The sequence below is a fragment of the Haemaphysalis longicornis genome, unplaced genomic scaffold (assembly GCF_048455015.1).
Source record: "Haemaphysalis longicornis isolate Haplotype H1 unplaced genomic scaffold, Haemaphysalis longicornis Haplotype H1 scaffold_2, whole genome shotgun sequence".
Taxonomy (NCBI): domain Eukaryota; kingdom Metazoa; phylum Arthropoda; class Arachnida; order Ixodida; family Ixodidae; genus Haemaphysalis; species Haemaphysalis longicornis.
The window spans coordinates 94222825-94294913 of NW_027526295.1; the positions used below are offsets into that span (position 1 = coordinate 94222825).

General features: G+C 47.6%; 1 protein-coding gene and 1 pseudogene across 1 annotated transcript; one reads left to right on the top strand and one right to left on the bottom strand.

The window, feature by feature from the left end:
• Window positions 1–21959: 21959 nt before the first annotated feature.
• LOC144169040 ((3R)-3-hydroxyacyl-CoA dehydrogenase-like) lies at window positions 21960–37906 on the bottom strand. The gene is made up of 3 exons (XM_077698036.1): window positions 37636–37906; window positions 26550–26749; window positions 21960–22551 (listed from the first exon to the last, which is right to left on the bottom strand). The coding sequence occupies exons 1-3, from the start codon at window positions 37802–37804 to the stop codon at window positions 22150–22152; spliced, it is 771 nt and encodes a 256-aa protein (XP_077554162.1). The 5' UTR covers window positions 37805–37906; the 3' UTR covers window positions 21960–22149.
• A 28142-nt stretch (window positions 37907–66048) lies between these two features.
• Window positions 66049–66624, top strand: LOC144168167 (S-phase kinase-associated protein 1 pseudogene; annotated as a pseudogene).
• Window positions 66625–72089: the final 5465 nt, after the last annotated feature.

Consider the following 72089-nt stretch of genomic DNA (forward strand, 5'->3'; position numbering starts at 1 on the left):
TCTCTCTCTCTCTCTCTCTTTTTAATGCATCTCCACTCTAACACCCCTCACCCCCCTCTAATGAAATTACACCACCTTCCGTAGTGGAACCCTAGTAGTATGCGAAACTGCCATGGGGTCAACGCAATTTCCCACTTCGTAGATCCGGTAAGTGAAAAGTGTGGTAGTTACCATATAAACCAAACGTTAAATGTAACGGTAGCTACGTACCTCAACCTCACAGAAACGACGAACTGAAAACTAATGGGCACTTGAATCGACCCCATGCCTGCTTCGCATACTACTCAGGGTTCCCCTACGGGAAGATGGTGTAATTTTTTCCTTTGCGCTCCCGCAGGTCTGTAATTGTCTTCCTGGTGGCAAAGCTTATTTATGTGCTGTAGGTATAGCAGTGTGCGCGTTCTAAAGTCCAAGCTCTACATAGAGTTTTTGAGACTGTTTTGCCTGTGTGCGTGCGTGCGTGCGTGTGTGCGTGTGCGTGTGCGTGTGCGCGCGTCGGGGGGGGGGGGGTCTCAATAGGAACCTATGTGGAGGAACAATTTGTTTCTTCCATTGGTGTTTGGGTGTGATGGTTAACGCATTTGTTTGTACACCAACTTGCGTATCGTTCTTTCTTTTGTAAGTACACGCATCATCCACTTATACTAAACGTTATTCAACAGCGCATAAGTTTTCATTTACCTTTTCTGTTTGTCTATATGGGCGAAGTTAGTACGAAGCCGCCTTAGGGCTTTAAATGAGGTGGAGATCTGTCCGGTCAACCCCAAGTCGGCCTCCTCTTTCGTTGTCTTTCCGATCCCTCAATATACATGTTTAATATTTACGTGGTGCGAACGCCACCAGCAACGGGGACTCCTCTCTATAGAAAACGTTTTGCAAATCCTGGCAGGCTCGTCACTTTTTGTTATCATGATTGATGGAGTGGAGGTCCCCTATGCACGCCCACGCGAGCGGGTGAAGCCGGGAAACCGGTTGGCGGCCGTCCGGCAAGAGCGAGCGCAGCCTGAGCGCTGGCAATGCAACCAGTGAGCGTTCGCGGAGGCGTTTCTGCATAGAACAGGACAGTTGGTAAAGATAAATTCGTCCTGATATTTTTGTTGTGTTGTCCAAACTTTATATAGCACAGAGGGGGAGTTTACGCAATCATGCATGAGTTGAAGTTCGCGTATGTGAGCATTCACTTGCTACATTCCCGACGTGAGGCGCAAGGTGAACGAAATAAAGCGGTAAATAAATTTTTGTTTTATCCCGGGCTTCAGTAGCGTAGCCACCCAGCGGGGGGGGGGGGGGGGGGATGAGGTGTCGCAACACTTCCAGAAATATGATAAGAATTGCATTCCTTCTCTGTCTCCTCCACATTTCTGCCTTTCTTTCGTCCATGCTGTTCGCACTTCGCATTGGTATATCATATACAAAAACAAAATAAGAAAATTAAACAGGAAAAAGAAAATAAAATGATGTGCCTGCAGGCTCTTTCCGTTCATGTTTTCTTATTGGGGGAGCCGTGTAACACCGCCTCCCCCCCCCCCCCCCCGAAAAGTTCTCTGGCTTCGGCATTGCCAGGCTTATAGAATATCTAAAAAAGCATATCTATTTCTAGAAAGGCTTCCTAACATTACTAATTAATTTGATTTGATTGATTGTGGGTTTAACTGGCCGACGCTACACCGGCGATGACGCGCGCCGAAGTGGAAGGCTCCGGATTAATTTTGCCACTTGGGGATCTCTAACGTGCGCCGAAATCTCCAACACACGGTCGTTCTCGCTTCTCGCCGCCATCAGAATAGCGGCCGCTCCAGTCGAGAATCGAACTGACGTCCTTGGGATCAGCAGAAGAAGCTGCCTAATATAATACAGTCCATGGGGATCTAGGTCAATAAAACGCGCGCCCTTAAAACAAACCATCGCAGACAAATGCAAAAATATAAAAAGTCAGGCCAGTTGGCCAGCTTGCTGCTGCTATGGTTCGCATCTATCATTTAAGCCCGGAATATATCGAGCGTTTATGCGACGAATAGTCGACGAACTTCACCCGGCGGCATCCGCTGGACGCTGGGCGGCAGAAAAACATCGTCCGCCGCCGATATAGCCGGGGCAGAAAAAGTTCGTCGCCGTCGACGGCAGCGGCAAAGCGTTGCCAAACATGGCGGCGCCCTCTCCGCCCGCTTCACAGCGATAACAGCTTCGTCGCTAATCCCTCAATGCGATATCGTGTTCTAAACCATTTACTTCGAATTAAATTTGTCCACTCTTGCCCTCACATCAATTTTCAAGCGACAAATATCCTTCTTTTTTCAGAGAGAAGGGCGTTTTTCTAGCTATTAAGCCTGACGCAGTAGCGTTTGTTGTCGTCATAGCAACGGTCTCGCGAGATGTGGCGAGACAAAAACATTAAAAACTTCTACACAACATTTTACGCCTTTCTAGAGGGTTTTGCAACTAAAAAGCAATAATATAGTCTTGACGGCTTTTTTTGCTTCTCCTGTGTTTCACTTCAATGTATTTGCCTCGTCTAGTCACACTGACAGCAGCGCAGCGGCGAGGCGGCGGCGGCCGCCGTACTTTGCTACATGTAGCGCAGCCCGAGGAACATTCGCCGTCGTGACGCGGCTGGTCTTTCGCCGCGCGAACTTCATCGTGAAAGATCGCTCCATGTATTTATAAATCCAAGTTTTTATAAATCTCCAAGTTTTTATAAATCTCTAAGATTTATAAAAACTTGTTCTCGCCATCTCTGTTCGTACCCTCTATGCGAGCTTTCCGGATGATTTTTTTGAATGAGGGAGGAAACCCCATTTTTACATACAGGTTGGCAATCTTCTTTGACAAAGCGTAAACTCGATTGTTGAGTGGATCGCAGTGCAACGATCAGGCCCCAACTGAGCGACTAATGTTTGTTTGAAGACTACTGCCAACATCTTTACCATAAAGCGCGCTCACTATCTGCATGTAACGATATTATGGGCGATCTTTAGGATATGTTTTCAAGGCACAACCATTAGTTTTCACAGCTGCCTGCAGGTCAGTGGATAGCGGCTCAGTGCAGCCATCATTGCGGAATGCGCAACCATGCACTTTCAGTATCACCAATTCTGATATATGCGGCACTACTGCACTGACAACAGGAGAAAGGCTTTTCCAGAAGTGCTTCCAATTAGCGTAATCGATAGTGACCATTGCCCAGTGATCGCAGTAGTCCGGATGTAAGCTTAGATGTGCGTGGAAAGCCGGAAGCACGGTAGGAATGCATCCCCTCATCGCAGCGTTGTTGATGGACCCGTCCTGTCGAAGCAACTGGCTTTACACAGCTCCAAGAAAAGAACATGCGTATTCTTAGGCGTCCAGCCATCCCTACGAACCAGCGTATGTCCTTTGAGAACCTCTGGAAAACGCACAGAAACATATTTTACTTGGTATTCGCAAGATAAAAAAGATCCCCCCACCTCCCCGAAGGGGATCGTGCGGAAATGCGAATGCATTGGGTGCACCGAATTCTTCTTTGCGGTATCGCTGCCGCGAGGGATTCGACTTCACCGACTTCCATCGCTATCAAGGCGCCAGTCGGCAAGCAGTCACGGAGAGAGGCGCGCGCTCCCTGCATTTATATGCGCAACGAGCGGAGAGGGGTACGCGGAGAGGAGAGAGAGACCCGCGCCAGCCCGCGCGCGAGCTCTCTCTCCGCCCTGAGCTCCGCGATGCGAGCGCCCTCACACGCCGAGCGCGCTCCTCCTCTCCACTTACTCTCCGCTACTCCGCCCGAGCTCCGCGATGCGAGCGCCCTCACACACCGAGCGCGCTCCTCCTCTCCCCTTGCCCTCCGCTACTCCGCACCTGCTCCGGTTGCGAGGCGCACGCCGCTCAACGACGCAAGACAACCCGCGGCTAAGAAATGCAGTCGCATTTAAAAATTTGTGGAGGAAGTTTTCCTTTGCAACTGCGACTGCGCTGCTCGAATGAGATAGCGCGCTGAAGGGGACAAGCATCTGAAGGCGGTTTCGCGAGTACATACTTATAAAAAATGATTCTTGCCTACTCCATCGCACGATTCCTGCAGCCGAAAGCAATACTCAAGGTCACCAGAGCACTCAGAAGCGTTTCAACACGAGAGAAGCGGAGAACCACCGCAATGCCGGAACTGCGGGGTGTGCCCAAGGGGCCGCTTTCACATTTCCAGCCAGCAATATGGCGGCTGCCGGCTTCCACAGCGGGGCGCCGCTTCCACTCCAGAAGATTTTTATAAAACCTCCTTGGTTAAATCGCGCGCACACACATGATATATATTGAGTGATAATCCAAACGGGCAGGTACGGGCGAGGAGAAAGTCTATATAACTGACGCAGAACTAAAGCAAAATCAGCCTACTGAAGTCCGCTGGGGCTGGCACGGTGGATCGAGCGGAGACGGGCTGGTGGGCTGGACGAGCCGATGGCAGGTGTTGTTAGTCTACCCGATAACTTACCGAGTAGCGCAAAGAAACACACACACGAAAGAGGACACAGGACAGGTGCTACTCCTGTAGCTCGTGTACCGCATCCTTTTTGTGTGTGTGTGTGTCTTAGCGCTACTCAGTACGTTCGTAGACCAAAACCAGCCCGCCCAGCAACAACTTCTCCTGACAGTCTGTCCGCATTGTTGACGATCTGTGTGCGCCGAGAAGCTCCAAACCTGCGTTATGGTCCGACAGCGAAGAACCTGGCGGTGCCGATGGCTAGCGGCGGGAGGAGAGAGCTTAGGCCCCAAACGAGGCCTCGCTGTCCGCGCTCCGTGTCACGGGCGCACTGCTAGCTCGTCGGCCGGAAATCGGCTTCTTCTGCTTGCGTCCAAGGCTGTCATCGGGCCGACACCGCCACGTATGGTGACTTGAATGGGAGCGTCGGCGACGGACCTCGTGCCAGCACCGCGAGGGCACCGTCTCACTACTGCCTTCTCCGAACTGCTTCTTCCTTTTTGTAACGCTGCCCTTATTGTGACGAGAAGTGGATCCCTAACCTGTACCATTTGATATGGCACTGTGCGCACTTCAAGACCGGTCGCGAGCCACTATTGGACCTCGGTTCCCCACCTGGAGAGGAAGAAGCGCACCTGAAACGCGTTCGAGAGGACCCCTCAGTGTGTGAGAAAGTTGTTGAATACGCGCTAATCAGTGGTCTCTACAAGGTGGTGTAGTAACCTGGACCGACACCTATAAAAATCGTCGCACCTATCTCTTCACGGTTTTTGCGAACTATATGTTCACGGACTTTAAAATGCTATCCCCCATTTCCGGTGACTGAACCTTGAACAGTGTTCTTTTTTCGAATATTACCTCTCTTCCTTCATGTCCCTCTCCTTCCCCAACAGGGCATTCATGCCCTTCTGATAACAAAGGCATTCCTCCTCCTGCTCCTTTCTTGTTGCAGGTCCTCGTGAGCCGGTGCTGCTCCAACCTTTAGGTGGATTGGCCCAGCCCTGTACCTACACCCCACTACATAGGGCTTGTGCTATTATCCGCATGCAGCGCCGTCTGAAATCGAGCTACAATACTGACTAGATAACCCGAGTACATGTTTGAAAACACCAGCCTTGCTGCTGACCCCACCAGGTGCGGGCGGTCCGTTTGTCTCGGTGTTCTGTTCTTTCACTGAATTAAGTTTGCTACGCGGCTCATCCCCAGTGAATCTCTGCGCGTGGCCTCCGCGATTTGCTGCCGGCGGCGCGCCGCCGGCAGCGCCGCCGGCAGCGCCGCCGGCAGCAAATCGCGGAGGCCACGCTCTGCACAAACACAGACCATAGGTTTCTGAATAATTGTACTAGACAGGAAACTGCGCCTGGAAATCCATGTCGGCATGGGGGTTAAGGCCTTATGGGAAGACCACAGCTGCTGGCTTGTCATGTATATCTGATTCTTAAGCGTCTCATTGGGTTGACTTTCTTGACTATGCATTTCTATGTCTACAAGTTAGCCGCTCCGGGCGAAAAGGCCGAAACTCGCTTCGCTTCTCTGGCTTCGTTTGGAAACTCGAAATTTGCTCCGTTAGTTCATGCTAACACAGCTGTGCTTCATTATAAGCGAGTGGGAGGACTAGTGCCGGTGAACGACCATGAGTACCGATTTTCATAAGTACACACCTGCAAAGCGAGTCACGTTATTGTGTGGTATAGAGAGCATGCGCTTCCCGGTTCTTTTTTCCAGTAGCAATGCATATGTGAACAGCACCCGGCCATGTTGAGGGAGCGGGTAATTTGCCGCCACGAGAGTTGACGCAAACGGTCTTTGACGAAAATACGAAAGAAACACCGCTAAGGCAATGTTTTCATAGGTATGCGCATAAAACATTTCTGGGCTTTTTAAACAATTTATTATTAGCAATGTTTGCGAATTGGATAAGTGTCTCCTGAAATTTTACATTACGGTAAACTACAGTGGAGCCCCGATAATACGAACTTCACGGGACCGCGACGAAGCGTCGTATGAACGGGGTGTCGTACGACCGGGGTGCGGGTAAATTCCGGCCTAGTAGACAGTCTCACTCGACAGGTGGGCTAAGAACGTATTTAAACTACTATGTTCAGCTAGTTCTCGCGTGATTTTCGAACCTTTAGCTGAAGACCCAAGCTAACAACACAGAAACGCTATATGTTGTGCCCCCTTCCCTCAACGGCGTACGAGCTAGCCCACCCGGGCCGTGCGGCGCTATTTATCGCCCGCCGGCCCCGCGCATTGCGCGAGTGAAATAAGGCCGACGTGGTCGAGCAAATTGAGAGGTGAAAAGGCGAGTGTGAAACTGCCAATGCTAAGCGAAACGAACCATAGTACATGGCGGAGGCGACAATAAATGCGACATTCCCGTAAAGGGTGGGGACACCCTTTGAACCGTCCCGCGCCTTCGCTATTGGGTCAAAGTTCTCAACACATAGCTGTCCCCGTTTCCCACAAGACCCAAAAACGCGAAATAGATGAGATTGAAAGTTCCGGAGTAAACCGCTTTGTTGCGAAAATTATAGCGTGGTCTTGCTACAGTGACTTGCTGCGGCGCCCAGCTAGGGACCCAAAACATAGCTCGCACATGACGTAACCGCCACCCTTTTTTCTGCACTGCTCGCACCTTCCCTAGCGCTGCTCGAGATAAGAGCACAAGATAAGCTCACTGCCTTTCAACATTCACGCATTCACGCGGTTCACCAACATGGATGCTATCGTGACGTCAGTGCAAGCTATGTTTACGTGTCCCCACCCTTGCGCCAGACGCGCTTGAATCGAGGCGTCCTGCAAAGGAAGGAGCAGAGTGAAAGCGCGGCTTTGAAAGACACTGGTAATCGGAGAGTAGAAATGAAAGGAAGAAACTTGGATCGAGCGGGCGGGGAAATTGGGTGTTCGGTCATCGCCGCGGGGTTGTCTCGTATGTGCTTTCCCATTCATCGGCGGCTGGATGGGAGCTTCAAATTCACGGTCCGCCTGCCTCCTGACCTTCGACTTCTCGCGGTTGGCGCGTTGGCGTACTGCTGCCGTGTGGGGCCGTCCAAGGTTACCCCCGGCTCAAGAGGTCCGCCTGCTTGCTTGCGTCTGTTCAGCAAGTGGTCTGGCCCGCATGCGGACCTTTGCACATCAAGCAGCGTCAAACCGAGGTCCAGGATAAATAAAGGTCGGGATGAGGCGGCGCAGCGGTGTAAATATGGGAAAAACGCCGGTCTATCCGAGCCAGGGTCCGTTGTATGAAGCGGACTGCGTGCACCCGAGCGTCATATCATCGGGGTTTTTAATGCATTGTTTCTATGGGGAGTCTTCCGGGACCACGGTGACCTCTCGTAAGAAGCGGGTCGTCGTAAGTCCGGGAGACATACCAGCGTGGTTTCAGTGTACCAGAGTGGTCTACAGTATTGTGGGCATAACGGTTCTGGAAAGTTCTCAGTAAAAAGAACAGACTTTATTTTTTATTTCCTTAGCTTTAAAACAGCATTCTTTATTTGATAATGATATATTTACAATCTCTGAGTTTTTTGTGGCATTATATTTGAATTTACGGCCCGAAACGTTTCAATCCAAGCCAATGACGGAAACTATGGCGAGCGCGGTGCTCAGTGGAGTCCGATGACGACACATACGGCCTTGATGAGAGCCGCATAGACGCCAGCATTAGATTCCTCTCTAGTGTATATAGGAAAAAAACTGTACGGCACAAACCAAGTAAGCAAAACAGTTCACGTAGTGAAGGGAATGCGCCCTGCTCCCGACGGCCAAGTACGACTTTTGTTTACACACTGGGTTAGTGTGCACGGCACACGTTTATCAGAAACCGTAAGAATTCAGCTTGTAAACAGCGTGTTTGGGCATTGACGAGTGTGTTTTTGATGTTGGAGTTCTGTCATCTGTCATAGACTGTGTTTTCACTGTGTATAAATCCGGCTACCGTAGTAAAATTCGTCGTCCTGACCGCTCCTAAAGGCTGAGACTAGAGTGAACTCCAGTTCGGACCGGACACCCCGGATACTGCGGCTAAATTGGCTCACGTGGCCTGGGGACTTTTTTGTTTTGTGCTGAGTCCTCGTTGCTGCTAACGGGCATCGAATGAATGGGACTTCGTGGCTACGCGTCACCTCATCGACAAAGTCGAAGCACTATTCTTAGTTTTTCTTTTGAAACGCGCGTGTTTTTTTTTTTTTTTGCCCCTTTCGTTTTCCGATCCCTGTTATTATTCTAGTTAGTTGACTTTGTTTTGCTGGCTCTGCTTTTATTCTATGACATGTGTTTATTTTAGACGCTTTTTCTTACTTTGCACGTTGAATCGGTTATCTGGTGCCTATTGTTTTGCTTACCCAGTTTTATCGACTTGTTTTGTTTGTTGTGTTTGATATGTGTTTGCGTTCCGCCGAAAGGGGTGGTACGATTGTTGATTGGCTTGGCGTTCATAGCGGTGGTAAGTATCTATATGTGTTGTCATTTAACGCAAAAAGAATGTTGCGAGTTGCGCTCGTCCTGTCACCCTCTTGAATTCGCCCTCGTCTTTCATGCAGTCTTATTCCTTCGTGCTGCATGAATCAAGTAGCGAGCAACCAAGTACTAAAAAATAGATACCTTGGCGTTGATATGCGGCAATCTTTTCTCCTTTGAAGAGCGCACGCTCGGTGTGTTTCAGCCAGGGCATCATACCGGAATTTTCGCGGGTTTGGTTCGGGTTCGGGTTCAAGCCTTTCGGTTCAGTTCCGGGCTAGATTCCGGAGCACCATCCCGTTCCGGTTCCAACCGGTTCAAGCCGGTTCAAACGGGTTCAGAGAAAAAAAAAAGCAGGAGTGTTTTTTGTGTTCAATTTTTTTAGTACTGCGTTTTCATTGCATTGTAACGTCGGTATAAACAATTACAATGTAGGTTTCTTTGTGGAGATGTTCTCATTTGGGAGATTTGAAGAGATCCTGCAACCCTTTTGCCAACTTTTTTCGAAAGCTTTAGTGTTCCCCCGAACGTAGTAAGCCAACACATCCAATACTTACATTGCAGGGTCGCAAAGCACGTCAGCCAAAAATTACTGCGCTATGCCCATCAGGTAACTTAGATAGTTGTTCAAAATGTTTCTCCCTTTCCCGTCTTCGACCACCGGAATTACGTCATTAGAGCGATGCAGCGGCTATTGACCGGCTTTCCTTAGGCTGCAGCAATGAACGCATTCGATACACACTTAAAAAATTGATGATGCTGGCACTACACAAGTCGCGGAGGCGTGAACCATTGCGAAGCTGAGACGATTTCCTTCTATGTAAGCACTGAAGGAAACATCTCCATGCATTGCATTAGGTTTGAGATTCTTTATTTATATGTTCCGTTATCGCATTTCACGGTGGTAGTAGTAGTCTTCATATCCATCTATGTTGTCGTCTCCCTTATGCATGACTGGCGGCTTAGGATTGTTTAGTCCGCACGCTTTCACATTTTTACGAAACTAGAACGGGTCAGCCCGGGCTAGAACCGACGCCAGCCGACTTCCCGCACAGGAAGGCTCTAGCGCGAGCTGTCTTGTGCTCCCCCCTGGAGGCGTGGACGCACGTGAACTGCATTTTGGTATTTTTTTCCGAGCACCACGCGCAAGCCTGGACGAAGCCAGGCGCTCCACGTGAAGCGCGTGCTAACGTGCGCGGTAAGTGTGGGCGAACCTATGACCCTGGGTTTTCTGATGACGGCGCACACATTACGGCCAGCAACCACAACGTCGCTGTTAAGAATTGTGCAGCTTGCTTTAGTGCCACAAGGCTCGAGAAAGCAGCGGAACTGAGGGTCCACATGGCCTCTTCCGATTTTGATAAGTTTTCTTAGGTTTTGCTGGGCTTTGCAAATTTTTTTTAGGTTTCGCGATCTTCTTGCTAGGCTAGGGTAAGGATTGAGGGGTGAGGCCAAGTTTACCCGGATTTTACAAGGCTATTCCGGTCGGTCCCCAACACTGACAGCTGACCTTAGGTGGGAAGAAGCTAGGTCGGCTACCAGCGTCGCTGCTTTTCTAGCCTTACCCCACTAGTGCAACCTGCACAGTTTGTTTTTGCGTTTTAGTAGCCCAAAGAAGACTATCACCTTTAAAATGGTATAGTAATGGGTGCGCGTGCACATACGCCCCTTGTGCTCACACTCGATAAGGCGCGAATGCCGGCTTCACTGTATTAATACCCTATCTGCGGTGGTGCACCATTTACAGGCAGCGCAAATTTTGGTCTTGGTATTTTTTTTGCTAACGCCACTGGACCAAGCTCAAGCTCAAAGAGGTCCGCTGTTAAAAGAAAGCCGCAAAAGCAATGCATAAACGCAACGTGTATCTGCTACGACGAATAAAGTAGGCAGGGCCGCTCCGTGCTGCGATGGCTAGAGCCTTCGCAGTGCTTCCAGACGCGAAGGAAAGATTGAAAGCGTTGGTCAGACGTTTTGCAGAGTTTCTTTAACTGCACAATCCACTGCAAAATGTTTTCCATGGGAGTTCAACGATTACAACAATAACAGAAGCGATATAAAATGCTCACAAGCACACTTAAGGCTGTTTATGTGTGGGTATGCGAAAGAATTACTCTTTACGGCTGCAAGTTTATTTTTAATATTTAGTTAGGCCATTTATAAAATTCAATTTGATTCAATTTTTCACCTTGATTCAATTCAATTTTTCCTCGTAAACCCGCAGTTTCATTCACAAAAAAAATTGATGATGACGATACTCCCTAACGTTAAAGTGAGTGAAGCACGAACTGCTCTTTCCTCAGTGACGGCGAGAGCTCCTGCGTCTCAGGAAGTGATGGCGTTATCAGCGAACACATGACTGCTAGCGCTATACGCTGGCATTATCCCGTAGGGCGACCGCCGGGGAGCATGTCTCGCGCGTCTTCGGCATACCGCCCTCCCCTCAAACTTTTGCCATACTATACCCTCCATTTTCCTGTTTGCTCTATCTTCGGTGGCCTCTTCGTTGTCTCGGTTACAACGGAGCCTACTCTAAGAACTATGCAAAACGAGAGCAGCGGGTGCTTAAAGGAGCCATGAAGAGAAAACAAAAGTTTGTTTTTTTCGAAAGATTAGGTGTTTCATAGTACCCCAAGCGCTTTCCCGGAAGCAAATGATGCTTTATTCATTGAGAAATAAGGCAATTTAAGCCAAAATTTTAAATCTCCCGCTAAAATTGCACATTTCGTCACGTGAACAATGGCGTCATACGAGCCGGTCCATGAAATAGATACTTAGTATGTCGACTCCATATAGCACCCACACGCGGGAGTCGACCGAGACGGCGGCCATTTTAAAAATACTAGTAAAATCTAGTGCACCCGCAGCCCTAGTCATGGAATCGCCTGATCCGGAGAACAAAACTCTCGCCGAGGAGCTCGGGCTTGCATTTAACAATCTCACACCACTTGAACGCTCAATGCTTCTAAGTGCACGAGCGGCAAGAGTTGTGGGATACGCGGTGGACGGGAAAGCGACCATTCCGCGATAGCCACAACAGACGAACGCCCAGCCGTCGGCACCGCTGCCTCGTCAGCCCGTCGCGACGGACGAATACAGACTGGTACGTATGTGCTGTATTTTCAATTTCAGTAGCAGTATCGCTTATGCCAGTTGGCCGGTATCGTGTATGGAAAGCCGTTCGCTCGAGCTCTCTGCTCCGACCAGAAAGATTCGAGCGTCAATGCGCGGTGTGTACGGCAATTTTTTTTCGCTAAGGTCAGAGCGCTTTTGACGAAGTCGGCGACGAGCGCCAGCATGTCCGGGTCCCTGCCGTAATCACTTCCTCGGAAATGAAGCGAGCACGCTCGTACTTCCTTTAGCTCTCTTTCTCCTCCGTTTGCAAAGTTCACAAAACGTAGCCACTTGCTTCGCCGAGGTTCGTCGTTGGGCAGCACATGAAAGGAGATCTCACCGGCGGGGATGTCGCACTCCCTCGACGATTTGCCCGTACTACATGGGCATTTCAAAACACAGCAACGAAATTTCATTGTAAAGTACTCGAGCAAACTGAAGTTTTCAGTGGTTGTAAACTGTAAACGAGCTCGTAACGACAGCAGCAAGCCAACACGACCTCCATACCGAAACCTGTGCGACGAGTGGCACTATCTCGTTGCTGCTCTGTGTTCCTTACTCCCCTTGTTTCTATTTTTACCTTTGCTGGTTGGCGATATGACGGCCAACCTCCTGTGAAGGGATTACGATACCAAGCAAGGTCGCGGCCGTGCGTGCTGGGACGGTTCGTTGGCCCCGAAGAGCGTCGAACCCGAATATTCGTCTGCGCGAAGGTGGCGATGGCGAGATGTCGAGTTCGGCTGGCGGTAGTTTCGTGCGCATTGGCATACACGCTTGCGTGTTCGTTCGGAACCTTAACCGTTTACTCCACCGTTCTTTGTCATAAAAACAATGTGCAGTATGTTTCACGGGCATTTAGCTCGCTATGCAAACTGCGCCCTGCCTAACATGCGTTTGCTTTTGCCGGCCTCCGCCAATCGCAGAGCATTCTCGAGTGACATCAAAGGTTCTGTTGCGGAAAATGAGCTGGTGGGTCGCATAGGCATTTCCTTTTTTCCTAATTATGTAGCTTATTTGAGCGAAGTTTGCGTTATAAGTGGTGTCGTTATGGTTCTAACGAGGCAATCTTTCGAATGAACCAAACTTGTGTTTTCTCTTTTCTCTTCATGGCTCCTTTAAGAGCTGCGCTCTAGACCATGGCTCTACGGAGCCGCCGCTGTACTATGGTGTCTGGAAGGGGAAGTGTGACGGGCGCTATATGTGCGCCATGCTTGGCTGCTGCACGAAACGCGATGAAAACCTTGCAGTCCGCTAGGGGCGCTGCACGAGGGAGGGGAGCGGCCTTGGAAGGGTCGTCGCATGCGGCGCCGGCGTTGTGTTCACCTTTCAGCCGAGCGTGTTGTCCTGTGGTGTTGTGCTGTGGATGTTGCCTGTTTTGTTCGCGTATCGTATTTATCGTCTTGAATGTACGTTGTGCGTTTTCCTTGTCGATCGACATTGGCAGGAATGTAGCGAAACCTTCAAGCACATCATTCCGCCGAAGGCACGGACGGCAAGCTTGTATTGGTGCTATCGGAGGCGTTTACAATGTTTTTCTCATAGAATAAAACTTCATGCGTTCAGCATGCATGATTTCATCGCTTCTTTAAGCTGCCTAAAATTCGACCAAGCCTGTTGTCAGGCTCACTGTAAGGCCCTGAATAAGGAAAGAGTTGAGCCGCCGGCCGGCAAAAGCATTTGATTGATTGATTGCGGGGTTTAAACGCCGACGCTACACAGGCGATGACGCGCGCCGTAGTAGAGGGCTCCGGATTAATTTTGACCTCCTAGGGATCCTTAACGTGCGCCGAAATCTCGAACGCACGGGCTTTTTTGCTTTGCGCGCCTCCGTTAGAAAAGCGGCCGCCGCGGCCGGGAGGAAAAATCATTTAAAGCTTCGGAGATGTTGCGCTTTCAAATTTATGCACTCTACATGCTTTATTGAAGTGTATGCAAGAAATAAACTGGAACATGCCCTTCAAATTGTGTTTGTGTGTACTTATTTTGCAGGTGTATACTGATTCCCAGCGAACTTGCAATTATTTCCCCGACATTTGCTATTGTAAACATTGCAAGTTTTCTTGGATGCCAGACAATTAGTTTTAAATAATTGTACATCAGTAACAAATGAACCGCGATCAAGAGCTGAAACACGAAAAGCAAAGTTCAATCATAGGCCGGTAAAGGTTGGTACTATCCCAGGTTATTTCGCTTTGAAGGCGCAAAGACTGTCCTTTAAAGTGTTATTCGACATCGCTTGTATTCCTCCTCCAGAAGCTACTATGTTTACGTTTATTTGTGTACATTTCTATTGTCTTATTCACGTTTGAAAGTGCAGTACTGAGTTGGGGAAGTTGGTGTCCGTTCACGATGAAAAATAGCGCGGAAGACTGACAGCACGACCAATGCCTGCGAGGCATTGGCACGACGCAGACAAGATAGCTCTTGTCTAAGTTATGGGGTCCGTCTTCTTTTTGCGCTATTTTCATCATTCAGTATGCGTTCATGTTCCAAGCTCGCCCGCATGCGCACGAAAACTGCCTTTGCCGCGATATGGCAATAAAATACTGGCGGAAGTTACCAATGCACCTGGATCAATATCTAGGCGCAGCATTGTTAGTGAATGACTGCATCGAGCAGACAGCCGTTCTAGCTCTGGACAATGAAAGGAGCTCGTCTGCTTAGGTGCCGAAAGACGCGAAAGAACCAGCGTAGCAACGAAGCCGTCTGCACGCAACATGTGTCAGCGCCAGTTCCAAATTACATCGTCCTTTTAGTCGTTTCTTCAATTGAGGAACTGCTTGCACCCTTTTTGCGTAGCATACTTACGGACACAAATCAAATTTCCGCCTATCAAGGGCGATTTCGGAAGAAACGCAATGCCAGCCGCCGGCACCCCGTACTTTCGGTGGCAGCGTATCGGCGCTAGCGCTAGCTCCCCTCCTCCATTGTGGCGCCACCTAGGAGCTGTAATCGCTGATCTGTGCAGCCTCTCGCTTCCGCCCGTCACACTTCCCCTTCCAGACACCATAGCTGTACCGCCTTGGGTTCCACTCCCCTCGCCAAACACCTCGTATACAAATAATGCATCCTCGCCGTAGTCTTCTGACGGGCAGGCATGTAGCCCCCTGGCCAGTGGTTAGGGCCCGGTGCCGCCGACGCCACCTCCGCGTCCCACATTGTGGCATCCTCACCTCTTCTGGGAGTGGGCACCTTCCATGCAGGCTACCCATTGCCCCGTCCGTCCACTAAGCAGGCGACCGTCCGTCTACCATCGTTCTTTGGTGCCATCGAGTGTCGCCGTAGTGCGGCATCGCGTCCCCCTACCCCCTGGATGGCTTGTGACGGGCCGCCCCACGTCTCAAGTCACGCATCCTGCCTGGAATCTTCTGGCTGGTAGGAAGGCGGGAGACAAGTAGTTAACTGGCAAGCGGGCACCCTCTTGGCAGGGCAGGTAACTTGTCTGAGTAGCAGAGGGCCTGCCTCACCGCAATCGTATTTGATACCGTCAAATGCCTACAAAACCACGCACACACACATACACACGTTTTTTCGCACAATGAGGCAAACAACTTCGCACTGAAAAAAATGGTTGATCTACTACGCATTTCATGTACCTATAGTTTCCGTTGACCAAGTAACGGAAGCGCTTTGGAACATCGTCCGGCCTACCCTCCCAACCAGGAAAAGACCCACTCCAACGCAAGGACAAGTGGTCGTGTTGGGTGACGTGCAGCTTCCCGAGCACCATCGCCAAGTTCTGCAGTTAGGCCTAAAGTTTGCCTTTGAGCCGCGCTTGTCAAAAGTGGTAAAGATTAGTTTGGCCCGTGACAGCACTCATGTTCCGTAGGGTGACAATCTGCGCTGCACCGGGGAGTGCATGGATGCCGTCGTGCGGTCTACACCTAGGCCCGAAAAAGGATTCCACTGGAACGGTATCGTAGATTACCTGGTGAACAATGTCATGAAATTGCTTTTGTAAGATGAGGAGGACCATTGCGTTGTTTTACCGGAAGGTATGTTCTGTGAGCAGGCTTTAAAAGCAGTGCATAAAAATTTGGGAGTAACAACAGCGCTTGTGTGTGTCCTCCTTTCTCGTGTCCTCGCCCAGTTTTTGCGCTGTTAGCAATCAGAAAGCAGTACCAACTTTCCCAGCTTACAGCACTCCAGCAGTTGATGATGTCCCTGAAGGCCTTCGCAAGGGTGCACGGATGCATTCGAATTAACAACACATTGAAAATTTTACAGATTATTAAACGCCGTGTACATTGGAACTCCAATGAATAAGCCGTGATGTGTTGCCTCGGAATATTTTTTCAAGCTTAATTTATTCTAAATGAAAAAAAAGGGGAAATGGGCAGTATTCAACTTAAGCTGATAGTATACACGGACAACTTTACATGAAACTGAGGGTTATAATAGGAAGGAAAGCTGATGGGTTGGGGAACTACAGACTATGCATAATATTAGCTAGCGCTGTCAGGCGAGTGGTAAAAATATCTTCATACAAGAGGTAGACCACCATTTTCAAAAACGATAAATTACAGTTTTCAAGCCCCGGAACCGGTTCGGAACGGCTCCTGCGATTCGTTCCGGTACGGGTAAGTTCCAAAATTGCGGAAAAAATACGGGTTTGGTTCGGTTCCGATTCCGGGCAAAAATTCGGGTTCGGTTCCGGTGTTCTTTTTGGTTCCGGTTTTGGTTCGACCCCCTGATTTCAGCCCCTAATATCGTATAACCCTTCGTTTAGAAAATAGTGGCAATATGTAAGGGCGGATTTATCTATACGCGAACCTAAAATGATCCCCTTTATCGTTGACACGGTGTAAGATACACTTTTAGGTGTGGACACCGCAGCCCAAAAAATATGTCAAATAGAGTTGGTGGCGCCGTGGGGCCGCGCAGATCTTTGATTGAAAGGACATCTGGTGGCAGAACTCTTAACTAAGCTTCGCGGCGTTCTAGGCTTCAAGTGGCTTGACCAACGACTGCCCGAAGCAAGGTAGTTCGCAAGTACCAGCGGCTTGCGTGTAAGACAACGTCGTTTGTGTGACCTCAGCATGTCAGCACGCAAAAAGCGATCTCAACGCGTAATTTATTGAATTCTTTAAACATCTGCGAGAGTTCGGGTGTCCTACGTTCATTTAGACGCTTGCACAGCTCCTCTGCACATTGAAACCGGCACTGACTTTGACAACATCGATTCGTCTCCACTGCTTAATGCGTGAACTTACCCCGTTTGTGCAGCGTCATTTACGACGAAGTAACATCAGAGTACTCACTGCTGATTTACTCAATTTCAGAAACTGGGCTACTTACTTAACTAGTATGTCGGGGCATTGTTCCGGCAGCGGACACTTTCTTTTGCCGCTGCTTCTACTGAGTAGCGGGTGGGGGGCTGAAGCCAACGGTAAAATCGACGGCACTGCATCGTTGGCGAACGCGCACCTCTTCGACATTCAGTAGTACTTCTCCTTTAAGCTCCGAAAAGTACCTTTTCGCGCAACCGCACTCAGAGAAATGCTGAGTGCAAGTAGCATCATTTTCTGCTGGGGATGGCTGCAGAGCACGCATTCATTCGTTTTGGGATCGCAGGGAACGTTAAATAATGTCACGTTTCTTTGCCAGCTGTTGCAGTACTACTCATAAAGACATGTTCACCCCATTGTATTGTTGCGCAAGCATAAAATCTCGCTTGTCTGAGTGCTCAACAGCTACCGGGGCACAAATTCCCTTCGGTCTAGTATTTTATACTTCTTTTGATTGTTACCGACTCAAAACACAGGCCTAGAACCCATTTAGGCACTGGGGCGAGTGCAAATGCTCTCGCACGGCTTTCTTCAAAATATCGTCTGCACCAGAAGCCGGCGGAACCAGCCAAGCCGCGGTGGCATCGGCGAGCAGACGTCCAGCAGACGACCGGGGTTACGGAAGCTGCCGAGAAGGCCCGACAAGGAGCCAAAAAGATCCTAACACGACCGAGTGGCCTGCGCTGGGGCAGCATCTCTCCTATGCCGCTGGAGGGCGCTGCAGTGATCGGTGTCAGCAGCATCAGTTTGGCGACTTCATTAAAATGACGAGTACACGTTCGTTTTGCAGCCTGTGTCCTCACCTAATAGTGTATTTTACACCGTGATCAGTAATTTGGAAGCACTAAGTAACCCAAATACGTGTTTTATTTCACGGTACTTATTGTCGAATTCAAACCGCAAGTTTGAGAAACTTCAGCCTGAATTCACCTGCCATTTCCCTCCCGATTCACGCAAATAATTTATTCCCCTCCTCCTGTTTCTCATCCCGCCCTCTTCTCTACCCAAGAAATCAATATGACGGAAGCCCATCTTGTCGGTGCATGTGAAAGAATGAAAGGCAAGGGCGCTGAGCACAATAGCAGTCGCGGTTTAAAATAATAACGCTGTGGCTGCAACACGTTAGCCTTGGTAAGAAAAATCATAGCCGCTTTCTTAAGGCAGTGATTGTTAAATAGCGAAGCTTCCTCTCGTGCAACCAAGGTCAAGTCAAGGTCGAAAGTACAAACTGCTTCGACCGTGTAGGAATGGCGCCGTCAGGTGGGCTTCGTCTTGATACGGCGAGAGACCCAGGTTCAATAAAGACAACGGGAAGCCTTTTTTCCTTGACGCTTTTGATGTGCCTTCGCTTATCATCGTCATTGTTCTGTGAACCCCATTGTGTAAAGCTCGCTTTCCTGCAGTCCGTTTTGGCGCGACATCGAATGCAATCAGTGAGGCATAGTACGCTTCGCTTAAATGAATTGAGAGCCCAAATGGCCGCATTAAGTACGATTCACAACGATGCTCAGGCATCTTGCATGGACACGTGGCAGATTTCCGGCGTTTTGATTAAGCGGTGTGAAGCGACTATAGGTGCAGGCATGAAGTAGCATTGTCTTCTTTTGCATGCACACGTACAGAAAACCAATTGATTGTGGGACTACCCTTCTGTCCTCTCTTTCATCCACTTGCTTTACCCGTCGGCATATGCCATTCAACAATTCCCCACAGCTCCCGATCCACGCCTCCACCCTCTCGTCTTTCTCCCACCATTGTCTCTACCCTCTTTGTAATTATTTTACCTCCCTTCTCTCCCAGATTGATAACTTTCCCTTACAGAACCAATTCATCCTACTCTGTCGCCTATCCATCCCATCCAATTATAACTGCCACGTTCCACCAACATGGGCACTATCAGAAAAAGCACAGCCAAAGGAACTGGAAGCATCATTGCAAATCAGCGAGTTTTTTTTTATATAAATCGGATTGATCCTACCAATGAATCTCTGAATGCTTATGCTTCACTCGGTCTTCACAAATTAATCGTGGTATTAAATTGTACCTCTTGTGTCCCACCTCCGGCATCTTGATTTTTTCTTCCGGAAGGCACATTGTTCAGGGCAAGATGCTTTTCCTGCTAAGACGACGGAGATAATCTTCTCCCGACCCCCCCCAAAATCAAGCTTGTATAAGTTGTGATAGCGATTTGACATAGTCTCTGACATGTGTTTTTCTTCTGTTGGAGTGCCTGATCCACGCTGAGTTTCTCAATTCAGTGCGTTCCGACAATCCACTCGGAACCATTTTTATTCATTTATTTATATAATATATCAGTTATATGTATTTTCTTACCACTGTTACGAGGAAGCGAGCCCCCCAGACACAGGGTGAAATTTTCACGTTGAGAAAACATTTTTTAAGGGAGCCCGCAAGCCAGACAAGCAGACCAAAATTTCGGCGTTTCAAAACGATTTAGTGTGTGCGAAACCACGTCGTGGGCTATTTTCGACGTAAAAGGAAGCAAGGACTACACTAACACTGAATGCGATCCCAAAGAGACCTTGAAAGACATTCAAGGCCGGACCTAAGAAACAAAACCTAACTGCAAACAAATTTTTCTGAAGCGTGAACGAATTTCTTGATGAAGACTTAACAGCCTCGGGCGTTCCCTTCCACGACCGTCTGCAAAGTTAAGCGCTAAACGTTCAAGGAGCAGATAAGTGATTCTTTCCGGGAACACACCAGAATAAACTGTGCTTTGTTAGTTTTTACTATGCTATTGGCAGAGTTTTTCACATCTTACTTGCAGCCGTCTCCCGTTGCGAAGCCGTCTAATTGGCGTGGTTGCGCAGGCGGCGGAGGCGGCGGAAGAGAACAAAGCGAGAAAGATAAGTCGCGCGCGTAGAAGAAAAGGGGTGTCACTGGCGTGGAAACTTTTCCATGCCATCACAAAGGAGTGTTTGAACTGAAGGACAACAGCAGGTCTGAAGATGCCACTTAAGGGTGGCGTAAATGTTCTTTTCTTGTTACCGCACGCTTCGAAGTTCCATTTACTTTCGTTGCCTCAAAGTAAGCGAAACTCCACTGACCACAACGGAAACGTGCCCCTGTGAAGTAGAAGAGGCGTTCCGGCGCTTTCACAGAGGCCCCTCTGTGTATAGGGACAGCTTGAAAAGCTGTAACTAAATAGACATGGTATCGTAAGACAACCCCTTCCAGCGATTTGTGTATTCCCTGTCCTTGTTACATTACGGGGCATGAGCATCACTCACGGAAAACATGGCACACTTTGCAAAAGCGCCGTTGCAAGATCCCCATAGCCGATAAACAAGCTGCCAGTAATGGCAGCCTGTTTATCGTTGTTTTTTAGCTTTATTGTGTTTCTTTATGTTTAGAGTAAGCGGAGGTTAAGCCCGTATGAATTGTGCGAAGTGCAACCCTGGGGGCCTTTTCCCCGTTTTTCTAGCGAGTACGCTCGCAAGTGACGGAGAGGCATTGGTAACGGGAGCAGTTGGCTAGGTAATTCATGGGATCAGGGCCCGAAATGAAAGAATTGAAAAGTGCGACGCCCTCCCTACCGAGGTTATATTGACCGATACTACGGATCACATGCCAATTAGTTACTTGTATACGTCTGTCGCCTCGGGGGCAACGTGCGTGTGGGAACAGCCAATCCGGCTTTCTTTCTATCTAGGCGCAGCCCCGGGAATTTGAAGGACATCGGTGAGAGAACGAAAGATTAATTTTTGCACGCAATTTGATTATCAATGTTTAAATGACGGACTACACATGGGATGAATCGAAGTATGTTGCTCAGTGCTGAGAGTTTCACAGTTGTTTCCCTCCACCACTCGCTCAGTTGTTTTCCGTCGTTTTCTTTCAATTGTTGGTCTTAAACGTCTGCTCGAGAAAGCCGCTTCGGCTTTTCCCGTAACATAGAGCGTTGGGTCATGCGACTATTTTTACGCGCGTTTACGATTGGTAGTTTTTGTGGCAGCGGTCTAATGCGGACGCGGGTTCGATTGCCTGCCGCGGTGGCCGCTGTTCTGATAGAGGAAAAACGCAAAAACGCCCGTGTGTGCGAGATCGCGGCACACGTTAAAGATCCCCAGGCGGCCAAAATTATTTTGGAGCCCTCCACTACGGCGCGCCTCTTCGGCTGCGTTGCGTGGGCGCGTTAAACGCTACAATCAGTGTTCCTGTTTTGGTGTAGTAAGTGTAACATTTGAAATTATATGCCTTGAATTACAGGGACTGTCATTCTAAGTAAATCAAAAGAAGTTAGCCTGGAACTTCAGAAAGGTCCGCGAGTATATTATCGCTGGAATCAACATGCAACAAAAGCGTGTGTGTACAAAACACATCGCGCAGTTTCGCCAATATAGCCAACTAAATAGATAGGTAGAGAGAAACTTTGTTAGTCACAGGATTATTGGGCGAATCAGCCACCTCGGTTAAGGCAGCCGCTGAGGGCTGTAACGATGCAGGCCGCCTGTTCCCTTTTTCTTTGAGATTCGCCGCAATAGCCAGCCACGCTCTGGGGTAATTGTGTCGTTGAAAGAATTTGGTTTAAAGCAGAGCAAGCTTTTTGGGTCGAACATAGAGCATTCTTTTCCCATTTCTCAGTAATGAGTTAGCTTTCCCTCTCCCATTGAAAAAAGCACGGCAAACACATTTCCCTCGTTTATTTTGCATGCCAGAAGGACGTACGTCCCCGCTCCTCCAGACACCTCGACAATCTTGTGCGTCGAACATACAGCATTCTTTTCCCATTTCTCAGTAATCAGTTAGCTTTCCCTCTCCCATTGAAAAAAGCACGGCAAACACATTTCCCTCGTTTATTTTGCATGCCAGAAGGACCTACATCCCCGCTCCTCCCGACACCTCGACAATTGCGCCCGTCATGTACGAGCTCTCGGGGCCGCACAGGAAAGCCGTCACATCAGCAATTTCGCGGGGTTGAGCTCCGCGGCCGAGCGGAATGCCCGCTGTTATGGCTCGGACCTGCTCGTCCGTGAGATTCGCCGAAAGCGGCGTGATGGTGTATCCCGGAAGCACGGCATTGCAGCGGATACCGCTGTCCGCGATGTCCAGGGCCACAGTCTTGGTTAGCCCTATGAGGCCGGCCTTGGAAGCGGTGTAGCTTGCCAGGCCCCTCATGCCGACCTTGCCCGTGATGCTGCCGATGTTAACGATGCTGCCCTCTTTCACTCCTGCCTCGAGCATCAGACGGATGCCGGTGCGACACATCAAGAATGGACCCTGCAACACAAAAACGATTGGATGAACAACCTTATTTATAATGTCCTGAGTCTATGCGGGGTTATTCACAGGCGAGCTAAGATGTTAGTGAGGGTTTTAGATCTGTACCACAGAACATCCACACAGGCGTGTATGATAGGGACGTGGCGCCCTGGTACCATTTGCGAACAATGCCAGGAATGTAGGCTCTGTCTGCGCATGCTTTGGTGACAAAGATTCCCCCTTGGTGAGGCAGGGACATCAAGTCAGGGAGGAAGCCGGGGAAGCAGCTTCTTGAAGATGCTCTTGGCATTTTAACAACGAAGCTGTTTGAGCTTGAGTTTCATCCGCGTCTCGCGTCCCTCAAAACTCGGCGAAGCAAATAGGAGAGAACAATGCTAGGCCAAGAACTATGGGGGCGGGGGGGGGGAAGTGACAAGGAGGCAAGACTACGACGAGCAAGTTTGGAGAGTGCGCGTTGCGACGCAGACGTTCGGGTAGGGAGCCGTGCAAGCCGTCGCTCAAAACTTGGCGCAGAAACGTGGAGAGAAAGAAAATGCCAGGCAATAATTGTGAGAAGTGGCGAGGGGGCAAGAAGCGGGCGAGCAAGTGGGAGAGAGAGAGAGCGCAAACATCTTTATTGAGTCCGGCAGCTGGGACGCAGCCTAGTCGTCGTGTCGGGCCGCCACTCGTCGTCAGCTCCCTACTCATGCATTGCCTCCAGTGGAGGCAGCAGTTTCGGGGCGCTGGCGTTCGAGGGCCCCCAACACCTGCTGGACGGCCGTATGTTGTATTTCGTAGTCCTTGTCTCTGGTCACACTTGCGAGGAGCGGCGGGAGCGTTTTGGCTGTATTGGCTTCACTGGGGTTTAGTCTACAGTCCCACAGAATGTGAGATGCTGTGGCTCTGTCCTTCTTACACAACACACACACGTCGCTTGGGAACACTTCTGGACAAATGTGTTTGGCTATCACCGGAGTCATTAGCGCATTAGTTTGTAGTTGTCTCTACACGACCGCTTCTCGTCTCGTCAGACGAGGGTGCGGTGGTGGGAAGGTCCGGCGGTTAGCTCGATACCACTCAAGGATGTCCCTATAGGGTGGAAGGGTGTGCCAAAAAGGTTGTCTGCACATTAGGGCTGGCGTAAGCTCTGACGTGAAGGTGTTGTCCTAGTAGAGAGAGATGGCGTGCTCTCGGTGGCATCAGTGTCAGATCTTCCAATAAGGTGGGCCAAGCTAAGAAAATTTATGTTGGAGCCAGTGAAGGCCACCAGTGCCGCTCTCTCATTATTCGCGTATCACTTACGGAGTTGGCGGAATTTTTTTCGCAGTTGTCGCATTTCTGGTATCAAGCTAAAGGTTCAAGTGAGCTGCGGTCGATAGTGGGCGCTCTAGCTATGCGAGGAGTTCAACAAATGCCCTCGCGAGCAGCGTTGTGTACTTGTGGGTTCCCAGTCGCTCCTGCTGTGTGAAAAACTGTCCACGCCAGTCGGATATGTACGTCGTTTCGCGGAAGGATTGAATTGTTGTTATAACGTGGTTGGAGGTTACATTATGGGTGTAAGCCTTGTTACGTTCCTTGGGGGAAACTTGCGAATCAGCAGCGATATAATAATGCGGATGTTCTGGTTACTGGTGTGTCTGACTTAGTTGGAGGGCAATAAGTAAGCCGAAGGGCTGGACTGAGTTAGTAATCGGACACCGCGGAATCTCAGACCATGATACTTTCTGGTTATGTAAGAAAGGCCAAGTGTCTTCGGTGATGGAGTGAGTTTCTGAGAATTTGAGTGCATAGAATGCATACACTTCGGATTTATGGCATTTTTAACAGAGCGTGATTGTGGTCCATGGCATTGTCAGGAGTACAATAATTAGCGAGACGACAATGTCTGCTCTTGTGAGACACCATGAGATCACCAAGGCATGGAACAGTGGAAAGTAAACCGTAACATGTTCTTCCTCGTCATGAGAAGCAGTGTCTCTTCTGATAAGCGGTATCTCGACACCTTTCCTTACAAGCAACAACCACTTGACAGCGTGAGTTGAGACCCACGTAAGGGGTTATGCACGCCTGAATTCACTGATCACGTTTGGAAATAACTTATGTGAGCACAAGATGTTTCAGAAACGAAATTATCCTTGAATACATTCCTCTCAACTAAAAATTACGTCTCAAAAAATTTCGTCCTTTTATATTTTTTTGTTGTTTGAAAGAAGCCAAAGACCGACATTTTTGGAGCACATGGCCGCTAGTGCATATGAAATGCAGCATTTTATGGAGAAAAAAATTGCAAAGGATTCCTAAGAAACCCCACAAATAATTCGAACGGAGCATTTCTCTATACACCACGCTTTCCCTACCACGAATTTCGCAGAAGGGTCGCAACACATTGGTTTTTTTAATGTTAACTTGAATACCAGCGGCAGCATCACCTCAGTTCTTTTCCATTTCGAAAGAGTTAGCTTCTCCTCGGTTTCCTCGAGCGTTGACTGGTGAGGGGTCTATTGAAGAAAAATGTTATGTCGTCACGTAAAGGGGTCGAGGAAAACATTGAACATTCAATCGTCGTAATTGCGCCATTGCCACCGTTTCGGCCATTTCGACGTTAGGGTCTTTAAACAAAGTTCGTTCTAGTGGGCCAGAATGAGTTTAGTTGTCGCTATCATTAAATATCGACAAAATAAGAAAACACTAAAAGGAACGATTGAGCAAAAACCCCTGCCATGAATTTTGTACCCATATTGTTTTGGTCTTGTAGACGGACAAACAAAGAAGTGCTCGCTTCAACATTTTTAAGATGGTGGCCTTAACTAGCAACAAATTAATTACGCCTCATTATCCACCGAGGGCAACATAAGTCTGACGCTCGTTTTACCTTGCTTCACACTTTCGAAGGGATTGATTTGTGAAGTCTTATGGATTGTAGGCTCTGCACTTATGGGCGACCTATTTACCAGAAATAATTTTCAGGAGGCGGCAAATGAATACTGGTCGTTGTTATTTCAGACCAGTCAACTGCATAAGGTTTGATGCGAGCTACAAATAGAAGCAATCGAGCCGATGTAACACTAATAGAGGGAGTATCATGGAACTAGGTTACGCCACGGCACATTGGGCACCATCTAGCGCAGTAGCCTCCGGAATTCGCCGTGTCGCACTGTTATAAAAAGCACTGAAATAAATAGCAGAGTTCTGAACACCAACGACTAAAGAGCCCCCCCCCCCCCCCCCCCAAAAAAAAAGGAGAGTGAAAAACAGGGCTCTACCGAAAAATATGCGTTAGAGCCCGGAGAATATAACCCAACGTACGCATGCAACTATTTGTCGAAATGCATGAAGGGAGCAAAAAAGACACTAATAGGAGCAAAAAGGACACCAACACACTGTGCCTTTCTGTGGTAGCATGTCACGCCGCTCTCCCTTTACAAGGGAGATTACATCTTGCGATGTCGCTCGCCCCTCCTTCTAATGCATAGTGTTGAAGGGCTTTCGCAATGTAAGCCATAATTGTTTCTGAAGTGGCACGGGACAGTAGTTCCACTCTTCGGGCGCTTGCGTTCCTCATCATTAAGGCTTGTAGCAACCTTTGTTACTCAATGGTTAAGGTGTCGTAGCGCATAATACGAGGATGCAGTTTCAATCTTGGCCAAGAAAGCTGTTTGAAGATTGAGCCGAAGAAACAGAACCCACTGGTGTGTCACTATTTCGATGCAGGATAAACATCTTCAGGTGGTCCAAACTAATCTGTAGGACTTCCCAACGCCATGCACTGATACCGTTGGTGCTTGAATATGCAACTTCATTTCTGTTCACTGATACGGTCCTTCGTAAAGTCAAAAACGTCGTGAATGTGGGTCTCTTCAATCATGGGCAGCTTTGGTATGGGGTGCCTGGCGCTATGCTATTTTGGAAGACGTCATTTTACTCATACCCTGCCTTGCCGCGATTTAGTTCTCTACGTGCGACATTTGACGCATCCTGTTTGTGCAAGCTTAGTTCATAACGCGCTCGGGACTCACCTTGAGGTTGACATCCATGATGCGGTCGAAGTCCGCCTCGGTCGCTTGAGATATTGGGGTGAAGGGTGCACCCGTCCCTGCGCAGTTGACTATTATCGTGGCGGGAACACCACCGTTCACTTCCTGGATGAACTCGAACAGGTGCTCGACAGAAGCTGACTGACCCACGTCCAAGTGCACAGCCCTGTGGTCGACTTCACCTGAAAACCACGTATTTTTTCGGTTAGAATAAAAGGAGTTATACCCCTGTCACACCGGAACTTTCAATTGCGATTGAGTCGATCCGGAACGAGCTCAATCCGGATCGTGCGCTGCTGCACGGCAGTTTCAATCGCGATCGAGCTTGATCTCACTCGAACTCAATCCTAATTTCTCAAGCGCGATCAGGCGAAAGCGGTGATACTCTCGTCCCCACTCAGTAATGGCACAGAAGGTGACAATTTCAACTGATGCCACAAATTATATGGAATAATTTTACTCAAATAAGCGTGATGTAACATTTCTGTAGTTCCTGATAACTACGACTGCGCAGAGTTATCAAGCACCGTCCGCGAAGTACATTTTTAGCACCATCTGGCGTACGTTGGTGCAACGGGTGCAACTTCCCGATCGGGATCGAAACGTGCCGTGTATCAGCGGCGGTGCGTTGAGCGTGCTCGAAAAGTCAATCACGCTTCGCTTAAATACGGATTGAAAGTGCCCGTATCACAGGGGTATTATGTGCGGGTGACCACAGTGGAAGTTTCAACGTTAAAGGGGCAACATAGCGCCGTATTAATGTAATAAATTGATTCACAGAGCAATGTTTTACTTTAAAGGGTAGCCAATATAAGAGGTTCTTGTCTTCGGGAATCCGGGGCAGTTACGGTGGTTCCACCATAAAAAGCCACAGGTGTTGTCTTGCGGATGATGAATCAAGCACATGATATGCCAGGCAATGGCATTGACAGAAGACATCTGAATATTTTGACGATAATGCCCGTTTACGTACAGTGCTGTAGTTTTAGCGGCGTCAATTTATGACACAATTATGCGGGTTTTGCGGGGTTGTGTGTAGGGAGTGGTCTAACATATTATCGGAGCTCACTCCTCTACCGCAGCACTTCATGCCCGATATAGTATTTCCTATCACTGTGAAGCTGGTGGCCTAGCACCTTTCCAATTTAAAGAATGATACCTTAGCAGTTTTGCAACCCCAGGAGAAGCCGCAAACTTAAAGCCAATGAAAGCAGAACAGGGGTATTGGATTTAGGGCTGCAGTTGGAAACAAGTCCATGTAAAATCGGATAACCTCGAAGCGTCCACTTCTCCTCGCTGCGTTTCAGCTGTGCAGCACTACAATATATAATTGTCGGCTTACTCTAGTTTATCGAATTCAAAGCGCGCGCATTCACTATAACAAGTGTTATTTGCTTCGACAGCCCATATCAAATTCCGGACATGGTCTCTATTTTACCGTTGCACAGAGGGTCGATTACGAAGCAGAAATTTCGGGTAGAAATCCGAAAAACATTGTTTAAGGAACACTTTTTTGGGCGCAAGGTGAAACTATACAGTTAGGATGTCATTGATTTTACACACGCCAACACATAGCGCGCATTGTCGGATGTATTGTAGTAATTATAAGTATTTACTTTATGAACGCCCAAAGAGCCCGCAATGTGGGAAATATTGGAGTAATTATCAGTACAAATGTCAATGCTAATTAAATAATACACCCCTCCATCTGAGGACGACGATGGTTGAACGCGAAGCTTTCTCGTAATGAATTGCTTGGTTGCCGACGGAATTTGGAATTAGACTCACAGGCGGTTTAGATTTTGGATCGTTAAGCTTTGACTTTGACTCGCACGTAGTTTGGACTTTTGGTTGGAGTGGCTTTGGCCGCGACCCTTCACAATTTCATTTAGCACTAGGAAAGCTTGGTGTGCAACAATTGTGTTAGACAGCGGGATGCATACTTTTTTCTAATTTTGCTCGACCATGCACCCCTTCGCCGAATTCAAACTGCTTTTACCATGTCAGAATGGCCCCATTAGAAAGAAGAGGGAGAGACCGAGAGAGAAAACATTTTAATAAGCTAAATATGACAGTGGAACCCTAGTATGGGAATATATGCGTTGTCCTTCAGATGACTTAGCTCGTGTCACAACGAGAGTCTGGTCTTCCAGTTCACAGCTGGTCAACAGTGACTCCTGCAACTCAGGAAAGGAACGTGCCATCAGATAGACGTCGGCTTCTACATTAATAAATAATGTGAAAACTAGCACGCATGCAATACTCCAATGTTGTTCGAGCTTGTCATTAGTTTTTTGGCAGAGTAGCAAATATCCTAAACTCCCGAACAATACTTATAAGGAGTTTTCAGTTACGTCGTGGCGTGACAGTGACTGTACGTATAGCTTTGAAACTTAAATTGACAGGTAGTGCTACTTTAGGGGTATGTAAAGACGTTTGTGCACCATAGCCGAACTGACTGGCAATGCTCTTCTCAACACTCGCCGTACCGTCACGGAAGGTGTGTCTGTCAGAGCCGCTTATATATCACGGAATTAAGATTGCGCACCGCATATATATGGGACGTTATTCGAGACGTTGACTAACAGTAACTCCTATCTACTCCAGGCTGTGCACACCTCTGGGCTACTCATTCAATGATGTACGTCAATAGGAGGAGAATAGTTTTGGTGTATTTATCTAATATAAAGCCAAGAAGAAAAACAATATGTCCAGCCTATGCTGAAGCAGAGAGTCCAAATACGTGTGCCGCATCACCTAAAGGAACTAAGGACGGTTTCAAAAATAACTTCAAAGCGCTGGAGAGGGGAGGTTCAATGTTCCCCAGGCGCATTGTTGGGTATTTCTAGAAATCCGATATTGCCAAGCCATCTCAAGTGCTGTCCTTTAATGAGCATATTCAAAGAACGTTGTTCGTTTAATTGGCCGGGGTTTGCCTTATGACGGTACCATCCGCTTTAATGGCGAAAAATCAAATTTGGCGCAGTTTTTTTTTAGTTTGTGTTGACTTGTATGACTACCGAAAGCCGATCGCAAGGTTTGTTTACTTTCTGTGTTCTTGGGGCCCTATTCTCGACTGCGTAAATTCATAGTGAAATCGCCATGTTTTTTGCTTAAGCACAACGTAAGGAATCAGGGACGTAATGCACGTTTACCTATGACGACCTGCAGTGTAACTTGACGCTCTAATCATAAAAAATTTCAACCAAGGTATGAGATATTGCAAGTAAAAGATATAAAAACACTTGGCATGTATTATAAAAGTAAGACCGAGAGCTGAGCCTGGCAAAAGAAACACATTTTTGCAGGTCAAAATTGGCGTCACAACCAGAAGGCGTTCGAGTAACGTTGATCCAAAAGCGAGCGAAGGGGGATGTTGAGCTAAAGAATATCACCCACTCTTTTTTGGCGTACCTATTTATTTCTTCCAATCGCGCTTAGTAAACTGGTTGAGCTCTCTGCTTCAATGCAAGCTTTGTTGCGTTATCACCTTCCCGGCCGCCACTGCCACCAGGCTATCGTCTGCTGCTATGTTACAAATTTGTGGAGTGATTACACAAAAAAGTGCCGGGACCATTGGTTGTATGACGCTTAAGGGTAGCGAAGCGCTACGCCTGATAACCGTGGAGCGCACCGATGTCGCCAATATATTCATTTCTGAAGCTTGACTTCAATCAGCGCAGAAATTATTAAAACAGTCAGTTTTCTTTGTTTTTTTCTCTTGACCTCTATCACCTGACCCAGCAGTTTACTAGGAGGAGTGTGCACAAATGCCATGCATTGGGTTCTCTTTGCCATGGAGAGGCTTGTATTGCCCTCTTATGCTGCTGTTACGGCAAACAAATAATTTCTATTTTATTGCCAAACATAAAAGCAAACTACGGGTCGTTATTTGCATGCTCTGTTATCGCTGACTTGGAAACAGTTTTGATCAAAACTATTATTTCGTTCTGTACAAACCATGATCTAAACTACGCGTCATGCGACACAGCGCCTGCTGCATACTCACGGGATTTCACGGCGCCGAAGGTCGGTGAAATTATTTGCCCTACTTCACGGCGACAGCAGCCGCCATTATCAAGCTGTTACATAATATTTCGTCACTTTTACGCAGGCTGAAGTTACCAAAGTGCGACGTAATCGTTCCCGCGAGCTGTTGAAAATACGTCATGCTTTCTCATCCAATCACAGAGAGCGCGTGACGTACAAGCCGTATTGTTGAATAGCAAAGACAGGCGTACGTTGTCATGTCCGCTGCCTTTAGTCTAGTTTTTCATTTCTGGCCAAGAATTATGCGCCTTCAGTAAAGAGAAATAAGGCAAACTTTGGAACTGGTGCTCGTAAACATCATGACGAGTCGAAATGACCAAAGCACACTCAACCACTTTGTCAACCGGAAACACGTGACCAAACTTAAAGCCAATCAGACAAGACGTCCGGCAAATTCACAGTTCACTGTCAAATTGTGCATTCGAGAATAGGGCCCTTGCACTGCTTTCTGACAATCGTTTCGAGCTCCCCCCGACAAAGAATAAAGAAACGAGCGCAGTCTTCCAGGTCGCTGATTTTCAAGCAGAACGTATTAGGCTATGCTCAGACTACCGATGAAAGAGCCATATCGTGATCTACGAACGTAAAAAACGGTCTGTCATGCAGTTCGGTTGGCTGAGACGTGAAATGACCTCATTCTTTGAAGTTATTACGACAGTTGCGGCAACAGTCTGAACTCGGCCTTATTGGGACTCGTTTTTATCAGGGACGCCGGTAGCTACCGTGTCCGAATCACTGATACGACACCGTACGTGCATATCGTCGTTTATGGCCATACTGGCAGATTAACCGAAGTGCATCGGTTCGGGTGACACAGGATATCAACTTATTTTCTCTTAAATCTATTGCCCCAGCCTCCTATGAACTTTGCACACGTCTATTAAAAGAAAAGACGAGTCCGCTCGAGTTTTCGTTTTACTCCCGGATGAAAGCTCATTTTCGTAGTATGTACGAGAGTGGGTGTTTTCTAATGCGCATCCTGCATCTTTCGCAAATGCTCTTCGTTTCATCTTCGTCCAAAAGCAAGATGCCCTTCACCGTTTGGCTTTGTAAATCAAGAATCCTGCTAACACCACTGAAAGCTTGTTTCTAATGTGGCATATCCTAGCAAAAGCGCGTTGCCAGACATCGACGTCAAACAGCCCTCGTCAGCAGATTGCGCAGTGCAAAATTTAAACTACTGCGACCATAGTGTTCAATGTGCATAGCCACAAAGTGACGTATATTAGTAAGCGAATTTCTCTACTGCGAAAGCCTGCGCTACCGCCGTTGGACAAAAATGCGGCCTCGGGGCACGCCCACAAAACGCTGGAGAAAAATTGTCGCGGGCTAAATAATTATTGAGATTCTAAATAAGACTCGCAGTGATGCCAAATTTTCAAGGAATCTTCTGTGAGTAGAGTATAGTAAATAAGGTGAGCAGACAACTTGACAATATTATGTCTGGGTATCGAACCTCGGGTTTGGGTATCGCGTAAGGCACGCATGACCAAAACAATGGCATACCCAATATGCTGGCAGGCTAAAAATGTACCAAGTGGATGCTTCGGGGTATTGGACTTAGAAAAGCGTCTTTTATACATGTACTGAGCTATACAGTAATAGTTTGTGCATTCTAGTTGCAGAAGTAGCAAGTAAAGGAGCACCAAAGCACGGTTCCGCTAAAAGCCTCATGTGTGGAACTAACAAAGTAGATTGGCCCAGCCTCTCGGTCATACTAGCAGAGAATACAGGAAAGAGAAGCACCGGGGAAGGATGATGATCAAATGAGTGGACCTGATTGCGGCACTGAACATGAGTCGTTGAAGCCGATAGTGAGAACACTGCAGAATAATGTGATGCACTGAATGGAAGAAACACAGAAACACCGATCCTCGAAACAGTGGCAGCAAACGAAGGTCTCCAGTGGCCTAACCTTGCTGTAGTATAATGCATGTCACAACAAGAAAAAGAAAATTTTCAATAACTTTTTTTCGTGGAAAAGTTTTAAAATCACCTTACACCTTCATCGCCCTGAAGATTTGCCGTTTCCTAGAAGCGCATGCTCCAGTAAGCTGTGGTACAAGGCCAAAACCGTTCAATAGGCGCGTTGAAGTCGCGTAATCTATACTTTGTAGCGTCACGAGCTTAAAAAAAGGGAAATTGCTATGTCACGTGGGCAATAGATAGTAAACTGGTAAAAGTTTCGTCGTAGCTCCGCAGACAGAGAGCGACAGAAGAAAAGATAACTACACTGCGCCTGAAGAGGTGGGTGACGACAGCCGGGCTGGTATCTTCTGCTGAGGTGGAGCTGCGTTCGCACCGCTGCGATCTAGTTGCTACGGAGAAGTGCAGTGCAACCACGCCTCGGCGTCTACAGGCCCACAACTAGGACTGTCGCACTGGCGGCTTATGTTACCCCTGACTGCTTGCACGCGTTGCAGAATGGAGTGTCCAGTGAGTGCAGGAGTGAATAGGCGGCACCCGCCGCGGTGGCTCAGTGGCTAAGGCATTGTGCTGCTTTGCACGAGGACGCAGTTTCGATTCCCGGCCTTGGCGTCCGCTTTCCTGATGGAGGCGAAAAGCAAAAACGCCCGTGTGCACGAGATTTCAGCGCACGTTAAATATCCCCGGGTGGTCAAAATTAATCCGGAGCCCTCCACTACGGCGCGCCGCATACCATGCGTCACGTCGGCTCGTTAACTCCCACAATCAATCAATCAAGGAAGTAGGTGGTAGATAAGGGTGGATTAAGAATGATGGCGGCAAAATTTCGGTACTGGTGAACACAACAGGAGTGAAACGCAGTCAATGCCGCGCTAAACCGAGTAAATGTCAGCGCTGACACGGCTAAAATACAAAGCCCGGTTGTCATTTTGTCGCAGGGGCGCGCAAGGAAATCCGTTTTTCGGGCTTCTAAAGCAAGCTTGTGCTTTTATAAATCCTTTCTTGCTCTTTCAATCCCCCATTTCCATTTGCCCATGTGTAGGATAGCCAACCGGACTCTAGTCTGGTTCACCTCCCTGCCTTTCCTGTACTGATGTGCCCTCCATTTCTACTTTCAACCGTGCGGCCCTCACGCGGGCGCTCCCGCACGAGAGAGCGAAAGACAGAGAGAGACAGAGAGAGGGGGAGGGGAAGAAGGCACTTTATTAGAGAAAAAGAAAGCGGTCTGCAGGCATGTTGTCGCCCACATGCGAGCATGCAAAATTTAGTTCCCCTGTAGGTGTGAAGGTGTGACGTAAAAAATACAAATCTTTCTACATGGTGATATATTAGTCATATCTTGTCTGAGCAACACCTATTTCGTGAAAGTAGTCAAATATTGCATCTATCACCTTTCGCTGCGACGAGGGAGATGGCCCCGTTTCAAGAAGTGTTTTTATTGTTAGACAACTGCAGTTAAGGCACTCGATATTTTGTGCGAGGTCATTTCTTCCATGGTTGGATGAAGGGCACTCCAGTAAGATGAGCTTGTGTTTCAGGCGATCAACAGTTGTCACAGTAAGGGTTTGCTGTTTGGCTAAGGTAGGAGTTAGTGAGCGTCGTGTTGAGCCGCAAACTACGATAGATCGCCTTCATAGTAGGTGGAATTCGCGCCAGCACCCTCATTATCAGACCGGTTCATGACGTCGTGGGATACATGCTCGTGCAGGCTCGACCAGCTGCTGCGTCGTAGTGTTTGTAGCACTGCCTTCGAATGTGTGAGGGTAACCCACTGTGCTTGGCGGCTGTCCGAGAATGTACCGGAGCGCATGGTTGATGGCATAAAGCTCGGTTGATATAGATCATGTTGCGCGCTCTGGACGATATGACACCGTTTGGCAGGCTGAAGAAACGAATATAACAAAGGAACGTTTGCAAGGCGTCGATAAGCCGTCAGCAAAGATTTCAGTGATACCCCAGTATCGGCTTCCGATATGGGCAAGCGCAAATGAAAGGAGGCAAATTTGAGGCATAATCTTCTTTGAGTTGAGTCCAGGTATGGTAAGTTTGAAGCCCAGGGTTAATAACGCCCATTTCAGAAATACAACAAATAAAGTTATCCTGAAGTCCCCCCCCCCCCCCCAACAATGTTCAGTTCAATGGTCTTTGTATAATTTATTTATTGTGGTATGTCCTTATATGCTACGGCAATATCGTGTAGATGAGACAAAAAGATCTTCAAACAAAAATGATTTGTGCACTTCAAACAAAAGTGCACAAAAAATGATAAAGAAAATCACATACAATATGTTTAAGCGCCCTCTGGCTATTACACAGCCGGAGGCGACGACGCCAACAGGTAAGGGGTGTTCGTGATGGCGTAAGTGCCAGGGCCTATATTTTTGCCTCCTACAGTAGTCCTCTCTTTTATTATATTATTTCATTCCCTCGGCAGAAAGACAATTTTATACCTCTTGGCTGCGTGACTGAGTTCAGGTTTCGTCATACTTTCGCCTCGGTTAAGCGTTTATATGGTCGCCCTAATGGCGCGTAATTATTATACGGAGCGGCGACAGCAGGGTGCATTGCTCGATCATGCCCTTGGAAACGAAGCTGAAAGCACTAGTGTGCCCGCTGGGGTCCAGCAGAATCCGTTTCGCTGATCAAGGTCATGGTTACTGGCGGTGTTCATAAAATTTCGAAGCGCAGTTGTTTGCGTCCTAAAACCAACGAGGTTAAAAAAAAAGTTTTAACCTCCTTGCCTAAAACACAGCTCGAACGAAGAAAACCAATATACCGTATTTACCCGCCTAATGATCGCACCCGCATAATGATCGCTCCCCTCAAGTATGTTGTCCAAGTTCGATTTTTTCTTTATTTCACGCGCAATGAAGGCACCTGGAACTAGCCACAGAAATATTTCGTATGTGTGCTAAGTCTAGCTGATGATGGTCGTGCGTACCTCTGTTTCCTTCCCTTTCAAAGAGGACGCGGATACGTTATTGCGACAGACCTGCCGATGTTAGCGATATCGGCAATCATGCGTTCAATTTTGATGAGGAAGAAACTCTCACTAAATACAGATAATATACTCACAATACAAAGAAAAAAAAATGCGCGCAGGTTGCTGATTCGGCCGCCACGTCTGTTTTGATGTTCCGCACTGTAACAGGGGCAGCCTGTTGTCATCCCGCTGCAAACTTGTAGCGGCGTGTTCGGTAATTCATGAAAACGGGGAATTTTGCGTCACTTTGTAAAACGGCTGGCGGTGGTGTGCGGAGTTGTCTTTTTATTTATTATTTTCATTACGTTCATGAGAACTATCGTAAAAAAACTTACCCACAATGTTTTGAAAAAATTTACCCCGCGTAATGAACGCACCCCTGAATTTACATCAACTTTTTTTAAAAAAGAAGTGCGATCATTACGCGAGTAAATACGGTAGTTCTTAGCCAGCGAAAACCCTTCATACCCTTCATGAGACGACGATTCGCGACCCGTAATTGAAACCCCCAGAAATCATAAGGTCTGTGAGTTCTAGAAAGCTGATTGATTGATTTTGGGGGTTTAGTGCGCCGAAGCTACAACTGGGATACGAGGCGAGCCGCAGCGGAGGGCTTCGGATAAATTTGGGCTACCGGGGATCGTTAACGTGCGCCGAAATCCTGACACAGGGGTATTTTGGCTGTTTTTTTAGCAGTGAAGATTCTACATGCGTGCCAGCTCGTTAAATCAAACGTTGGTACTTCGAAATGTCCGAGAATTCTAACCGCCTGCCTTTGTAACGCATGGGGCCGGGGGATCAGTGTGCTTTCTATTTAAAGTTCTCCACCACCACCCACGGCAATAGTCTATATTTAAAGTCGCATGTTCGCCTTCACTGCATTGTTGCGAAATTGAAAAGATGGAAATATTTGAACTAGAAGATGGGAGAAATAGTTTTATCAAAAAGAAAAGAAAGGCAGTGCCATGTCCGATACCGAACAGAATGATTTGTCCGTACGCGGAGCGTGCCTAGCGGCGATGATAAGGCTTCAACGGCTCTTGAGTGAGCTTCATCGCGAGGGGTTTATCGGAAGTTATTTCAGCTCGCATGACTAAGGCCCTTGAAGGCGTCGGCTCTGTTAATTATGTTGTTGTAGATATGAGGCCGTCGGTGCCCTTACAAAGGACATTTGCGCAGAAGTGTTTCCTAAGAATGTTTTATGAGACTGGGCGAACGATATAAATGACGGGGAAGAGGGAACGCTAGTGGAACCTTTACTGTCCTTGTCATGCATTCAATTCAATATGGCCCGTTCTTTCGTTAATTTTAGATTCCTGTGATAACTGCAGGTGTTAGCCATAAAAAATATCTTCGCTTCTATTGTCAGGAGCATCACGTTAAAGCAGAAAATCCTTGATGCGCCAACTTGTATTTTGGAAGGCTGTAGTCGAAATGTCCTTCTTGTTCAGATTTGTTTAGTACAAGCTTCGTTTTATTTCATCTCGTTTTGTTTCCTTTGAAATTCTAATTATGCAGCTTTTATGTCAGGTGAACGTAAACAAGAAACAGTGTGCAATGCTGTTTTCCATAATTGTCCACCCGCCAACAAAATACAGAATACCCGACATGCTGGCTCAGCGGGTATGGCGTAATGCTGCCAGCCCCGAGAGGCGGGTTCAATGATCAATCTTAGTCACAGTGGCTGCTGTTCATATGGAGGCGCAAAGCGAAGACGGCGCGCGTTTAGTATACCCCAGTGGTCAAAATATTTCCGGACCCCTCCACTACGGCGCGCCTGATAGTTCAGGCGTATCTTCGGCGCATTAAACCCCACAATCAACGAGTGCACAGATAATAGCTGTGTAAAGTATCAGCTTGAACAGGCAGCCAAAGATGAGTGCAGGAGAATCACCTTGAGCATGCAAATTCATAAAGTTCCGACCACCCAAATGCTGCGCTACTCAGACACACTTCCCAATCTTGTAAACCACGCTTCTTTTGTGGTGAAAACCACCATCACAGTAACATTTACTGTACGAAATGTGGAATTTTGTGGGGCACAATTACTTTTCAAAGCCATGTTTTTAAGATTTGCCCTCGGCTAGACCCTAAGGCTCGTGGACCTACCTGGAAGTGTCTTGAGAACCGCTTCCGCCAAATCCAGCTTTATGTCGGCGACGATTACCCTCGCTCCTTTCTCTGCCAAGACTTGACAAATGGCTCCGCCAATGCCGCCTCCCCCGCCGGTCACCACGGCAAGACGTCCGGACAGCGAGGGCTTTTTCTCGGACGACATTTTCAAACAGCGAAGAAGCTACGCTTCCTTCGGCTAAGTTTCTTACGGTCTTTTCGCTCTCGGCTCGAACGCACAACTGCCCCTTGCTGTGGGTTTCGTATCGCTACGATAAGACGCCGCGCGCGCGCTTTTCTTGCTTTATTACAAGCCCTTCGAAGACACACACCCCCTTTCTCTACCTGTCTTTAGCCAGGGGACCCTCCTCTCCCCTCGTTGCCGTCGAGGCGCCGTCTCCGCCGCGGCCGGACGTGTCGGCATGGAGTGCGCGTGCTGGCCAGTTGCCATCTTTGCATTTTTATTGCGTTTTCTGAATATTACGTACCCGCCACGGTGTCTTAGTGGCTAAGGCGTGGTGCTACTGAGCACGAGGAAGCGGGCACGATTCCCGGCCACGGCGGCCGCTTTTCTGTTGGAGGCGAAAAGCGAAAATGCCCGGGTGTACGAGATTTCAGCGCACGTTAAAAATCCTCAGGTGGTCAGAATAATTCCGGAGCCCTCGACCACGGCGTGCCTCATCGCCTGCGTTCCGTCAGCGAGTTAAACCATACAATATCAATCAACTTGAAAAAGCACTTAATAGATATCTGACAAAAACATTTGCCCCGTATCGTCTTGTTTAACGGCAAATCACGTCAAAAGGTGATAGCCTCGTAATTGCCTCTTCTGTTTCCCCAACTTACAATCACGCATCAGCCTTTCCCCCTATCGCGCATTAAAAAAACGAAAGCAATGGAACTTCTTTTGATTAATATTCCCGTGTTCGCACGGCTCCGGCGAAATACGTTGGCGCAGCGCGTATCTTTAAGTTTTGTTTCTTGTTTTGCCTAAAATGCATAATATCGAGTTCTGTTATTTTTATGTTTCCTTCTATCTCGATTTTCCGCGTCATGCTTAAGCTTATTTTTTTATTTGCCTCCGGGAAAAGTAACCTAACGCATTTTTATTCAAGGGACGGGTGCTTTCGCTTACATTTTCCTCAAATGTTCTTTCTATGTGTTTGCGGGAAATCTTGACGGATATGGCCGGAGCCAAAAGTTTAGTAATTTTAAACTTCCATGTCTATAGATAGTTTACAGTCAAATATTATTTAACTTCAGTCTGGCCAGACAGACAAACATGCGGGCGGGCGGGCGGGCAGACAGACATGTGGGCGGGCGGGCAGGCGGGCGGAAGGGTAGACCAAACATCTCGAATTCAGGTAGCGCCAGAAAGACTGTCGCCTTTAAAAGACACCAAAGTACTAGTTCAAACACGAACCAACGTATTATGTTCCAGTACTTCCAGCCTGCAAAAACAAAGTATGTTTTTTTTTTTTTGCAATACAGCGAACGCTCAGATATCAACTTTTAGTTCGAAGCGACAATGAAACATCCCCTTCAGCGGCTCGGAATTTTGGGTGCGTGCGCATGGTGGGGTCGTACAGTGACAGTTTCGCAAATTCGATGTAGTCACTATTGCTGTCATCGACATTTTTATCCTCAGTACTTTTTTCCTGATATTTGATTGACTGATCGATTGTAGGTTTTAACAAGCCCACGCAACGCAGGCGATGAGGCGCGCTGTAGGGGACGGCTCCGGATTATTTTGGCCATCTCGGGATCCTTAACGCGCGCCGAAATCACGTGCACAGGGGTATTTTAGGGGCGAAGCTTCTCTTTATCGGGCCCTGTCCCGTCTCTCGTTGCTGCTGTATACGGCACGGCACATTAATGATGATTGTGGCAGGATCCCCCTAGGAATTGGCCAACCAAAGATTGGCCGAAGAGGTCAAAACGTTCAACGCGTTCGTTGCTACCCAACAAGGAGAAGAGGAAGAAGAAGAGGTTGTCGTTCGTCGCCTGCGAGCTCAAGACACGTACCGGGGGTACACGACACAAAACGCTGTGCAGAAGGCGACGGCCAAGGTGGCTAAAATGTCACACACCGAATTCGCCAACTTATCCATGGAGATTCTCATCGTCCAAAACAACCCCTACATAACCACCACAAACATCGACGTCGTCGACGGGCTTGTCAACGAAGTGGTGGAAAGCTTGACGTGTCGAGTATTTTTATGATGTGTGGGCGAATGTTTCACGGTTTCTCGCCACGTACTTCACCGACAACAAAATTATATTCTTCAAAGGAAAGCGCTTCCCACAACTTTGTAATGAGTAATAAAATACTTGTATATAATTTAATTTATATGTAAATGATTACATCTTGTGTGTATGTAAGTGTATATAATTTCATCGATATGTAAATAATAAACACTATGTACATAAGTGTACATAAAAACACCCCTACAACAACGTGTCGAGTCTTCAAGTAATGTGCGGGCGAATGTTTCGCGCTTTCACCGATAAGCATTGGAGCTTCGCCCATCTCACCATCATTCTCTGCGTGGAGATGGCGGAATTTTTTTGCTTTTCGCCTGCATCACAAAATCGGCCGCAGCGGTCGGGAATCGTACCCGTTTTCTTGATATTGCAAACTTTTTCTACACTACGTATGTCACTAATTTTATTTTCTTTCTTATTTCTTGTTTCTATGTCTTTTTTCTCCTTTTTTTGCCTCACTATTTGCCCCACCTCAGGTAGCAAGCCCTGCCGTTTCTGGGGCTAACCTCTTCCGTATTCAATAAAGCTTTCTCTCTTTCTCTCCCTTTCTCTTTTTTCTTTCTGTTTCTCTCTCTCTCCCTCTATTACCAACGAAAAATGTAATTAGTAAGAATTTACTTTGCAAAGTCCCTCATGCGCCGAAGACATGCTATAAATACCTCGGCGTTCATATTTGTAGTAAATTTTTGTAGCAAACATCATTACACAACTGAAGAACAAATACTTATGATACGCTGAGTGTTTTCCGAAGCAACTTTTCTTCAGCACTTACCAACTTAAAACACTTCCTTCGGAAAACACTGGCAAAAATCACCTTACGGCATGCATCATCAACTTGTGACCCTAAATCTATATTTCTTAGCGCTAAACTGAAAGTATTACGGAACCAGCTTCATGGTTTATTTTAACGCACTGTTCTGGTAGCGCACTGCACGGTTATAAAATCCAGCCTTAATGACTTCATATTTCATTTTCTAATCTCTCCCAATTATATCCGTCATCATGTTCCCCATACCGCTTTCTTCCTTATTCTTCTATTCACCCTTTCATTCACTTCCTTTACCCTATCTGCACATGTAATTCCAGCATACCACACGTCCCTCTCTACGCCTCTACCCTCCTCTTTCACCTGGCATTCTTTGTGCCCTCTCTGTCATTCCTGTCCCTCCCTTTCTCACTCCCCTTAAAGGGTCCTGCATTTGTTTAAACTTTTTTTTATATCCTGCATGCGTTCATAACGTACTCAACAAACAGACTCAGTACTTAAAATAAGGGGTTACAAAGTACCTTCGCCAAAAATTCCAGCTCGACGCCCATTAGATACATAAAAACTTGCTGAGAAATATTTTCTCTCTTTCCCGGTCTTGACGTAATTGAACACTCGAATGACGCTATTACAGCAGTGTAGCGGCTATATGCCGGTTTTGTTTCAGTTGGCGTGGTTAACACGTTCTGTATGCCCATAAAAGTGCCTTTGGTGGAATTTTATTTAGTGCCACGAAAGCAGAGCAGAAACCGAAGGCGCATTTGCTACGACAAGCAAATAACGCAGTGCCGCTCCGGGGTGGCGATCACTCTAGCTTTTGCCGTGCTTCCAGACGGCAAGGAAAAAGTGAAAGCGCTTATCGGCACTGCTGCAAGTCCCTTTAGTAGTGCCACGTCACAATGCAGACAGGATGTCACAAGGTGTATTTAGAAAAGAAACACCGTAGTCCCCGGCGCGATGGCAGGTTGATGGCGCACAGCCTGTCCGACCTAAACTCCGATTTCGTCTACCTTTTCTTTTTGCCAGTAATCCATCAGCGTCCTTTAACAGAAGAATTTACGCATATAGGGTGATATTCGACGTAGCTGGATAGGCAGATGTATGATTAGCGTCAGTTTCTAGCGCAGATGGCCAAGGTTTGTGACAAAATTTCCCGGCCGAAGAAGCGCTGTACCGGTGGCTTTTATGAGGGAGGAGCAATGGTATGTGGATCGCTTTTGTGGTACTGCTTGAGGCGGCTATCGTGAACAAGCTGAGCTATCTAGTGCACAGACGATGTCGGAGGCACCAAATGCACAATTTCGTAGGTGACGGGGGTCGCGACGCGGAAGATGCGATAAGGGCCATTGAAGGGGGACATGACCTTCTCAGACAGTCCAGACTCCAATGCGACGAGAACGGGTCCGCAGAAGAACGAGGGAGCCCGGAGCAAAGTATACAGGGCGGTTTCGCTCGTCGCAGCGAAATTGCTGGAAGGTTTTGATGACAAGAGCCGTGGGCGGCCAACCTGGCGAACCAGGGCAGTGTTAATAATGACGTCGCGGGTATACGCAGTCGTCGGCCCAGTCGAAGCAGGCAACGTGGTGTTGTACGGTAAAGTAAATTAAAGGACACAGGGAAGGAAGAATGGAAGATATCCAACAGTGTCGTGCCCGGAGGAATAACACGCAAATCTGACATACGGTAGTAACGTCCCAATCTTGATGGTATTTGGAGACGCACATTGCCAGCATGTCTGTGGGCGTTTTGTTGAGCCACCCAGTAAGACCATTTCTTTGAGGATGGTATGCGGTCGTCAGTTTGTGCTTTGTTTTACGAGAGCGAAGAAGGTCACGAGAGCAAAGAAGGTCGTCCACAACTTGTGACAAAAAATACCGCCCACGGTCTGTGAGGAACTGGCGAGGGGCACCGCGAAGCAGGATGACATCTAGCACCGAGAAATCGGTGACATTTGTAGCACAGCTCGTGGGGAGGGCACATGTGATGACATAGCGGGTAGCAATATCCTTAGCCTAGGACTGAATCACTACATCCTCCTCTCTCGACTATCCATCCCATCCTCATTATAACTGCCACTTTCCACCATCATGTGCACCATCAGAAAAAGCACAGCCAGAGGAATTGGGAGCATTTCAAATCAGCGTCTTTCATTTTTAGACCTCAATTTGCGCTTTATTTGGTTTAAAAAATCGGTCGTGATCGTAAATCGGAGCTCTTGTGCCCGCGGTCTCCGGATCGTCATTTCTTCTTTGATAAGATACTAGTGTCTTTCCAGGATGCTTTTTCTTTTAAGAAAAAAAACGGTGATAGTTCCCCAACGCCCCAAGACAAGCATGTAACAGATGTGGGAACGATTTGGAACACTGTAGGAGAGGCGTTGTAATCTTGCAGTAGTCTTTTATATTCACCAATTTTGTCTTATTTGGCAGTCGAAAAAATGTATCTGCGGAAAGATAATTTATCTATTAAAGCGAAATGATTCTTAATGGGACCGATAAAGTTCTGTCAAAAAAACTAATGCATTTCCCCATGAACCGGATGGTCGACACGAAAGCTATAAGACATCTGGACATACGTCGCCTGCATGAAACAGGCCGTTCATTATGTCATAACGCTCGATTGAAAATCGCGATAAAAAACTGTTCTAGATGAAACAATGCACGCATCGATAATAAAGACGGATTAAAATTGTGTACCTTTATCTCATGGACCACGTATAGGTACACATTTAAATCGTTTAAATTTAAATGGTTTAAATCGGTTTACATTTAATACGCGGGATGAGCCAACCTTCCCCGGATAAGGTATTCGACCCTACAACAACAAGACGAGAAGACACGCCGTAGAACGGATGATTGGGCAAGCTGGTAGCAGTTCGCCTTGGTGTTAGAAGCGTTCACCAATCAGGGACTAAGGTATAAAAGGTTTAGCTCCGTGTCGTCTCTGTTTTTCTACTTTCGTCCCTGTTTTCTGTGCGCTTCCAACACCAAAATGAGAAGGCACGCATTCCCGTGCCCATTTGACAATACCTCAGAGTGGCGCCAATCCATCTTATGTAATATTCATCCGGCCTATAACGTGGCACGACGAGAAGCAAGCGCACGGGTCATCCATGCACAGTATGATCACCTCCCCTTCACTCGCTATGCAGGCGCGTCTCCGCATCCCCAGTAATCTGCCCACGTTGCCAGTGGGACCGACGCCAACGGAAAAGAGCTAACCGCTGTCACCACCCTTACAAGGTCTATAGAAACAACCGAAGAACCTGCTATCGCCTTTGCTGTCACCACTTGTGAAGAATATACAGTGAGACCGACAGACTCCCAAGCTGCATGTCGCAATTTCCTGATCGGACGAGCATCCCCACCAGCATTGGGGATGTTCACAAAAATTAAACAACTTCCAGAACTTCAGAGTGTCTTGTCACATGGCCACGAATCCCCCCAATAAAATGAGTCGGCACACGCCGCTGCCCGTCCCCAAACACACCGGGGCATAAGAGGGACATAAGGGACATTTCCCAAGAGGGACATAACTTATAAGCTGAAAATATCTTCAACCCTAAACGCCTGCAAGAGTAGGCCGACATACTCACTCACTACTCGCAGGGGCGCGAACAATACCCAAGACCCCACTTATACCTATCTAGAACCTAAACTACAACATTCCAAAGACTACATACAAACTCTTACCGCCACAATACCTTACTCAATGCAATATACCTCCTCTACCCTGCATCTTGCAAATACTGCCTCACCGTGGCACCCTATACAATGTGGTATGGGGTATCAACAAACCCCCTCCCTTACTCCTTATCCTCAACCTACATACAAGCGGTGGGTGGCACGACCATACAGCTCCAACCTCTCCTCCCAACGTATCCTGGTGGAGAGGGCCTGGGTGGCGAGCGCAGGCCAGGGTATCCCGGACTAGAGGGAACCCCCCACCAAGCGGGTGCCCAGACATCAGCAGCTAAGGCTCGCCTAAATAAAGATTACTCCTCCTCCTACATACGTTTAATTAATGCGTGAAAAATCGTCGCATGGCTTCGTTCTTCGTTTGCGGTTTGGGTCTTTGGAAGTTTGACGTTTGATTGGACGCACTTTCAACGAAGGTTGGACGCGCTTATAGGTTTCGGGATTCGCTCAACTTACGTTCGGAAGGAAAGAATGGCAATTTTGGGTCTGTCATGGCATAACAGTAATATTGTATTTTTTCTTTAATGCGAGATCGCCAGGCAGACGAATAGATCGAATTTTTTTATTTTAGCTAGCTCAGGAAAGCTATCGGCTTTGCTGAAACGTTCTAGTAAGTGTGCCTCCATGTCCTGTGTGCACGAAGCCATACTAAACTGCAGAGGGACCTCGAAAGTAACTTTGCAGCGGGAGCGAAGAAACAAAAGAAACTGTGAAAAAGTTTTACAAGAAGTGTGTGTGGTGTCCTCAATGAAGACTGCCGGTCAAGTGGGTTTGCTGTCCCGGCCTGCGGTAACATAAAGCTGTAAACACACACCTCGCTGCATGCTTTCAGGGCTCCACTATAAGTGGTTGTCATCTGGGGAGAAGTCACAGTACGCTGTAGTTTGTTTATTTCTACCGCGCCATCGTCGACGTTTTTTCACTTTTCTTTTTCATCCATCCCCGGTCTAGAAACCGGTTCATTTGCGTAGTGACGCAGGAGGCGGTGGGGAACCAAGTGAGAAAGACAGAGACGTTCACGAACAAAAGTATTTTCACTGACGTGGGAACTCTTCCATGATATCACAAAGGAGTGTTTGCGACCGAAAGACAACAATAGGTCTGGGGATGCCGGGGGAGGGGGGGCGGGGAGGGAGAGAAGGCAGCCGCTAATGGTCGTTTCTTGTTACCCCATGCTTCGTTATGTATTCACATTCGTTAAGCAGGGAGACGGGACTGGATGCCGCCAATGGCCCTTTCTTGTTATTCACTTTCATTGAGCCGCAAAACGCGACTGGAAGTTTAATCCTCATGCTGTTTCCTCCACGAGCCATCTCAGAGCCAGAAGTTCATGAATTCGCGAGCGTAATGCTTGGGTTAGTCAAGTGAAGGTGCGAAGCCGTGGTCGATCCTTACGTTTCAGCATGCCTAATAAGTACCACTTCGAAGGTGCGTCCACGTTTGTGGGGCGCACACGCGCGCACACGCCGGAATTGTCCTGTTAGACTCGGAGGTGCTGGTAACAAAAGAGACAGTAATTCGCATTTTTATCTCAGCTTCGACGATTCGTACGATTTCGTAAGCTGGTCTTATTTTTTTTTTAATTTCGAGAAGAATAAAGAGTTCTATCAATTTAATACAGAAGAACTCTCCTTGAACGGCGTGGTAACATAAAATGCCTTTCTTATTAAATAAGAAGTTGAATGGGCTCAGTGCTTGCAAGTGTTGTCTTTCATTTCTGATTGATTGACATCTCGAATAGACCTGAGTTCGGTATGACAATTCTACATCTGGATGCTTACCGGACAGCACGATTGGAGTGGGATTGTAAGCAGAGCGTCCAATCAGTAAGACTCCGATGACTGATCGAGCTCATAACAGGGTATCCTTGTCGGCCAATATGCCACACAGATTAAAAGCATCGCGCATCTGAGCTGGCAATAATGTAGTCGGTCCGGAGAGGCGGGCTGGTGTTACCACTTATGGTCTTCGTTATCGCTTCGGGTTTAATAGGATCGCATCTACAAGAGTGTCTTAAGTTAAGCATCTACAAGATTTGACAAGAGCGTCTTAAGTTTTCAAAGTGAATGCAAACCGAACAATAATTGTGTTAGGATAGTCGCGAATTGAAACGAATATTTTAGAACCAAAGCAAAGGTTTAACACTTTCTAATTAGAAAACTGAAATTTACCATTTATCCAGCGTGCCTGATGGAGGCAAAATGGGAAAACGCTAGTGTGCAGGGGATTTTGGTGCAAGGTAAAGATCCCAAGGTTGTCAATATTAATCCGGAGCCCCTCACTACGGCGCGCCTCATCGTCTGGGTAGCGTCGGAACGTTAAACCTCCTAATCAATCATTATCAATTAAGCATGCCTCAGTAAAAATAGGTTGCAAAAAATGGAAAGCTTGTTTAAAAGGGTTTCACAATTTCTTCTGCGGCAAAAACAAACATTGACAAGCTTGTGTGTAGCTTTTGTGTTTGTAATTAATGTTACTGTACATTATATGGGTTCAACTTCCATCTCATTTGCCGACCTCAATTACAAATGGGTCCGTAATATTGTAACGAGGGTATATGTCCTGACAAGCTAATACTGACACTTCTTGTTAAGGGGACTAGTGCCTTCATAAAAGTATGTTTAAACTGAAAGATCATACGTTTCGTAGCCGTCTAAGCTTGTTTGGCGAGCAACTATGCCTTATTTCCTGAGAAATCTGCAAAAAAAGCTGGCATTTCCCTCTTACGCTTCCGTTTTATTTTTTTCGCGTTGTAGAGGTCGCGTCACAAAGTAGTAGCGAGGCATTGCTGCGGTTTAAGCGTGCACGTTTGGCGCGACGCGCTCTCAGCCAGGCAACAGTAGTTTTTACGTAATTGAGCCATGGCCGACCCCTCTAGACTTTTATTATTTCTCGCCGACAGAAGGAGAAATCCTTTACACCACTTCAGCGGCCTGTATGCCCTCCTACACCGGCCACCCAGACCTCCTAAAGTCGACTGCGAGCGATGCAGCAACAATTCCGTTTCAAGTATCGTGCAACCGCGGCTGCCCGTCACGGCGTCACGCAAGCGGGACCCTTCATCTCACGTCGTCTGGCGATCACGCTCCTCTCGTATTCTCCTCTTTCACGTGACGCGCCACTCTGATGTGAAATACACACTCGCTTCCCGCACCTGCTTCACGTAGTTTTCGTGGCCGAGGGTCCGCCTGGCATAAGCACAAGGGTGTACCTACGCGTGCACGACATACGAATTATTTATCAACAGCGGCTCGCAGCGAATGGAAAAACACATTGTCGGATCGTTCGGATAACCCCCGCTGTAAGTACCGTACCCTTTCACGGCCGATAAGGTTCGAAATCGGCGTGGGCGCGCTTTATACTGATAGCAACTCCCGCGCGCGGAGAACACATTAGAAGCTCTGGCGGGTCGCGTCACCACCTGCGGTGCATCTTGTTCCTTTTGCTGCTTCCTGCCGGGAATATTGCTTGCAGAAGCTTTGGCGGTCACCGTGGTAGGTTATTGGCATCGCTAATTACTCATCAATGCCTTACCAAAATGAAACCGAAAGCATGATGGCCGACTCTGAAGCGGGAGGGAAGCAGCCTATCTCGCAATGTATGCGAGGTGTAGGCTGTGTTTTTTGAATTAGATCATCTCAGGGAAAGTTCTGACTTACATTTATTTCACGCGCTCAACCACTCAGATAATTTTTATTTCTGGAAAATATTTATAGATGCTTCTCTAGTGAGCTACCGCAATTCGCAACTCTTGTGACGTCACAAACCGTAGCTCCCAAAAGCGTACAGGGCGTCGTCGCCTGTTTTCGTGTATCTGGCGTTTCCTGCCTTATTAAAAAACTGGTAGTTGAAATAATTGTGTATTTAGATTCTCGGTACCGTTTTCTACCTATCCAGGCCAACTGGTTTCCACCCTGTAGTGTCCCTTTATCAAACATAGACAGGAGTTTTTGTAAGTTCATGCTTGTTCTAGGAAGTAAACTCGGGGTGTAGGAGAGCCCAAAGCATAAATTATTTTCGTAGACTCATCTGCATGCCTTCATGGGACAGTGGTATCACTCCCCTTTGCACTATCTTGCCGGTCCCTGACCAAGTATTAGAAGTCGTGAATTTTATTTTTAAGACGCACTTCTGCTGCCAATATCCCAGCGCGAGCACACATGCAAGAATATGAAATACGGCTTCCACAAAAGTATAGTTTTTGGGAAAGGGCGTTCCATGACTAATATGAATGCATAGAACGGGTTAAGACTGAAAATAATGCAAGTGTCGCGTAACAAACACAACTGGTTGATAGCACGTGTGCCGGGTCAGTCGGCATGCAGCTTCCGCAGGGCCGCAGTGTCAACGCGCTGTTGTCAAGAAAGCTTTATCTCGGTTTCCAGGAACGAGGAGCTAGGCAAGCTGACTGGTTTCTTGTGTCCTATAATAAGAAGGGAGCATAACAGATAAAATAACATCTTCCGCAGACCGTCAGTACATAGCTTGTCTTTTTTATCTAGAGGGTACTCAATGGGGCACCTTGACCACGACCTCTTATCACGATGTGAAAAGACTTCTTTCTTTCTCCATACTTTTGTTTTCGCATCCTGATAATGTGGTGGGGCTCAAGGTCGCCCAGTGAATACCCTCTAGGTAAAAAGGTCCAGCTTTGTTCTGTCATATTCCCGAAGTCACCAGTTTGCTGAATTTGACAATTTATTTAAACCTGTTTATCTAGGCTAACCGTAATGGTTTACTTACCATGGCATTAGAACCTCGGAGGACATCTGCGTTCGCGTGGCTGAAAATATGGGCTGTGAAAAGTTGCGGCTGTCGGCTGTTGTTCAGTGCGACAGAGAAAGTAAGTGTCAACGTTTAAAATTGCTTATCGTGGTGGCCTGTCTGAGTGTTCTGCTTTTATGAGACAGAGATACATATATAGAGAGAAATGTCTTTGATGAGTAAGGCTTATTGAGAGTTTGGGAAAAGGGGATAAAAAGATGATAGACACTACGGGTTGAACGAGAATTCCAGCGCCCCAGTATGAGCTCACGCTAATGTTTAGCTGACAAGCTGGTCAGGGCAGTCTGCTATGTGTCGATATCAATTGCATATGCAATGTTTGAGTTGTTGAACCCTGAGCACATACTTGAATATGACCAAGTTTCGCAGTAGAGAGTGGGTGTTTGCCTGCATTAAGCACAGTTTTAAGTTAATGTCGTACAAGATCGAAAGTTTGGCGAGTTGGTGTTGATTCATCTTGAGAACAGGCGCGGAAAGATGTTGACTGAGAAAAGAAATACACAGGACGATGCGCTACTAGCAACTGGCAACATTTAATAAGAAACAATAGTAGATAAAGCGACCAACCGACATAATCCAACTGATTAAGACTTAAACAGAGATGATCATTAAAAAATACCCCAGTTATAAAAAATACAACCTATAATATGTTATCACCGCACCTGTCGTCACAGAAACTCCAACTCGGCGTCTTTTAGACTGACTGAAGGATGACTCACGCACATCGACCGCTCCCGGCTCATATTCCAAGCTTCCATAATCTCCCTTTGTATCCTTCCCCTGTGCCTAAACAACACGGTTGTTTTTTTGAAGATGGGTTTATCGTTGTCGTTGCTGCTGTTCCCTTCGTTAAAGGGATCTGCAAAACTTTTGATAAACGTTTTTGCTCTTTCCTGCGACTCTGGAAGCATTGTGAAAGATATAGGTATCGCCAGCATCCAGCGGTACTGAACGTTTTGCTCGTCGCTAGATACGCCCCCTCTTCCCCCCAGGGTTTCTGCCTTGCTTTTGTGGATTTTTTCTTCTAATGTGGCTATCGAAAGGGCTTATTGTTGCAACTGAAAGGAAGCCGGCCGTATCTCCTGAATTGCTGTAATTACGTAATTTCCGCGGTCGAAGAACGCGAGGACCCGGAAAGAGACAAATTTGCCAGGAAGTTTCCAACAGCCGAGCTGTTAATGTCGAGCAATAATCGTCCGTCGCGCCAAAGAACCCCGAGGTGTGAGGGAAAGAGGCGAGTAGCCCACGAGATGGTGTGGGAGTGCGTGGCTGAAGAACAAAATGTGGTTAGGGAGTTCCCGGGAGTCAAACCCGGGACCCCGTGAAAGCTGAAACCAAACCACTAGGCCATACTTATACGATTGAGGGGAGCGGTGTTAGCAGCGGCGGGAAAACAATAAGATGTGCAGCCAATTGGAAAGAACAAAAAACGCTTCGTGTGGTGGGAATGTGGTCGCTTGCGTTCTGAAACCGGCGCCTATCCGACTGAGCTATCATCGCATTTCGGGCGCACAGCATTTTCTTTGGGTTTGTAGCGCGGGCGTTAACGTTGGACTTGGCCGCGGGTGCTAGCGCGGTCCACTTGGGGTGATATGTCAAAGCCAGCGGACGAAACCATCCGGGCCTGCCAGTCATGGAGAGCGTTCAGCGGCAAGTCCAGAAACAAATGTGAGGTGTATAACAGCCGTGTCTCCGACGAAGGAAGAGGGGTCGCCAGCTCTGCTGTTTCTCCAGTCTTGCACACCTACAGCAAGCTGCGTCAATGTTTGTGCAATCATGCCTCCCAATGGCTTCAAATGGTTGCGCGTTCGATGGTTCTGTTTAATCAAAGGTTGCCGTTATGTAGTGGAGATGTTTCGTGTTGGGACATAAGATCGGTAAGAAACATTTTGAAATTTTTAAGTGGGTTCAGCAGCTCAGTGAAAAAAAAATGCCCTTTTAAGTTACCTGTTGGGAATAGAGCAATAATTTTTGGCTGAGGTACACTGCGACCCCCTATTCTAAGTAGTGCATGTGCTTGTTGACTGCGTTCTGAAAGCATGTGTGATTCAGAAAATTATTAGGCAAGGTTTTGCAGGAGGCACCTACCTAGTGGGTAAATTGGCCACGAATGGGACCTTTGAGAAGCTAATGATACCGCTTCAACAAATCTCCAAAGATATGAACTGAAAATTAGAAGCTGTAGAATATTGTGTGTGCTGGACGCCAGAACGTGATAGAACGTGATAACAACAGGTACACACCCTCCGCGCAGAACCCTGATTCTAAAGTGTGTGCCGATCTGCTTGCTGAATTCTCGCTGTTACACGAATGAGCAAAAGTAAAAACAGAGATGGAGAGAAGGTTTCGCAGTAAAGAAGGCGATTTATGTAGTTAGGCCGAAGAGACGGAGAAACGAAAGACTAAGACGCAAATGCGATGTAGCAAGGTGTTAATACATATCGCATGTACTCCCATCTTCAAACCACGTAACCGGGGGAATTACGTTCCCTTTTAGTTAGGACATTATTCAATCTATTTTTATACCCAGCAAAACAATTCCGCTTACCACAGATAATCCTGCCACTGATCCGCACATCCTCCATGAATGCGACGCTCGAAGAAGCACGATCAAGCAACGGAAAAAAAGAGGAACCAACTGTGCCCTCAAGCCCTGCTCATGCCGACATACTTCGGAGGCCATTGACTACTCACGTCATCGCGGCAGACAGAGTCGGAATCATGTTTGCGACCAATTACAGGGCGCGCTGAGCAATCGCCGAATTTGGCGCATTCTCAAACCATTTATCGGAATACAGAAACGAAGGCAGTGGCCGCACATCATATAAGCTGGCTTATTCACCCTCATGAAGTGGACGATATGCACCTCCTCAGAGTCCTGGCCGACTGTTACATAGGTACCTTCCCCGCCACCCCTCGTCTTCTCCAAGTCTACGGCGGTAGCTCCAACTCAGACCTTGCGAGCCCATTTACAGAGGGGGAAATCATCACCGCGGCTCTTCGCAACCTCACGACAAACGCAATGTCAGGTCACGAAAAAAATCAGAAAGACACTCAGAAGCCTGGACTCTGATGCTGTAGAATGGTTACTGCAATGCATCAACGAACATTGAGAAAAGGGTCAAGTATGCTGTTTCTGGAAGCGTGCCGATGTCAGCTTAATCCTGTGGGGAGCGCCTTGGTACGACACCTTCTGGCCTAGGGGGTGTCGCCCGGAGCCCCTCGCCATGGGCTCCCTTCCCTCGCCCTCCTCGCCTTCCGTGCGGCCACCGGGCCGCGAGACTTGGGGACGTCGGGGCCCGAGGGATGGCGCTGGCGGACACGGGGCAGCGGGCGGCGAGGTGAAGGAGCGGGCGGGGGTGCTGAAGAGCCGCGGCGGGGACTGGGACTCGGGACAAGCAGAGTGTTTTTTGGTGTGTGTGTGGGTATGCCCGGACGGGCGACAGCGTGAAGGATGTAAGTAAAGAATTCTTTCACGCAACCGCAGTGTGCCTCATTCCTTGGCATGCCGTAGAGAGCAGGCACACATCTGGCGCCCAGCTGCGGTTCGCCTCCTGGTCCACGGCGGAGTCGTGTTCATGGGTTGGAGGCCTGCTGAGCTCATCGCGGAGCTGTAACCCTGGCGTGGAGGCGCCGGTGGGCGCAGAGCCTACAGCTCGCTCTGGGGCTGCGAGCGCCCGTCCACCGGGTTTGCCCCGGGCTCATCACGGCGTCTCCGGTTCCGGCGCCGAGCAGCGGAGATCGGGACACCGGGGCGCTGTCGAGAGGAGCCTGGCCGTTCGGTGGAATCCTGCGCCGGGCAGCCGAGAATGTGCTCCCGCGGACGCCTACATGGTGGCGATGGCGACAGAAAGGCATGCTGCCACACTTCGGCGGGTGCCAGCCCACCCACAGCCGCACAGGGCGGCCCCAGGCGCCGACCAGCGGTTCCTCGTGCACTAGAACCCCGAGGGCGATCTGGTCGATCTGGTTAGTGGGCCGCGTCCCCAGCCCAGGACAAGAGAGTAAAAGTAATTTTCTTCAAATCATAGAACGCCATCCCGAGTAGAATAGGATTTATTCTTCGCGCCTGGAAGGGTTGAAACACGCCGTGTGGCAAGAGAGACCTGCAATTTTTGAATACCCTTATACACTGCATGCTTCGCCCCTCCCAGGCCAACCAGATCGATTTAATTGTTAAACAAAGTTTTCCCCTCCTCCCCTTACTCCTCCTCCTCTTGAGTGCAGTTTTCCTATAACGCATATCCGAATATCGGGAAGATATGGCTGTGCAAAATGTTCCGAAATATCCCTCCAGGTCTTAACAAACATATATGTGTTACTATAAATTTAACGAAGACGTGACTCGTTTTGCTCAATAAACCTCCATAGTGGTTAGATGCCTGGTCACATCACTTTACGTTGTCAAGGCATGAAAGTTTGCGGACATGCACTATAGACTGCAAAAACTGTAGGTTGAGTTCCAAATAACCCAGTGTGTATATACGCGCGTGCTGATTCTATACCAGGCATCTAACCAGTATGGAGGTTTATTGAGCAATACGAGTCACGTCTTCGTTAAATTTATAGTAACACATATATGTTTGTTAAGACCTGGAGGGATATTTCGGAACATTTTGCACAGCCATATCTTCCCGATATTCGGATATGCGTTATAGGAAAACACCCCTAATAATAAAGCAAAGCGCGCGTTACAAAAAAAAAAAAAAAAAAGCAGCGACGTCAGGCGACGTCGGGGCGCGCTCACGCTCCCCTCGCGTGGTGCGCACGACTCCTTCAAGCCCGGCGGTTGGCTTTCCCACGCTGCTTTGGATGCTCGGCGGTCAAGATGGCGGACCTATGCGCAACTCTGCTCCCGTAGGGAGCATATACAGGAACTCTACGGTGCAGCCGGCGGCGAGGTGAAGGAGCGGGCGGGGGTGCTGAAGAGCCGCGGCGGGGACTGGGACTCGGGACGAGCAGAGTGTTTTCTGGCGTGCGTGCGTGCGTGCGTGCGTGCGTGCGTGCGTGCGTGCGTGCGTGCGTGCGTGCGTGCGTGCGTGCGTGCGTGCGTGCGTGCGTGCGTGCGTGCGCGCGCGCGCGCGCGCGTGTGTGTGTGTGTGTGTGTGTGTGTGTGTGTGTGTGTGTGTGTGTGTGTGTGTGTGTGTGTGTGTGTGTGTGTGTGTGTGTGTGTGTGTGTGTGTGTGTGTGTGTGTGTGTGTGTGTGTGTGTGTGTGTGTGTGTGTGTGTGTGTGTGTGTGTGTGTGTGTGTGTGTGTGTGTGTGTGTGTGTGTGTGCGCGCGCGCGCGCGCGCCCGGACGGGCGACAGTGTGGAGGATGTAAGTAAAGAGTTCTTTCACGCAACCGCAGTGTGCCTCATTCCTTGGCATGCCGTAGAGAGCAGGCCCACAATCCATAAACCAGAAAAACCCAATAATTTCGTAAACCTACGTCCTATCTCTCTGAAATCTTGAGTAGGGAAGGTATAAGAACACATAACACCCAATCGGTTTGCCGCTTACTTCGAAGACAATGATAACTTGCATCACCGCATGTATGGCTTCTGCTCGCACCCCTCTACTGAAGATATACTCCTACAAATCAAACAAAACATCCTGGAAATCTAAAAAACCAACACAAAGGGGGCATTTTCGCCCTTCAGTTGAAATGGCCCTTCGATAATGTGACACGCCATTTCATGTAAGGTTTACAGTCAACACACTGCGGTGAGCGGACCTTGTGAAAAATTATTGCCAGACCCCACGGCAACAAGTGGCCTGAAACACCTCAGAACTGACAAACTACTGATACCACCGAAAGGAACACCCCAGGGTTAGGTCATATCACAAATCATTTTCAATCTGGCCATGAAAGACCTCCCAGCAAAATTGAACAATCACGCAAGCATTAAGCACGGTATCTATGCCGGTGATATCACAATAAGGACGCGCCGGCTCTGCCGGCACACCGCAAGACGCCATACAAGAAGCAATTGAATCCACAGGACAGTACTTTCGCTTATGTGGCCTTCACTGCTATACAGACAAGCCCGAGTCGCTCTTCCTCAAAACAATGAGCCAGAGGTCAACCCCCTGGGCGTCGATTCCCGATTTAGAACGGCAGATAAACACTGCTCTAATCCCTCAGGTCAAAACTCTTCTCCTACAAGGACTTACGCTACAGCAAGCGAAGTGGGTAAAACATTGCTTTATAACCTCAAACCACAATTCATCAAGTTCTACATCTAATCCGCCGTAGCAGAAATCCGGACATAACACCAAAGAAAATTGTGCAAGCTTTAAAAGTAGAATCACTTGTAGAACGGCAGAACTACCGCTTCAAAGTAACGAAACGGAAAAACTTCATATCTTGATGCAAAAAACCTACAAGTTTACTCTTTGCTTACCCCTGACTGCTTCTACACACTAATTACAGCAATCAGGCATGCTCAACATTTGGAAGGAATTGGCTGAAGCCCACACAACTAGCCAACTGCAACGCCCAGAACTCACCAGGACAAGGAGACACACCCTACAGAAACCGGTTTATGAAATCCCAACAAAGAATAACGCTAAACAACGCATTCCTCTACTTGTTAGAGAGTACATCGCTGTGACTCCGATTCCCAGAAACATGCATCCGATCTACAACAAAGCACGACAAGATTCAATAGTTAAAGTACTTTGAACTGCATACGGAAAACAGTCGGATGTTGGGTACGCCGACGCAAAAGTGCACACCAGCCAGTAAGCCCACGCCATCTACATGGGTAATAACAAGTTACTAGAATGAGCCTCTGCTTTTATGACTAACGCGGCATCGACATCACTGGAGAAGCAGCCACTGCCCTTGCAGCCACTACGGGTAAAGTACATGTCACCGTCATTTCGGAACCCCAGACCGTGTCGAAACTTAACATTAGAGGCATGGTATCAACAGCTGTAAAAATTATATCTACCCAAAGTGATTTACCGGACGTTATCATCATATGGCCAGTGCTTTCATGAGCCTAACACGTGAAATTATCCCGAGAAGGTACACTGACATCCTGGCACTTAGCGCTTGGGCGGAAGAACTTTCTGCCTCCACATCTCATTATTTATCGCGTAGGCATGATCATCTGACAACAGTTCCACACAAACACATCTCAACAAGGTACATTATTACCCTCGATACATCCGACATTACACATATACAATTGTATATTCGCATAGAGCCTCGAACTCCCTACCACATAGTGTGGAAGTTCCGAAACACACCATCACTTTCTTCAAGATCAAACCCCTCATTTGAGCAGTGGGATGATAGGAGGACCAGCTCAGAGACCGGGTGACACAGGATGCCAAGACCAATGGGCTTCCTGGACTAACAAGGTCCCCCACCTGGCAGTCAACCACATAACTCTGACTGCTCTAATAAACGTTTATTCCTCCTCCTTAGTTCTTAAGGGGCTTAACAAAAATCGACGAGATGCAGTTTGCTAGGCTAGTAGGTCTTCCGCACTGAACCTATTGCCGGAAAATGCTCGATCAAGAAACAGGCATGAGTGGACACAGGGCTTCACAAAAGAATAAAACATAACTATTGGACTTATTATGAGCGCTTTCACAACAATATACATCTGCATGAATATTTTAGGTCCCTGACATCTCTAGTTGATAACGGATGCTGGAGAATAGTCACTCTTTACACTGAGCTGCACGCCTACGCTTTAGGAAAATTGTTACACCTGTGCATGTGCCGGTAGATTATTCCGCCTGTTCTCTCATGAGCGCAGAAAACAACTAAGAAAATTGTTATACCTCAGCAAATGGAATACAGTTGCGAGCACAGAGGGCTCGACGATAAAAGGCAGGAAGGAGCTGCGATTACTCCGGTCATTCTGCCGCATGTCTATGGGCATTTGTGCAAAGAAGAGAAAGAAGAAAGTGGGGATGCTGATCTGTTTCAGCCGGATTCGCGGACTTGCTTTGTCTAAGCTCCCAGTTCAATCCAGATCTAATTTTGCTTCAGGAAACCTGGCTCAATAGCAATCAAAGATTTAGCTTATGTAATTACCACACGTTCAGACTAGACAGACTTTCACGAGGGGGTGGCCTCTTGATTTTAGTTTCAACAAAATTCGCTCATAAGGCCAAAGTATCCTTCCAGCTTCGAAGATCAGATTGTGAAGTTTTGGTATTGGAGATCAGACTTCCTGGTTGTCTTCCTTTCTCTGTGGCGAACGTTTACTTTCCTTTAGGGGTTATCGATTCAGAACCCCTAGATCTCGCTCTTGCTGCGGCTGTACCTCCCGTTGTTGTTGCGGGAGACTTTAATTCCCACCATATTTCTTGGGGTTACCGAACGGATTCCTGCGGTCTTCGCTTGATAGATTGGATTACGGACAACAATTTGGCATGTATAAATTCGGCTTCTCCTACCTACATACAGGGACCTACTCGATCGGTTTTAGATTTAACTATTTGTTCTAGGGGTGTTAGAGTTTCTTCATGGTCTACTGTTGACAACGGGACAAGCAGTGACCACATTCTAATATTGTTTGATATTCAGTGCCCTGTTCGCTCTCTCGTACGGCGAAGTTGCACTTTTGTAGATTATAAGAAATTCCAAATTTCTCTGAAGGAGGCCATATCTTCTCTGTCCGCAGAAGACACAACTGAACGGGTGACGGGTCTTTTTACTGCCCTAACCACTTCGGCACAGTCCTCGTTATTTGAAGTACGATCTAGGGGAGCTGTGTCACCTAGCCCCTGGTGGAATGAAGAATGTACACGTTGCTTTAGACGCAGGAAGGCAGCCTGGAAGAAGCTTTGCTATAATCATTGCCCGCTGAACTGGAGCAATTATAAGTATCATTCCGCGATGTTCAAACGAGCAGTTTCTAATGCCAAACAGGCCTATGACTGTCACCGCTGCTCAATTCTTTCTGAACCCAATAATAAGCGGGCCCTTCTTCGTTTTCTTCGGTCAAGGAAAGTGGTTTCCCAATCTGAAAATTCAGACTCTATAGTATTATCTTCCAGTGAAATCTCCGAGACTCTAGAGTTGATTGCTAGGGGTCTGCAAATTCGTTTTTCGTCTTCTCTAGCTACCTCGTCTCCTCCATTTATAGTGGTAGAGGACTTCGCAGAAATTACGCATGCGGAGCTTTTTGACGCTATGTCGAAAATGCAAGCTGCGGCCCCTGGTCTGGATCATATTACTACTGAAATGTTAAAACTACTATACGATCAGGCACCGGATGACTTGCTCAGTATGATTAATTATTCTCTCAGGAATGCTTGGATACCCGATGGGTGGCGGATAGCAAAAATACTTCCTATACCGAAGAATGTTGGTCAGGGCTTCGCTGTTGATAACGTCAGGCCTATCTCTCTGACTTCTAACGTAGTAAAACTAATTGAGCGGATCTTGCTTCACCGAATTATGGAATTTTTGTCTGAGTATAATATCCTCAGCCCAAGCCAAATTGGATTTCGCCCAGGTTGTTCTATTTGGAGTGCCCACATCGACCTTGAAAGTCGTATAAAACTTGCCCGTCGATATAAACAGGTTGCGGCTCTAGTGACCTTGGATATAGCAAAAGCATACGACAGTGTGGAGTATCCGGTGTTATTGTCTCGCTTACAGAAATTAAATTTCCCGAGATACATTATAGCATGGCTGTATGAGTTCCTAAAGGACAGGCAGTTCTGGTGTGTGAGGGGTAACATTTGTTCCTCTCGGCACTCGCAGAAAAGAGGTGTACCACAGGGAGCTGTCCTTTCGCCGGTTCTTTTTAACATCCTGTTAAGCTCGGTCCCTTTGGTTTCGGGTGTCCAGACTTATGTTTATGCCGACGATATCGCGTTTTTCGCATCTGCTTCTGACATACACGAACTGTATGTATTAATGCAGTCGTATCTGAATACTTTAGATTCCTGGTTAGACAGCATCTCTCTCACTATAAATGCCAGGAAATGCTCTGTGCTAGTTTTTCAGTCCACTTTTTCCTTTAATATCTCTCTCTGTTATCGTCAGCACATCATACCCCAGGTTGATTCTTTAAAATACCTTGGTGTAGTATACACAAGCCAACTTGACTGGAGTCCACATATAGAGCGTATAGCTACTAAAGGAGCACGTGCTGTTGGCATATTGAGGCGCCTCAGTCATAGAAAGAGGGGAATGCGCCGCGAATCTCTTCTGATGATATACCATATGTACGTGTGGCCTATTTTAGAGTTCGGGTGTGTTCTATTCTCGGGTGCTGGTACGTATAAGCTCCATCGCCTAGTTCTTCTGGAACGCCAGGCTCTGCGCTGCTGTTTAGGGCTACCTAAACATGCAGCTAATGCGTTACTTTATTTGGAAGCCGGAGTTCCCCCTCTGAATCACCGATTTCGAATACTTACGGTGGAGACTTTCTTGAGAGCCTATGGCGGGGGGGTTAGCAGGGCACAATTTATCTTTGTAGCTGAGCCAGCTGTGTTTCTGGCGGCCCAGTGGCCCAGGTCCTATCGACCGCAAGTTACTCTAGCACAAAGCTTGGTGTCTCCATTAGGGGTTGCGCTCAATAACATACTTCCATCTCTTGATAGGGGTCATACGATAACGGTCAACTTCCGGAACATCTTTCCCCAAAATGCTAAAATGTTACCTGCCAGACTGCTCAATGGTATCCTAGAAGATCATTTGGCCTCAATTAAGCAAGATACTATCATTTATACAGATGCTTCTCAACGAGATGAAAAATCCGGAATAGGTATAGTTTCCCCTTCCCTAAATTGGTACTTTTCGGTTCGTCTGGTGGATTTTACCCCAATATTCTATGCGGAATTCTTGGCAATAGTGTTGGCACTACGAAAGCTTCACATATCGGTATCGTCTCCACTCATAATTACAGATTCCCTATCCGTAGGCTTAGCCCTTTCTTCTCCGAAAGACTCACCTCTTCTACGGACGTTTCGGTCACTTCTGCCACCTCATATTACTGAAGTCGACCTTCTTTGGGTCCCTGGGCATGCGGGAATCACCTTTAATGAAACCGCAGATTCTCTGGCAAGGGTAGCACTCTCCGGGCCTGTTGTCGATGTCATTGAGACTACGCCTCTATTAGCCGCCGCAAGGTTCCGTAGATTGTTGAAACTGCAAAGGCAGCACGAATCAGTCCTATTGTCGTTGCGAGATTTCTGTCATCTCAAATTCTCCTGGAAACCGAATTGGTGCCCCTCACGCGACCTGGAGGTGATAGTAACGAGCCTTCGATGTCGTGTGCCCCAGTTGAACAGATACCTCCACAGGTCTCGTCTGGCGCAGTCTGCCATGTGCAGTTACTGTAATGAAGAAGAGTCTGTGGACCACTTCCTTTTGTCCTGTCGACGATTTTCAAGCCTCAGACGTCAGCTCCTTGAGGTGCCGCTTCATCGCCTGGGGTTGGCATTATCAGTGCCGGTTCTTTTATCATTTGGGGCTTCAGAAACTGGATATGGCCGCCGGGATGTTTGCTCTGCTCTTCTGCGCTTCATAGAAAATTCCAAAAGATTCACAACCTAATTCGTATCTTATTCTGGAACCTCACCAGAGCCCTCCAAACGTTTCCATTGCCAGTTTTTTTTTTTAATAATTATTATTTTCCTCCTCGTCCTCCTCCTCCTCCTCCTCCTCCTTCTTCTTCTTCTTCTTCTTCTTCTTCTTCTTCTTCTTCTTCTTCTTCTTCTTCTTCTTCTTCTTCTTCTTCTTCTTCGTCTTCTTCTTCGTCTTTCTTTCTTTCTTTCTCTATTTATTTTGTTTCAATTTTGACTAATTTCTAATCTAGATTCCTCAAAAACAAGAAGAAAAAAGCTTCCAAAATTTTCTAACTTTCCTTGAATCATCCACCTAGGCAGCAATCTCATTCGAATTAGCAACTGATGTTTGGCCGATCCCCTGATTGGGTATGCGCCATTTTGTGAAGGAACAACAACAACAACAACAGCTGAGGCCTCTGCATCTGGAAGCCCACCATAACCTACAGGTGAGCCCAGTATAGGCATAAATGCAGTTCGTTTTATAAATTGCCCTCTGGTAAGTCCCATTAAAGTTCATTTCGGTTAATTGGGAAAGCCCCTTCTCTTGCATTGAACACTCAAGCTGTGCGTCAGGAAAGAACATTTTGATGTAGAATCCTACTCCAAAAGAAAGCGTGCGCTGAGCGCTGGACCTGTGGCTCTTGCAAAAATTGGTAGTTATGTGTTAGAATTTCAATGTCAAAACCATGGTGCATGTCTTTTCGCACAGGGAACCTAATATCCGGGGTTGAACATTCACCGAGTATAGGCATGTTTGGTTGGAAACAGCGCGTTAAAACGGGATCACAAGGAAAAGAACCGGACAGGACGAGCGCTCGTCCTGTCCGGTTCTTTTCTTTGTAATCCCGTTTTAGCGCGCTGTTTCCAACCAACCGTATCGCTATACCAACTCGCCCAACTCTCCATCCTACTGGAGTATAGGCACGCCAGTTTATACTGCACACCGCAATTCAAAAACTTGGACGCCGACCACAAAAATAAAAAAAGGAAAATTTTAACGTTTCGACTACACGGAAGCCTCGTTCACAATGAAAGGAAAGACAAAACTTTTCCTCTTATGTACCGCTCACTGCATTGCCTGGCATCCTGCGTAGAATTGTGGCAGGTTTCAGTCATTTCGATTAGGAGATTCCTTCGTTGTCTGTGTACAGAGTGACTGTAGATAGGGTCGCGATGAAACATGATTCTTTTTTGCGACTACGTGTGCATTCCTCCAGTTGACTGTGTGCGATGAGATACCGCTCGGCTCGCTGTGGGCGCTTGATGACCCGTGTTCTTGTTTACATTGTTTTGATGCTGCTGCAGACGTTTTTTGACGTTGCCTGTCGGTATTTTTATACATGCTGGCAGTCTATGCAAGAAATAACGTAGGCAATGCCAGCATACTTTTATTCTTGCGGCGTTTCCCTCGTGTTCACCATTTTGTGCCTAAGGTTGCGTGACAGCACGTTGTGTGAGCAAAACATGAATAATAGTACCTCGCTCACTTAGGGCACGTACTGAAGTGCAGCCCGCCGCTGACCGCCTCTGTCGAGTGAACTAGCGGGGCAAGTGAAGTGTCGGTGAACCATGTCAATGAAGGACTCAGGATGGCCGCTCGACAAAAGCGCATGCCTCACGCGAGTGCACTCCGACATCGACATTGTAAAAACGCGACAAGACTTAGACTAGCGGCACTGGGTGTTTTCTTCATAGCAGCAGATTTGTCTTCCAACCCCTGGTTAGCGTTCGTTGAGATTTCCTTTAAAGTGGCCATCGATTGCGCGTATGGGTACAACTGAAAAAAAAAGACGGGCAATAGCAACTAAACTGTTTAGTGTTGTAATTCAAGATCACAAAAAATGCCCTGTGCAAAAAATAAAAAATAATACTTTTTCGGATAATGTCGTGGGTGCAGAGCAGTTTTTTAGGAACTTTGTGGGCATTTTTTGTCCGCACTTAACGTAGGTACTGGATACGCTTCTTCACCACGTTCTGAAATCATTCAGCGTTAAAACAGTCGAACAAAGTCCTGCAGGGCCGGTATAACCCTTGACAGCTTAGCGACAACGCTAAAAACGCAAACCGTTGCTTTTCAAAAGACCAGTAGAATACAAATACCGGCAATTGAGGTTTGGTAGTTATAGTCTGGCGGTGGTTGCCCACGCCATTGCAAAAAAATACGACGTGCACAGCGTACGACAGCGATGTTAAACCAAGCAAATGACGCTGTTGTGACATTCTTCATAGCGTATCACTGAAACCTGCCTGCCGCGTGGCGTAACTAATCCTCAAGGTAGCATTTATTTCAAAACGCAGAAATGACCTATGTTGGTGAATGGTGTGCCGACGCATGGCACGCCATATTGTCTATTGCTCACAGGATAGATAAAGCACTGGTGAATGAATATTTGGATCAACACCACATTTGGATAGGGGCTACTAAAATGTACTAATTGTATTGAAAAGACAATAATTCAATTTTGCGCTGGGAAGGACTCAACTCATGGTGCACCGCAGTGTGAGACAAGCATGGCCGCCTTACTCAGCTCTCACAGCAACAACTCGTCCAACTGGCGGAGGCCAGGAGACTTCCTCCCTATCGCCCCTTTCTGTCTTCCAGTTGGGCCTGAAATAAGGTTTTTTCTCCATTATTTTAATCAACTCATTTGAACCGAACCAATGCTCCATTTTTACCGACCATAGGTGAACCTAGCCAATTGGTTGCGGCCGTCGAAATAGAGACCCACGTTCGAAACGTGTTCCCAGAACTTCGGGAGAAATCTTGGAGTGGTGCAGTAATACGCCGTTAACTCGAAGTCGTAAAATCCACTAAAAAGTCTAAGATAAGCGGAGTTTCGAGTTTAGTGAAATGCCGAAAAATTCTTGTAAGAGTACTGAAGTAGGAGTACATGCTGCTAACAAACGTGTTTGTGCACAGGGGATCTTTCGTGATAAATGCGAAATAATTCACAGTAAAAATGAATTTGTATTATGACTGGAGAAAAAACTGCGCTATGATCGACTGTTTGCGTGATGCTCAACGGACAACACACACGCTCTCACTCGCACAGTTGCGTGGCACGTTAGATAGCAAACTTCCGCGGTGCGGAGAATTTAAAATTTGTCGCTGACGACCACGTTCGGCTCGTAGTAGGAGCTAATCGTTTGCACAGACACCGTATCAGAGGCCACTGGCGGACCGAGCTTTGTTAACATATCGAGGTATCCGCGATCCCCTTAAAATGCGTTTCGAGATAAAGAAAGGCGAATACATAGCACGTATGGGAGAAAAATGCACGGCGAGAAAAAGTTTCGACTTATCAATATTTCCAAATATGCGAGTTAGACTTAACGAGGGTTTACTGTATTTGCATAGGCAGCGCGTGAGCGAGTAGCAAGGCACAGTCGCGAAAATAGTGTGTATCTTGGGCTAAATAGGTCAATTGTTTCAGCCTCTGGGTAAAACTAATTGAAAGAGGAAGGAAACGGCGCAGAGAGAAGGGGATGGTATGCGAGGAAGCGTGCGTGCTGCTTGAAACATGCCACTGAGTGCACCACATCATTGGCCGACATTGAATGAACGCGCTGAGCCCTGTATTTCAAGAGCAGCGGTGAAGCACTGAGGCGCATGCATTACCGCCATATTGTATCCAGAATTCAGCACTTTTACACTTCACCCGCCTTTTCATTCACCATATAACTATTGCTTAGGCTTCGTAACATTCTTGGTAACACCAGCACGTTGCCAGCGGTGGACTAAAGGTTTTCGTCTTGGTTGTTCCTTTCTTCGGGGCACCTGCGCACTTGGGAGATGGGCCAGCAATCGGGAGCTTTGAGGGACTTACGTGTAGCTTGAAAAAAACTCCCAAAACAATGCACTGGAAACGTACAATTTGTAGAATAATGCGTGCAGCGTGACTGCAGAACGTAACCCCACGCTAGTAGAAAAGAAGCTGACTGAACAAATTTGTCCGAAAATACAAAAAAGAGAGCAAGGCAGTAGGCGCAAATGCAGTGGGGAAGTAAAGAAATGGACAACTAATATGGACAGACGGTCGCCTCCGAAGCACGTAGCAGACTTAGTGCCCTGAGGAATTACATTCTTGTTGTTTACACCCAAGTGTCCCAGTTGTAGTCGTATTAATGAGGCCGGCAAGCACCCGTTCAGGAATTCGCGAAAGAATTGCTTCTAAAATTTTGAGGCCGCGGACTTCAAAATTTGTCTGACGCTGTACAATTCACTTTCTAATTTGTACTAATTCCTCCAACATTCCGTCTTCACTCTTGAAATAGCAGTAGCTCGTGCAGCTCCAATGCTCCTATTCGATTTCAACTGACTAAAATCTAACTGAACCCAAAAACCACTGCCAGAAACACCTGATCGGATAATATTTTAAATCTGCACTCCCCCTTTTGGGTGAGAAATTATAAATCAGTCTCTTTTGTTCTTCCTTCCTTCCTTCTTTCTCTTCTTCCATTCCTTCCTTTCTTTCGTTCCTTTCTTCCTTCCTTCACTTCCTTCCTTCCTTCCTTCCTTCCCTCTTTCCTTCCTTCCTTCCTGCATTCCTTGCCTTCCTTCCTTCCTTCCTTCATTCCTTCCATTCTTTCCTTCCTTCCTCCCCTTCTTTCATTCCTTCCTTCCCTTCGTTCCCTTCTTTCCTTCCCTTCTTTCCCTTCTTTATTTCCTTCCTTCCCTTCTTTCCTTCCTGCCTTTCTTCTTTCCTTCCTGCCTTCCTTCCCTTCTTTCTTTCCTTCCTTCCCTTCTTTCCTTCCTGCCTTCCTTCCCTTCCCTTCTTTCCTTCCTTCCTTCCTTCCTTCCTTCCTTCCTTCCTTCCTTCCTTCCTTCACTTCCTTCCTTCCTTCCGTCCTTCCCTCTTTCCTTCCTTCCTTCCTGCATTCCTTGCCTTCCTTCCTTCCTTCCTTCCTTCATTCCTTCCATTCTTTCCTTCCTCCCCTTCTTTTATTCCTTCCTTCCCTTCGTTCCCTTCTTTCCTTCCTTCCTTTCTTCTTTCCTTCCTGCCTTCCTCCCCTTCTTTCCTTCCTTCCTTCCTTCTTTCCTTCCTTCCTTCCTGCATTCCTTGCCTTCCTTCCTTCCTTCATTCCTTCCATTATTTCCTTCCTTCCTCCCCTTCTTTCATTCCTTTCTTCCCTTCGTTCCCTTCTTTCCTTTCCTTCGTTCCCTTCTTTCCTTCCTTCCTTCCCTTCTTTCCTTCCTTCCTTTCTTCTTTCCTTCCTTCCTTCCTTCCTTCCTTACTTCCTTCCTTCTTTCCTTCCTCCCTTCCTGCGTTCCTTCCTTCCGTCCTTCCCTTCTTTTCTTCCTTCCTTCCTGCCTTTCCTTCCTTCCTTCCTTCCTTTCTTCCTTCCTGTCTTGTTCCCTTTTTCTTTTTCTTCCTTTCATTATTTCTTTATTTCTCTTTCTTTTTTTTCCTTCTTTCTTCCCTTCTTTCTGTTTTTTTTTTCATTTTGCAGACACAGCATGCCCAGCATTAAGCTTCAGAGCTCCGATGGTAAAGTCTTCGACGTGGACGCTGGAATCGCCAGCGTGTCGGACACCATCAAAAGCAGCCTTGAAGACCTCAGCATAGACGAGCGTGGGGACCAGGTGGTGTCGCTGCCCAACGTGAGCTCGGACATCCTGGAGAAAATTATCTCCTGGGTCACGCGCCACAAGGATGACCCGCCACCTCCGGCCGACAACGACTCTCAGCCGAAGAAGCGCACCGAGATTTCCCCGTGGGATGCGGAGTTCCTGAAGGTCGACCAGAAGGTCCTCTTTGAGCTCATCGAGGCGGCGAGCTACCTGAACATCAAGGGACTCATGGACGTCATGTGCAAGAGCGTCGCCGACATGATCAAGGGGAAAAAGCCGGAAGAGATCCGAAAGCTGCTCAACCTCCCGAATGATTTGACTCCGGAAGACCACGAGGCGATGTACAACACCCGCGCCTGGTCCGAGTGATGGCCGGCGATACTTCCTGTCTATAACAGTGTTGAGACGAAGACTCTTTATTGGTCACGGAAATCCCGAAATGAAATAAAGACACTTCCCGCTTCATAAGCGTCTTCGTTTATACCTTATTAGGTGTAGTTTGTCAAACATTTGCGTAATATTTTAGCAGCCAAAAACAAAAACTACCCGGCAGCAGTTTCCCAATACATAAAGTGTTGTGTTGAGCTCAAACACACGGATTGAATCTCGCTGAGGAGACCAATTTCTCTGATAGAAAAAAAAAAAAACAAAAACGCCCGGGCGTCGTGATTTTAGCGCAAGTTCCAGATCCATGGGTGGGCTTAATTCATTAGAATCAGTGCAAGATATAGTGCAAGATTCTGTGAACGGCTGGCGCCTACCAGATATGCTGGCATTGCCGGCGCCACCAGCGCTTGCAGCTCTCGCAGTGGGTTCGGCGCTGTCCCGCCCAGCACGCCCTGTCTAACTGGTGACTGCTGCGCAGCCATGGTGGTCGCAGTTCCGTCAGTCAAACTGAACTGCCGTATTGTGACAAGTGTGGATCGTCGGAAATCGTCGAGCGTATCTCGCTCTATAGATTGTCCGGCATACAACAAGTAAAAAAACAACCGTGAACTGAATATCGAAAGCCCTACACACGGTTTTATATCTTTAAGATAACGTTTTGGACAGTGGCCGTGTCCGTCATCTCAACGGAAAGTGTGAGCAGCATTATTAGATTATTTGCACAACATCGGCGTTGCCCATCCTGTGAGGGTATTGTAATTTTCATCGCCCTCTTAAATATACATGTTAACTCTTTTTACCTATTTTTTTTCCTCCCTTTGTCTTCCGCCCTACTTCCTCTAGAATCTTCGTTCCCTCCTCCTCATCTTCGCAGAGTAGCACGTAGGTGACAAGACGCCGGCATACCTCCCTGCTTTACTCTAATAAAGAGCCTTCGCTCTCTCAATTCTAATATATGAGCATACATGTGTTCCTTTCTCCCGCTGCGCTGCCAGAACTTTAGCTTGCCCTTAGCAATAACACCAGTGTACATAGCGTTTAGCACAACATTACCCAGGCGTCTCCACCCCCTGCTGCACCGGCGAAAGTTCGGCTGGCTCCTTAGCACCGATGATGCCGCTGCTATGGATATAAATGACACATCTCAGTCAAGGCGAACGTTACGCTGGTGGACACCGGCATTCGTAGCACAGGATGCAAAGCAGACAATACAGATGCCGGAGCGGCGCATGTCGCGTTATTGCAGTGCAGTTTCTCTGGTACAGGCAACACCGACACAAATGCCGGCTCTTTAGCTGGATGGCTGGTTTATGGCTTACGTAATACCAGGGCGGGCTTTTTTTCGCAGCGACATGCAGATGTAATGCACTTAAAGGACCACTTGGTTGTTAACAATATTATCAGGAGGACAACGGGTTCTAATGTCTTGAGTTTCTCATGCGTCCCACTACCGTGTATCAGGTTACCAAGCCGAGCGAAAAAGCCAGCGTCAGCGTTGTGTGTAGCAGTGAAACGCCGGCTAAATTTTCGTTGTCTGCCAACGATGGCATGCGCCCCATGCATGCGCCACATGTACGCCTTCGCGGACATCCCCACCGGCATGCAAGTTCAGTTCAGTTCAGTAAAACTTTATTGAGATTGGGGAAAGGTTTAGAGGGAGAAACTTGGGTGGAGTCCTCTTTCCAGGGCCCCAGAAGCTTGTGCCCCGGCCCAGGCCCTGTCGATCAGCTGGCGCTGGTCTTCCAAGGCCTCGCTGGCCAGAGTCGCCTCCCACATTTCAAGAATACAAGGGGCTCCACAGCCATGGCAGAACTACTGGCAGCGGAGCGGGACAAGCAGCCGCAGGCACGCTCCGGCCTGATGTTTGGCTTAACGTTAAGTTAAACGGCGTCATCTTTGCCAGCCTTCCAGCCGAACTGCTCTTGGTGCAGTGGGACTTGGTAACAAGCTTTGCGCTTGCCTCAAAAAGCGGAAGGAACGTTTTGAGTGACCCAAAGCGCCCTCGAAGGCCCGTTCTACATGGTGCGAATTTCGATTGCGAATTCGGAGCTGCAGTACCGTTCATGCGGCTAAACGATCCATTCTTGTGGCTGTGGCTAATTGCCAAAATATTTGGAAAAATCTAACTTCTCTTATGGACACCGCTCGGGATTTAGCAATTTGTTCCCGCAGTAAAAATAGAAAAATAGATAGTTTCGCCGCACGAGCGGCGCCACAGCTCTGAATTGGCACAAGAAATTCGCGTCATGTTGAATGGGCGGCACTGAGTTCCACCGTCGTGATCGCGGCTTGTCTACCGACCACGGAAAACATGGCGGTGTGCAGGACACTGGTATATCCATACCGTGTCAGTTAGCTTGAAGCATATTGGGAAAATTAAGGCCTGTGTGTTCAAGCTTTAGAAGTGCTGAGGTGTGCTCGCGGTTTTTTTTTTGTCGCAGTTGTGAAGGGTGTGTCCCATAGGTTCATACCATGTGCTAAGGCGACAAATGTTTATTTGTTAGGGGACACGAACGGGTAGACTAAGTTTTCTCCAACGCACTGATCCGCTGGCACTTATAAAATATAATTTTTTAAGCCTGTTGCACTATAGTTGGAAAAGATATCGTGATAACATTTGGCGATGAGAGCAGTCCCTATTTAGAAATGACAGTGTCATGGCGTTATTTTTTTGAGGTGACAGCCTTTCATATGTTCTATCACGTGCAAACGTCACTGTCGCCAGCGTCAACTCCAACGGTACCCAAATGGAGGCCGCTGAAAAAAGAAAATAAACACATAAAAGCATGTTTGCGTTCGTGTGGGAGATGAACGCAGACCAACATACAAAAGCTTTCAAAGTGCGTTACAGGGATGCACAAGACTTGGCCTGATTGTCGACGCTCGACTTTCGAGAGCACTCTGCCCAGCGTTTGGGGCATGAGAGAGAGATAGAGAGAGAGAGAAGCAACTTTATTTTTTCCCCACAAAGCCAAAAGGGGAAGGAGTGGGCCTTCACTGCCCTTCTTTTCAGCCGCCCGCCAGGAGTCCTTGATCTCTGGCGGCTTCTTCAGCTTCTTTGATCGGTAGTTGCTGTAGTAGTTATTCGGAGCTGAGCAGCGCCGTCTCCTGCTGCTCCTCATTAAAGATGTTTATTCTTCCTGCGCCTTTTTGCTCTTATCTGCATGCCCATATTATGTGCTTGACGTATGCCCTTTGGCCGCATGTTCTGAAAAGATCGCTGACTGTCCCGGGGTAGTAGTAGCTATATCTCTGGCGTGCTCTTCTACCCGCCAGATAACATGCCTTTGCGCCTGAAGTGGGAAGCACGGAACACCTCGGGTTACAAACGTCGAGTTCGCGAAGGTGGTTGCCGCCGGTTCTAGCGCGTGCTAACACGTTCCACTTTGGGAGTGATGTGAAAGCCCGCGGGCTGGCCTGACAGTCATGGAGAACTTTCAGCGGCAAGTTCGGAAATTCTTGTGAGGCGCAGCAACCGGGCCTCTGACGATGAGAAGGGACGGGACGAGAGAACATGAGTGTCACTCGCGAAGAAGAGGAAGTGCGGCGCGAAAGCCGCCGCGACGAAACTTGAAATATGCGACGACTTCGGTACAATCATGACTATCGCGCCCGCCAAGCGGCCTCGAAACTTCAGCGAGTTGCTGACGATTCGTAGTTACGAGGTCGCGTACATTGTATACACACCTTAATGGCCCAGTGGTCATAACGTTTGGGAAGAGGAGGGGGGGTTACGACGACCGCACGTAGAAAGCTTGACCGAGTATCAAATCCTAACCACGCATAAAACTTGGCCGTGTCTCCAAGCATAACCAAGCATAAACACACCCGAACCAAGCATGAGCTCGATGGGGCTGCTAGCAAACGGCGACTGGTGCAAACTGCGCGAATTTTTAAATTAATACTGAGCTCTGTGCTGTATGCTTGATTGCAAAGAACCCTATGCCCTTAGCCTTCAATTTTTCGGCTAGGTTTCTTGCTTACCTCCACGGCGCAAAATTTTCCAACCAACTATAGAGTTACAGCTTGGCTGTAAGACTTCAATGCAGGTATTTCAAGGTAGTGGTATCTACAATTGGTAAATTTCGCACACCCTGTCTGCATTGCCGCCACAGCATGTGGCAGCGTCGACAAATGAGCCTAAAAACGAAAAAGTTGCATGCATGACTTCCCGCATACTACTATAGTCAATCGAAAACGGAGGCACACTGAAACTAGCATAATTGTTGTCCACATTTATATAGAATGTCGCTTTGGACACCATAAAGATTTCAGGATATGGATTACCTAAAAATTATTTAAATCTAAATACCGCTCGTAAAGAGGATGCAACAGCGCTACACACCATTAACCCGGTCGTTAGCTTTACTCACGAAATCATCAGTTCCGTGTACTGCTTTCGCCTGGAGGGTTGCACAAAACCTAATTTACAAGACCAATTTTGAGACAAAATACAAATAACTGTTTTCCGGGTACTTAATCCGTGAAGGTCGACTAATCGATTACGAATTTTGGAAAGAATTCGCGCTTCTGTGGAGATTTTGTGTTTTTTTAAACGCCAAATTATTTTTTTGGCAGATACACTTGCGCTGCTAATCTCAAACCGCGTGCCACAGTAGATGGGAGCCATACCAAGCCAATTTTTGTTCATTGCATTACAGGGAAGATCAATATTTTATTAAATTAGTGTCCGTTACAAACTGCCTCATTTGAAGTGGTGAACCACGCTATGAAAGCAACTAATGATTTTTGGCATGCCAGGACATCTGTTGCAACTCAACAACTGTTGCGAATTGTCTATTCCTGTGAGATTATATGATCCAGGATAATTCAGGATGAATTATCCTCATTCTTTGCTGACATTGGTGACTGCAAACAAAATACCTGTAAAAAAGCAACTGTCAGGTTTTTTCGCTAAAATAACGAGCGCAATTAACCTCATGAAAACAATCCAGGAAGAGGAATAAACCTTTAATTGAGCAGTCAATGTTGTTGGGTTGACCGCCAGCCAGGTGGGGGACCTCCTTAGTCCAGGAAGCCCTCGGTCTTGGCGGACTGCCTCGCCCGGTCTACCACATATTGTTGGTGATCCGGGTTGGAGCTGGTCAACCGACCCTCCCACTGCTCAAAAGAGGCATCGGGATTTTGGGCAAGGGATGGTGTGTGGCGGCACTCGCATACTACGTGGTAGAGAGTGCATGGATTCATGCAGAATTTACAAGTGTATGTGTACATTGTTGGATGTATTGAGTGTAGTACTGTACCACGTGGGAATGTGTTAGTTTGTAACTGTCTATTAATGACCGCGTCTTCGCGAGACATGTTGGGATATGGAGGCGGAAAGGTTCTTCGTCCCAAGAGGTAGAGGGCCAGGATGTCAATAAAAAAAATGTCAGTTGGTGTGACGGCAGAAGCGTTCTTTATTGCAAATAAAAAAGAATTATTTT

Coding starts and splice junctions, on each gene's coding strand:
- LOC144169040 (XM_077698036.1), bottom strand. CDS start 37,804: ATGTCGTCCGAGAAAAAGCCCTCGCTGTCCGGACGTCTTGCCGTGGTG. Junction 26,750..37,635: donor GGTTCTCAAGACACTTCCAG/GTAGGTCCACGA, acceptor CGTGGTTTTCAG/GTGAAGTCGACCACAGGGCT. Junction 22,552..26,549: donor TCATGGATGTCAACCTCAAG/GTGAGTCCCGAG, acceptor TTTGTGTTGCAG/GGTCCATTCTTGATGTGTCG.